Genomic DNA, 72,089 nt, shown 5'->3' with positions numbered 1-72,089 from the left:
GGCTAATTAAAGATTAAAGAGATGTTGATAATCCCGGTGTTGACTTTTTTTGTTACTTGGATAACAGTGTGCTTGTCAGTTAGTCTGCTGATTAAAGTGTCATTAAAGCACACACTCCACTCAAAGGATGCCTGTTCCCTCGCTGAGCTCTCTCTTTCCCTTCCGTTTACTCTTTTGTAAGACGAGCATTGACGACTTGGAGGTGCTCGGGAAGATTAAGTCAGCGATTCAATAGTAGAAACTCATAAAGGGCTTGAGTGATGAGCAGAAGGAGCGTTTAGCACCTCGGCTCTGTCAGGGTGGAAAGTCTCACACTTTGTCTTTATCAGTTACATGTCAAATGAATTATGATACTGATCTGTGGACCGAATGTGGAGGAACTTGTTGAACTGATCAGTCAATTAAAGGAGCTATTTGTAAGTTTTGCTATTGCTACATAGCCAGCGTTAGCATTAGCAGCTGTTTACTCTCCAGCCTTGGAAAAGAGCTTCAGGCATCGTTGCGTTTACAATAATACGTCCTCTGAGCAGCACTACTTCTTCAGGAAAGCCTGGACACCACAGTGACTCAGTTTGGAAAGTGACGAGACGGTCCGGTCAGAACGAAGCTAGCTGGCTAGCATGCTAACTTCAGTGGAGGTAAAGAACTGATAGAAGAGAGGGTTGCTTTCCACCACTGGAGACAGCTCTTGGCAAGTAAAGGAATCAGGTCTGATGTTGAAGTCACAATGTTTGTTCTTCTCTGGCAAGTAAAGAGCTGCTAATGCTAACATTGGCAATGTAGCAAAAGCAAAACTTACATATAGCTCCTTTAAAGTTACAACGATATAAGACAAAAGCAGTAAAGTTTGAGGAGAAGGAACCAGTAAATGTTGCTACAAAAATGACTTCAATCAGTGATTAATCAGTTATCAGACTGGTTGTTGATTATTTTTCTGTCTAGCTGTTCAAGATTTTTAAAATACATTACTTCAGTAGCTCAAGTCTGTCCGCATTACCATGTGAGACAAAGACAAGGTTAACAACATGTTTACATTGGACAATGTGCGGGCCTTCCATCTGTTTCTACGGCGGCTGGGTGGCTGATTTTTGCCATAATTAGTCAGGAAACAGTAGAGAGCTGACTGGAAATTGATGGCATGCAACAAAGGTCACTGGCTGGACTCAAAGGAGAGACATTTAAATTACATGGTCAGCATCCCTCAAGATGGGAAGACGCTGTGCATGTTGTCATACTTCACATTAATCAGCCTTTTTTCACGGCCAGGACTTGTGACTTTTATGCTCACACCATATGATCAGACACGACATGGAGGTCACACTGAGCGTTTATTAAAAGTTTTATCCAGACAGATGACCTTGTCCTCAACAAGAGAGGAAGGCAGTGTTACTCTCTGCCCTGAGGTGTGAGAAAAGTTTCTCTGCCACCACCCACAGGGTGATAATGATGGAGGAATTCAATTGTGTGGTTTTAAAGTACTTGTTTAATAGGCTTCGATTCACAGTTGAGGCAGATACCTACAGTTGAAAATACGCAGCTGAACGCATCACTGTAAACAAACTGTAAAACTCTAAACCCTGCTCGTGGCACTTTGAGGCAGAAATGTTCATTACACTTACTGTATATAGTAGCATTAGAAAAAAACATTAGCAGTACTGTAGAAATGCCACATTAAAGAAGGTGAGGAAAGGCCAGGAGGTCATTAAAATGAAGTAGTCTTACCGTTCTGGGAGATACAGAAATAGGATTTTCCTAATTTTAGCAGCACTTACAGAAGCACTTTGATGACAGAGCTCAAGATGCTTCTCTACCGAGGGAGTTCAAGTGTTTTACAAACGCTCATTGTCCCAGTTTTTCGTTGAGTTTAGTCTCCAGTCACGTAAAGGAAGAAAAAGATCAGAGCAGACCAGGCTGTACTATGTATATTTAGATTCAATAGGTCTCATTTTCATGTGCACATATCCTCCCTGACAAAGTAGACACTGTCCAAACTAGAGGAGTAAAACTTAAAAAAAACAAATCTGCTCCCCATCAGCTGGAGATTTCACATAAGAGACTCAGTAGATGTCGTCTGACTGTAGGTATTGGAGTAAAATGAAAAATTGGGTCTAAATGTTGCTTTTCACACGATTATTTGCATTAAATAATACATGACAGATGTGTAATCCTTCACTGTCTCCACTGATAAATTATCATCCAAAACTCCCTGACAGTGTGTTGGTTGGAATAAAATAAAATAAATGTCCTCAGAGTGAAGAAAATAAAATAATGTAATGAGAACTGAGCTTCCAATTCCGTCAGCGTGTGCCTCACCTCTCTTTTGTCAGCGCTCAGCCATTAATCTGGAGGAACACACTGATGAGAGTTGCAGGCCTAAAAGGACAGACCTGATGAGACCAGGCTCTGAGGCTTTTCACCAGTTTCACGTCTCTACACGTGGCAGTTTCACATGAACTCTTGATTTTGATGCCACCGTGGGAACCTTGCAGCAACACAACAGTTCGCTGTGTGAGAAACTGAAGCTCTTTAAACTCATTATGAAATTATTCATCAGTGTTATTGATATAAAGCAGGAAAGTCTGTAAGCAGTTAATATTTCAACCTCATTTAGAGTCATGATGTTGGCTGGGTCAATGCATCAAGCATTTAATATAGAGCCCACAGACTTTTTAGTGAATAGCAATTTAGAACACTAAGTTATGTCTATGCTTGTTAATTTGATTAAGTTCCTGAGCCCAAAGAGCACAGTGTTTGTTGACAGTGTTTTGTTTTTATTCTGTTGGCTGCACATTTTAAGTCTCAGTGTCTCAGTAAAACGTTTAAACAAAGAACTTGGACGACAGGTTTTTACTGAAGCGTGCACTGGGCAAAATGTGGACAAAACCACACAAACATGATTTAGTATCTCTGCTGGTGTTTTGAATTTTGGACACAAATGTGCACATGCATGCTTAAACAAAAACCTTGTCAAATAGACAACAACCAACAGCTCTGTGAAATGAACTTGGTTGGACTTCTTGCTGTTTTTCTGTGTTTTTATTGACAGTGGATGCGCGGCTGACAGCTGCAGGCCTGCAGAGACGCAGCAGCACAGCAGAGCGAGAAACTGAAAAATTAAAAATGATTGGTTACTGCGTTCAAAATGATTCACAAACATGTCAGAGGAGATCAGTGCTGCGAGCAATGCTGAGACCCACACATACACACAGACCATACATGCATATATCCATAGGGATTTATATACAAAAATATTTGTAATGATCATGAATGATAAAGTACATTGAAATAAATATACTAAATACACGTTCCTCATCATTTGACGGGTGGTGATTCAGCCTCTTGCCGTACCACAGACTGAAGTTCAGCTTCAGGTTTAAGACTTGGAGTCTGTGCTTTGGCAGCATGTTTTGGATTCAGCTCAGTCCAGCTGTATTCACCTGCACAGACCATAATTCCTGCAGAGCATTGAGAGAGACAGTCAAGCATGGAGGATAACTGTCGTCAGGGAAACACACATCATCTTGTGACACATAAAGAAGTACTGTGCTGTGGGCCCCAGAGAGGCTGACAAAGACCTAGCTGTTTTAACTGGTTCTTTAAAATTTAATTTCAAGTTTAATCCAAAATGTATAACAACTTAATTAGCTTCGATTGCTACGGTCCATCTGATCAGTTTGTGTTCGGCCTTGAAAGTCTCCTCTCAGGAGGTTTGACCTTTTTCTGTGGCCAGTCAAGGTCCAGAATTGTGCACTGGCTCCGACTGATACCTATGTCCAACAGAAACGACCCCTGTATGCACAAGTGGCAGGAAGTCAGCCTTGATAAAACATGATACGTTACAAATAAGGGTTGTAAGGTTCTGCTTTTTGTCCTCCAACATGTGATTCCATTTTTGAGCCAGTAGAGGCACATTTCAGCACATGCATTATATTGTCGGTTACATTATTTCTGTTTTCCTTTGGTTGATAAAGTGTGTTTGATAATTGGTAGATGTAATAAAAAGCATTTGCAATTTTTAGAAGAATAAAATTAGAAATCAGTGTTAACTGTCAAGGTTTAGATTGTAAAATGGCTGGTAGTAATGAGACTTATATGCAATTTTGAGATAAAGTTGTGGCTGTCAGATTGCTGTGTTTGCTAACTAAATCTTGTTTAATTTAAAAACACCTCCAAATTAAGAAAAATAAAATAAGAAAGAAAGAAAAATAGAAGAGACAGTGGTATAAGCAGTAACAGCGAGATAAACACACAAAAAAGAAATAGAGTCTTAAAGACAGGACGGGCAGACAGAGATAGTGGAGTCAGAGAAGCAGTCAGCCCACGCATCTACTCAATTCAGTTAGGAGGAGAAAATCCTTCCTGATGAGAGTTTAATGTGGTTACAGACTGAGTACAGCTCTCTGACTGTCGCTGCAGCGACTGACTGTCAAAGGAACAGACACAGAGCTGATACATGACGGTACAACAGTCCAAGTTGCAAGTTGAGACACAGCATATAGTTTTCACACTGATTTAAGTTTCCACAGAACTTAAATTTATCGTTCCTGTACAAAATGAGATTCTCTTCCATCAATAGAACCCCTTAAATCTTGACCTGCGTTTGCCCTTTACAGTGTCCTGCTTCATTTTTGTGCTGTAAAGCAATTCAGTATATTTTGGTAGACACTGTTTGTGTCATTCTGGAATAAACAATCAATAACTGACTCTGATCCTGTACGTCCTCGGACACTTTCTCCTCAGGGGCCACATCATTAGGAACACCGTCCTAACTGCAAGTCTTAACTTATATAAGTTGAACGTTGGTAAAAGTTTGCTGTGTGTACAGTTGTGTCGTGCTTCCGGACCTGGTCTAAATTCTTGGCCCTATTTGTTCGGTTGTTCAGTTGCAGGAGTTTGTTTTTCTCTCATGAGAATTCTCCCAAACTGTGGTCTGATTGTACAACAAGCGTCCATGGCACCGCTGCACCCTGTCTCGCCCACAGCTGTGAAACATGCTGTTTGTGTTTAGACAGAGATCCTGCTACAAGACTCAGAAAAAAAATATCCCCAGGTAGGTGGCTTGTTATAATAAGGCCGACTTCTCTTGTGAGAGGGTTGATAATAATGTGGACTTGCACTAAATGCTAAATGTGTACTACTTCCTGTCCTTTATTTGCTGTACATACTGTGCTGTATTCAGTCTAATTATATTGCAATCTATCTATCTATCTATCTATCTATCTATCTATCTATCTATCTATCTATCTATCTATCTATCTATCTATCTATCTATCTATCTATCTATCTATCTATCTATCTAGCTTTTATATATGGATGACTTGAAAATTTAATGGGAAAGTGCTACATTACATTGAATGATCTATCTAAGAAACCATTTTGATAAAAAGGATTTAAAAAATAGGGGAGTGGGTAATAATGCATGACTGTAGAAAGACCACTGTGACACAGACCAGATTTCTGGACATCAGCAGCTTCAAGTGTGAAGAGAACAGCCGTAATGTCTTGTTTGTGATCATACACACACACATACAACCAGTCTGTTTGCTTTGTTTGTAACCCACAGATGTTCCTGTGTGAGAGAGAGACAGTGAAAGTGTGGAAACCTTCTCTCTCCTCCTTTTCTCTTTGCTCACTCAGGTCATGTTCCACCTTAACAAGCTGATGTACTCTAGTCTCTATTGTTTCCACAGGGAGCCTGTTGACCTTTAGCTCTGAGTCATGGAGAAGGTGTAACAGTTCAGACAGGAGCGAGCGGTAAGGAAAAGGACAGAGAGTTGAACTTCGAGCTGTTCTCAACAAATAATAAAGTTGCGTCCAACTTTGACATATTTGGAAACAAAGTCTTTTTGGCTTTCTTGTTGTGAGGATTGATATCGTCATATCTTCAGGGTAAATGTGGAACTTCAGCAACAACTAGCAGCTGGTTAGTTTAGTTAAGGGCAAAGACTGAAAACAGGTAGCGGTGGGCACCTTCAACATTCTCATCCAACTCTCAGCAGTAAAGAAGGTCACGTTCGTTCAGTCGTACAGAGGGAAAGACAACGAGGCAACACAAACTGAGGCAGACAGAAACCGAGATTAGAGATCGGTCTACCAGTGAAAACAGGAGCAAATTAGTTTTGGAAATGATCATCATCTCTGTCTGGGCCAAATGTGATTGCTTACTCACAACAGGTCTGTAGAGGATGAAATCAATTACACATGTGAAGACTTGGCATTCGATTGTCAATACGTGATAGTGGAATGATGCACAGGCAGACGGAGAGTGACGCAGAGGTCCGGCCTGTAGAGATTAATTAAACTGCTGAAGATTTGTCTGATTGGATTGTGGCTGAGAGACAAACCAAATGAAAAGCTGAATTCATAACACTGAATGATGAGCAATGAGACGGGTAAGAAGTACATGTTAGGTTTAGTGGTAGAGTCAATGCTTAGATTACCGTTGACTCCACCTGGATGCTTGTGGCTGTTGGTGGTGGGACTATTTCTAGCTGAGATGCTGTTTGAACTGAGCCCGATCTTTTGACAAACAATTGATCCAACTACACTCAGATGGTTTTCATTAGATGAACCTGGACAACTGATTTGAATGAGAACTGTCAGCTTGGGTAAACGCCATCTCCAGATGAAGATCATGTCACTTCCAGAACAGCTTCTAAAGGGACTTTATGGTAAGCTTAATTATGTTAGCTCCTGTTTTCAGGGTCAAGAATGACCATCCATCCATCCATCCATCCACCTTCCCCCGAGGCTCTGTGTTTCCACCTCCAGTTGCCTTTTCAGACCCTGCCCTTCCCCACCTGTCCAGCAGTTGCCACCTCAACTACAACCTACAGCTGTTTCCAGTTTCCCATTACCTCCAATATGAAAGTGTAATGTGACCAAAGATCTAACCAAAGCTTTACAATGAGATCTGAATATCCTTTGAGACACACTTCATTTTCCTTACATGAAACATCTCCTGGAAATGGCCTCCACATCTTCACATGTGAACTACAAACAGAGGCAATGTTCATTCTTTGCTTCACATTCTCTGCTGATCCATCGGACCGACTGACACTGGGCCATTATTGCGTCATTACCTCATGAAGTCTTTTCATTTCTAGCACAATGTATAAAATGGATTTTTACTCGCAATGTCTGTTTGTAGCCCCTTCTGTAATTGCTCTGGTTTGAGGAGGCAGGGAGAAATGAATAACAGATATTAAGAAGAAAGAAAGAATCACACCATTGTTCCTTGGCCTGCACGTCTAATATATGAGGCCTGGTGGCTGTGACTGGTCGACAAAGAAAACAAAGGCACAAAGCGCCTTGTGATGTGCTGACTAATAGAATAAATATCAAAGAAGTGGAGGAATAAAGTCACACACCTTTCTGTGTGATGGTGACATTTCCTGTGTGGTCACAGTAATAATAGTGTGGGGGTGTTTAAAGGTCTCTGCAGAGCTTCACATTGAGTTGAAAAACAAAAAGTCAGAAGACGACGTATTCAGCACCAGTTCGTTCCTTCATTGAAGATGTAACTTCAGTACAGAAATCCTACTGAAACACAGTCAACCTTGAATATATTTATTTTCCACATGTGTGCCATTTCTTCTTCTTCGCTCCCCCTCCCTCCTCTTATTCTTGGCAAACTCAAAGTGAGTTTATGTTCTTCCATATCTCCCATCATCGTCACTTTCCAGCAATGGGTTCATGTCCAACCATGTCATTTTTCATTTTCTCAGAAGGAGAACTCCCATCATGTAAAACTGAGTCTGCTTGTGTGTGTGTGTGTGTGTGTGTGTGTGTGTGTGTGTGTGTGTGTGTGTGTGTGTGTATGTTTTGACTTATTTCTGGCTGTGGCTCTTTTCTCAAGCACAACATTTGTCATCTGCTCAAATACTCTTGTGTTTGTGGAAGCCACCTGATACCAGCACCTCACGTCTTGCCTCCTGTTGCACGTCTACAAAGTAAAAACAGACTGAAACTTAGAAAATGATTTTAACATTTTAACATTGTGGTGATGTTTTGATTTGAGAGACTTTTCTGCATCTTCTTATTCCCTTTCCGTCTGAACAGTAATGACATATCATTATCTGCTCTCTCAAATGAGTCATCTTTTAAAACCACATATTTATTGCCTTTCTTTTTATCCTCTTTTCATCATATCTTGTTTGTAATATTTCACTGTTTTGTTCTACAACTGTATATATATTTATTTTTATCCGACTTATTCATTATTTGGTTCCTTATTGTTTTCTACCTCCTGGGAATATTGAGCTCCACAAGTCCTAAAAGCACAAGTCCTTGTAAACACAAGTTATTCTGTTTTTGGCAAGTTATTGTCATGTACCTAAACAAGGAATTGGTAAAAATAAATGAATTCTGTCCAAGTTAAAGACAAAAAGCATCAGTAGTGTTTGAGCCACTTTGAGAAATGCTCACAGAAAACCTGCCCTGTGGAGATTTCAGAACATTCAATAAAACCAGGAAGTGGAACTTTAAGTTGACAGTAGATGATCACAGTGTCAGGTGAGTGACTTTGGGGATCAATACACACTGGGTGCAGTCAGCTGTTCTGACTTTAGGGAGTAAGCACAGAAAATATAAGAAAATAACAATTAAATTCACTAAGTTTTGAGAACTAAATTTTCAAATGTTCACCTGGTGCACAGGAAAACAAAAAATAGAAGACACCGTCAGCACTGAGTTAATTGATTTAGTTAAATAAATTAGAGATATAAAATGTCAGGCATGTGTGACACAGGTCTGTGACAGAAACTCAGTGTGCGTGGGAATCAGCTCAACTTTTTTCATGCTGTGAAGAAAAAACTTAACTGTCTGAAGTTTGTGCAGTTAGAAATAAGATCCTTTCCAATTATTTCAGTGTTTTCCCAACATGATTATGTAGCTCTGATCTTGACGTGTTGTATAGCTGAAAATAGATGTACTAACACAGTAGAGTGACTCATATCAGTGATACCTCTCTGACTAAACCATTAGTGCTAATTGACAGTGGATTGCTAAAAGAGAAATGTGGTTTATGAAAGTCAGAGTCCTCTTAGTTTCTCTGTTTCATCAGCTGCTTGGGGGAACAGCAGCTGATGAAATCTGGGTTAAATGTATATTTTCTACTTAATTTGAAAAATTAAGGAGCAAAAATATTTTCCAGCCGTTTCAATATAAGGAGTTTTTCAGCTGCTCTTAGCACAAGAGGCTGATTTCTTTTTAATGTGGGTTGGTTCAAGTTCAGTGATTAAGCGAAGAATATTATCGTGGGAATACGTTCACATATAAATGTGGGAGGTGTGGGGGCGCTGAGCGAGCAACTTGGTGTGCTTACGTAGAAGTGCATTTGGGTTTCTTGGCCATATGTGAGTGTGTTTGAGAGCATAAGGTATGAATTTGTGTGTGAGTGTTTGAGAGAGTGAATTTGTGTGTTTTTATGTTGAAAACTCTACTCACATCACATCCTGAAACACCGACTCTGTGTTTCAGGACATGATGTGAGTAGAGTGTAATAAATCAAACATGACGATCAAATCCTCAACTCCTTTATTTTTTATATATCTTCTACTTTGACAAATCGCCTTTTTCGTCACTTCATTATTTCTCTTTGCCTAAGCATGAATCTGTGTGTATAGGTCTATTTTTTTTGTCCTTGCATTTCATTTGAACAAGCAGTATTTGTACTTTAGCCATTATTCACACACAACAGGCACAAATAAAAGCTGCGTTTTTGACCTCTCAGCAGAACAGTGAGAGGTCAGGAGCCTCGGCCTTCAGCAGAAGCAGAAATGATTTCTGTTTGTAATGAAACACAAAATGGAGTATTTCCTCCTTGAAGACAGACATGTATATGCATGTATATGTATATCATTATACAAGACTGAAAACTTTTGGACAAGTTTTGTAAAATTCAATTTTTTGACGTCAGCCAGTTTAGGTAGACTGGGATTTAGTTCAGGATTTAGTGTCTATTTAGTCTCTGGATGTTGTTTAATATTTTAATCTGTTTTGAATCCATATTGCATTGACTTATACTGTACAGGCTCTCTGAAGAGTTTCAGCTTCATATTTGTAAACTCAGATCATCAGTAGTCACTTTTCTTTTGTGTACGGTAGGGAAACCTCCTCGGCTTTATATTTTTCTGAAGACAGAAATAGTCTGAGGTATAAAAGTCAGACACAGGAAAGGAAAGGGTGACAGAGAGGGGAGGAGGAAATTTGAAAGATGTGAAAGGCCAGTGGTAGAAGACAGAGAAGAACAGAGCAGTCAGGACAAGAGAAGATAAATGTAGACAGATAGGCAGAAAGAGATGAGGGCTGGCTGTCAGACTCATATCACAGCCATCTCTGCTAAACTGAACCATGGGAAGAAAAATAATTTAATACTCCATATTAGACATTATTATTTGACTGCAATGCAATAGCATGTTCCTCAGCGCAACAGTTTGAGATGTTCTGCTAACTCTTACACGCATAACGAAGCTGTATGAAGTTACTACAATACAAACCCAATTTCCCTGCTTCATGAGTGGGTCCAAATCGGATCCGGGCCGGATGAGCTGATCAGTGTGAGGTTATTTTGGCCTGGCGTGACAGCTTCAAAAGGCTTTTTGAGGGACACGTGCAGTGACTGAGGTCAGTGTCAGAATACGTCTCTACGACATGAATGAAACTGAAAGTAACGTCCTTTGTGCAGATTGAAACGTGAGGAGTACTTGCACCAAGCAGCAGGCACATTCAAAATTTCTCCAGGAATTTTTCTAGTTGACATTATTGTTCTTTCATACATAATTTTGAGACTCAGCACGCAGTCGTCCCCTAAACCACAGTGGAAAAGTTTGCTTTGTCGCGTGTTTTTGGTTTCTTATGGTTCATATTTTCTAATTACAAACAACCCGGGGCTTGTAAACACAAGTAACGTGGCCTGTTAAAGTAGCTTGTTTATTGTGTGGAGTTTTGGTTACCTGACAACTTGCCAGGTTCGAGGTTTTGGCATTGGTGGGGAGTCCAAACAATTCCTGTTTCCCATCTCTGGGTCTTTTGACTTAAGCTACTTTTTCTGTGGTGTTCACATGAATTAACAGTATCAGCTCAGGATCTTCAAGCCATCAGATGTCAGTATCTGAACAATTTCAACCCCAGCATCTTGGGTTATTCTCTGCACTGCACTTAGGAAGTTAAAACATTAGATGCAATTTGAGTTGAAAGTAAAATTTCAGATGGAAAATTGTATCACAACTGAGTGAACACCGGTGTTCAAGTTGTGTATTCTCAGTTTTGGCAGATATCCCTTGAGGGGAAAACTCAAACTGAGAGCACAGCGAACTCTTAAACTGTCTTAATAAGGTGAAGCTACTTTCACTTGTGACCATTCAGCAGGCTTATTTAATATAAATGTCCCTTACTGTGAAAGAAGATGTAAACCAAGCAGCTAGACAGACATGTCAACATGTACGCATTTTACGTTGCAGGTACGCATTTTCGCATAATTCAACCGTACACATGCAGTACTCAGGTTTAACAGCACGGGGCAGCAGCGTCCAGTATGCTGCGCAAGAGAAGAAGAAGAGTTCGACCAACCATAGCGCCGCGTTCACTCCCCCAAACTTCAAGCGGGGAAAACTGACAAATTTCATCACACTGACGAGCCACAGCAACAGTAACAGGTGTTACAGCTCCTGCCTTAACTCCTCTCTACAGGTAAACGTGCTGGGGTGGATGTGGAAAGTTGACATAGTGAATTGACTTAATTTAACGTAGACCTGCCAAACCTGTTAAGCTAGTTAACGCTGATAACGTTAGCCTAACGCTACGTAATTTGCAAGCTAGCAACCAGACATTTAAATTTGCGAAGTAACGTTAAGCTCTACTGTCCGTGTGTCGCACATTGTTAACGTGACTTTTACATAGTACTATGTCGGAGAAATAACGTCACCTAGAAAGATGATATATTGGTGAGAAGAGAAATGATCGGGTGCAAAGCGAAGTGGTGTGGAAACGTGCGAAAATATTTCGCCAAGGTTGGCAGGTCTGGGTAGATCCTGTTGAAAGAGGCATATTTCTGTTGGAGAGTGTTAACTATAAATTGTAAGAGAGCATCCTCTTGCATTCTGACCTGCAGGGAGTCTGCCAAAAAGAAAACTGAAAAACATGATTAAAAAATGAGTCAGGATTTGGTCCTTAGAATTTTTTTTTTTCTACTCTAGACCTGTGCTTTTGATTTTTCAAATCCCTCCTGGCAGATTGATAACTGGTTGGATTTGTTTGTGTGTAGTTTCTGCTCATTTAATTAGCTGTTGATAAAAATCCAAACATATTGGCAGTAATTTACCATATGAATGGTGCTGATCTTACCTGCATAAATGAAAGTTAGAAATAAGCCTCCACCTTGGTGGCGGCTGTGGAGACGTGAGGATGAACTGATTAGAATTTGGTGGTCAAAGGTCAAGGTGACTGTGACCTCACAAAATATGTGAACGCAAAATCTCAGGAACGCCTGGAGGGAATTTCTTCATATTTGGGACAAACATTCAGCTGGACTCAAAGATGAACTGATTAGATTTTGGTGGTCAAAGGACAAAGTCACAAAACATGTTTCTGGCCATAACTGAAGAATTCACACGCTAATAAACTGCAACTGGATTGGTTGGTGGAGGCATACCACCGCAAGGCAGTAGTTGTAGTTCCTTTTCCTTTAGTTAACCCCTTCTGTATCTGCCATTTCATAGCGTGGTATGGGGTATTTTTTAAGTGAGTGTGTGTGCTTGTGTGTCCCCCTTTGTGTGTAGACAGAAAGATGAGCAGCATGTCGGCAAAAAAGAGATTGAAGTCAACTCATCAGCTCCTCTGTTTCTCCTGTCTTCTCCCATGCTGAGAAGCAGCAGTAGGAGCTCAGGTGTGACGTGCGGGGCATTGATCAAACACACACAGGCACACACACTCCTGGACAGAATGTCAGCTTATGAAGTGTTGGTCACACTGATGAAAAAAAGGCAAGAGGCACATATATACTGAGTCTGTGTAGTGTTAAACCCACACCTTAAACAGCAAATATACAGAGATTTAGTTAAGGTGCATGACTCACTGCCTCCACTGGTGCATGACACTGACAGCTACATGCTGGTTGGAGGATTATTAGATGAGATCAGACTTCAGTTCATATGTCAGTCCAGCATTTGAAAAGGATGGGAGTTTTGACTGTTGGACTTAGAGTGATGACAGTCTGACAGATCCTGTTAAAGGGTTATTTACAGACAAGATTTGGGTCTGAGTTAAAATTTGGATTAAGTGAAGTGTGGTGTAATTCTGGGGTCAGACCGGCCTGATATTCAGACCGCATTTTATTTAATTTCACTTCTGTAACTTTGTGATGTCGTAGCAAAGCAGTCATCGTCCTCAGCCAGGCCCCCTACATGGCCCACCTGTACTGACCATCCGACCTTGCAGGATTTGGTTTACCTGAAATCCACTATATTTTGATTCGATCACTCAGAAAACAGTCAGCCAATTGCTTGTTATTGCTAAAGCTAATAAAACACAGGAAAAGTGTAAAATATGGGACCTAATGTAAAGTAGCGAGGTATGTTGGAAGATGACGTCCCCATTCTTCATCCTGCCCTCTAAGTTATGATTGGCCCACTGCTTTTCCAACCAGTGGAAACAGCCGTCAGTGGACAGGACACCAGACCTCTTTGAATCACAAATCTGAGATGTGGGTGGCGATTCAGAGATCTGACTACACAACAATTATGTCTTTCCAGAGGATCATTGCGTCAGATAAGGGGATTATTTTCCTGTCGTGACATGTCAGATGTAGAACCTCGACCAATATTAGTTTACAGTCTGTCAAGACCTGCTTGACATGCAGAGTTGATTGGGTAGAGAGGCCAGAGGCAGCTGTTTGAGATCAGGACTGTTAAGAGGCCATGTGGTCACAGAACACATCAAAGAAGCTGTCAAACAAGGCAACAGAATGCACTAATCACTATTACGCAATATATAGGATAATGATAACTGACATGCATAATGTGCATTTTTGTTCCAGATGCTGTATGTCTTTTGAATTGTGCCATGTTTGGGCTGATATCATGTCTGATTCTGGCAGTGGGTTTTCTAAACATAATAATCCGTGTGAGCTGTGTTTACCAATGAGCTGCACTCATCATACCCAGCCCAGGAGGTTTTTCAGCCAAGTTCATCTGTAGTGACATAAACAGCAGTACAACGCCTGAACACACCCTGCGTAGACACCTGTGAACTGACACTGCTGCTGAGCTGCCAATGTCCTGCTCTCTCTAGACATGGTTTTACGTCTTTTCTGTTCTTACAACAGCAGCCGCACTGCTCTTCAGGCGATACTGAATCTGATTTTGACAGAGTTCATAGCCCAAAACATTACTATGCCAGATACCTCTGTACTCTGCGATCATTTTGTGCGTATTTCTGCACATATCCTGGAAGCTTTCGGATATGGACCAAACGCAGCAGTACCACCGGAAACCGTGAGGGGGCAGTGTCGAGCAGTGTAGCCCACAGTTCAAGCTAGACCAGCAAAACACAACGAAGAAGAAAACTGGTAAATGGCTTTTTGAGGAAAGATTGTACGAGTAAATATGATGTTACCTTGCCGGGGCACAGGGACAGACAACTACTACAGAACAGCTGGACAGAGATCAGACAGGAACTGGATGTGAACTGGCAACCTCTAGTGGATGCATTGTTTACGTCCATCCCAACGTAAAGGACTCGTGGGAGTATGTGGTCGGTGAGGGTTATAATGTTTATGTGCACATCTGTTTTCATACATAAAAGAAGCATAAATGAGCCTTAAATAGACGATTTGGGTTGAACTTACATGAGTGAAGCATGAACTGTAATGTGGTCAGTGTAGACTTCTTTTAAAATAATAGAAATCTTTTTGTTATCTGAGTTTACATGATCCGGACTTGCAGATAGAATTGTGATGTATCAGCATTTTTCTAAGCCCCTCATTCCCAGTTTTTCAAAATTGAATAGATTATATAGATATTTTATTTTTTATTGTGTCCTCTGAACTTCTTTGTTCAGTGAAATGAAAAGTATTTCTTTTGGTTTCAGAAGAGGTTATGCGCAGTTGAAGATCACAGTCACTTTGCAGCGTTTCTTGACACCACTCTGTCGTGCATATGTGTGTGTCAGATGATATCACATCTACTCATGGTATATGTAATTTACTGCTTTCATCTTGACTTCCCCTGATGGTGAATAATGGGGAGTCCCGGTGGCATATAGCTTGACAGGTAGAATAATGGGACATCCCACTGGGATGTCTTGGTAAATGGGTTCCTGTTGATGTTCCAGGTAATTGCGAGTGCAGCTGTCATTGTTTTCATCCTGACAGTCGGATGTCTTGTCACTCCTGTTGACAGGAGAAAACATTGCTGCCTCTCTTCTTGCAGAGGAATGTGCTGCACTAGGTTTGTGTGCCTGATTGTTGGTGTGTGTCCAAAAGTTGTGTTTTAGTGTCCATCTTTATATTTGTGTGTTCATTTGTGTTTGTAAGGGAGTTTGGATATCATTGGGTAATTTAGTGCTTAAAAATAAAATAGCATACCTGGCTGCTGCTTTATACTTGTGCTACTTCTGACATTACTTGTGTTTTTATGTACGTGTGTGTGTGTGTTTGTGGAGACTTAGCTTATGAAGAAAACATATAATTTGAGAAGTAAAATGAGGCTCTAGGTGTTATGCATCTATCTTTATCTTGAGTGCAGAATATGTAATGATGATGCACAATACTTTCACATGTTTGAAGAAAAAAACCCAATCACTGCATCATATATGCATGGAATACTGAATACTGATACAATACTGAAATGTTATATAGGGGAACTGAATATAAATTAGCTAATCTTACTCAAGCTGTGGAAAGCAGCATGAGATAAATAGTCTAATCTTTTTCCAAATGCTGCCAGCAAGACCTGGACAACAACATTAATGTTTAATTCTGGCGCAGTCTCAAAAGACTCCTGAAAAAAGCACAAAATCTGAAATGTAAATTATGTGTTTTTAACGCATGGAAAAAAGAAAATCTTAGATAAAAAAAAAAAAATATGGATTTGATCTTGGTTGAAAAAGACACAAGATGATTTAAAAATAACTTCACTTTTATCAAGCATCTGGACTCCATGATTTATATATGAAACCCAATAACTCAGAGTTGATTTAAAGCCACCCCACCCCCATCCTCCAACCTCTGCTGCTTTACCTTTCCCCTGTGCAATTTCAATGCCAAACTACTGCTCTTCGCCACATAATTATTTCCTGCCTGGGAATGATTTTCTTTCACTTTCTTTCACTCTGTTCACAGAATATGTTATTTGATCGTGAGGCGTCATGTTTTTTTCAAGATGTTCTTTTACTTTAGGCTAAATTGGCTGAAAGATGTTAAATGCACAACTGCCATACATTCAATATAAACATAAACTGTGCAATTTGTCTTGGACATTTATGGCTATTTCCATAGATTTTACAAGATAAACAATTCTCAGAGATTCTTTGTGCATAAATGTGTTTTCATCAAAAGTTATTACTCTTTAGAGCTGCCCAGTCTCCCACTGTCGGCCCTAGCCTCTGTTAGTGGCCCTGCAGTAATTAAATGTGCTTGAGAGTATGGTTTAATAAAGATAGGTCCTGAGAGAAATAAAGCTCCATATAAGTGATTTGCTTGGTTTCAATAATCCCAGTGATATTTGGTGTGACATGATGATGTGCGATGTGTCAGGAAATGATCTCTGCATTGTCCTCACAAGGTGTTTGTGTGTGATTCAGATAATTAAACTGACACAACAATTATCTTATTAATAGTTTTGTTCAAGTCCTACTTAATTAATCATACAAATTCACGTCTTATTTCTTTTGATCCGTGTGGGAACATAATCCTGTCAGAGATCATTTTGCCAGTGAAAGAACTGGATTTTTAGAATAAAGTGGCCTTTTTTGATGTAATGTGTTGTTGCAGAAATTAAAAGAGAATGATGAGACATGATGGTCAAAATGACAAACATAGTCTGTTTTATAGAGTGAGTATTAAAGCCGGTACATTTGAGGGTAAACATACTTGGATTCTTTTGATTTCCATTAGGATTGTTTTGGAGGGTGAACAACAGAGAGGCCAGGTTGAAAGAATCTGAAGTGGACCTGGGGTAAAAACAACGCTGCGGCTCTATTGAAGAGGCTGACTCACTCTGAAACAGACTGACAGCCAGTGATTGCCACTATTTGCAGAATACATCTCATCACTGGTAAGTACTTAATTTACTCCCTCTTGCAGATTCTAGATTGGTGTGCTGGGTCATGTCTGCTTTCATGAAAGTTCCCCAGAGTGACTCATAATAGTTGTTGTGTTTACTGAATGAATGAATACAGGTATCTGGTTAATTTTATTATAATTTAGACATCTATGTAGGTCGGATTAAATTTAGATTTTGTCTTTTCTCTTGCATCCTTGTGGCGCTGCTCAAACACGCCTGCATAAATTAATGCTTGCAGCAATAGGGCAACTGGAGCATGTAGTACTTGCTTTTGCCCTTTTGAAAGTTATTGTCAAGAAAAATAATTACTGAAACTGAAACTATTGGTTTAAAAAAAAAAAAAACTTTGAAGAATGACATTTCAGCTGTTTGAAATCCATTCATTAAACAGCAATCTTTAATGTCATGTGAACACATAACATTAGAGGGCTTCACTGGGAACACAGTATGTCATTAATTATGTTTAATGAACCTCATACCATCTCTTTGTCAACTGTGCGGCTGGTGGAGTGGATGGAGTCTCAGTCTAAACTCTCTGATGCCCTCAAGTTTTCACTCAGTAGTGATTTATCTGAACCAACTGAGCCTTTATTTCTTTACTCTGTAAAGCTCACTGATGTTTTACAGTCGTGATTCAGCTCTGGGGAGATCTTGTCACCCTCTTAAGTTCTGTTTCAATAGTCTGAGAACCCAAGTGGGCTCCTGTGAGATCGCCCTTTCAACGGCTGAGAAAATGAGCAATCATGTACATTCAAGGACTACAAATACCCAGAATACCTCCTGTCCAGAATGTGGAACGAAATACCAAGAGGTATAAAACTGTCAACGGCCTTAATTTCATGTTTAATAAATTATTCATGACAGTGACTTAACTGTAAAACTAATTTTAATCAACATTTATTAATCTCAGTCACTGTGGAGAGTTCAGTCTGACAGCAGAGGGAACTCCAGAGGTGATGTGACTGCATATAAAGTGAGCAGAAAGATAATGTTGAGTTGCTTGGTGCAGTGCAAATTCAGGTGCATGTTTGTACGAGTTGAAAATGCTGTATGGTACAGTTTTACATGACGCCAAGTGCCTTGATAAATTGGAAAAGAAAACTATGTTAAAGGACTACAGAAAAGTTTGCGAAAAGTGGCATCCACTTATTCAAAAACATTGGTAACAGGTAAAAACACAAAAAATCACATTTCAGGTGTTGTAGAACTGTGATTAACAAAAATGGCCTCCTCAGACTGGATCATACAGTTTAAGGATACTAAGGGAGGAATCGATTGATAGCATGAATACTCCATTTGTCTAGACCAGTGGTCCCCAAACTAAGGCCCGCGGGCCGGATGCGGGCCGGATACGGCCCGCCCCCACATTTGGCCCGGCCCCCTGAACTATTATTATTTATTTCATTAATAGTGTTATTATTTATTTCCTGACATTTTTTTCTGTGAAGAACCCGGAAAGGGTTATTTGGTTATGTGTGGCTTTCTGGAAAACAATAAATTTTTACGTTTAGGCACCCCTGCGATTGTCACACTTTTTCTGTTACAAACTGAACCCGGCCCCCCATCAGAGAAGGGAAAAGTTATGTGGCCCTCACAGGAAAAAGTTTGGGGACCCCTGGTCTAGACAGATGAGTGTTTTAACATCCCAAGTGGAAAGGCTCAATTTGGTGCTGTGCTTGAGAGATTATTTAAAGTTATGCTCCTGGGCAGAAGGGTCTTTAACTCACCAACTGCTCAAGTCATTTGTGACAATGGCCGAACAAAACGCTTCATAAAATCTCATGCTCCTGATGAACAGGTCCCACAGCTGCTCTTTGTCATAAAAATGTTCAGTTTTCTTTTTTTTATTCTTGCAGAATCAGCTCTGTCAGGTTTTATGTTGAATTTATTTTTAAATTTAACAGGTGTCATACATCAGCTCTAACATAACGATAGCCGGCAGTCATTGGTTGACACTTCCAAATAGGAGTAAAAAATACAGCAAGACACTTAGTCACCCTCCAGGCGTCCGCCATAACTGAAAATCTGCCCAAACTGAAGGAACTTCCACAACTTTGACCTGAAAATATGTGATTTGCTCAAAAGTTGGGAACCGTGCCGCTCCCCAACCTAATTTTCCTTTTTTGATATGAAATGCAGTCTCGTATAAATACACTTTCCTGCCGAGCTGAAAAAGCACAAGGCCCAAGGCACGGGAGAGACAGAGAGACACTTAAATAAAGAGTCAGTTCACTTAGCTGCTGGTAAAATATGAAGGGACTTGATGCTTTAACTTGACTGTCCTCTTCCATTTACTGCTTTTCTCATTCTTATGACTTTGCTCTCTGAATTATTATTTGTTTTCAATCAAAACGTCTTTTCAGTAGTGCAGTTTAGGAATAGCAGAAGCAGCAGTTTTAATGTAAGTGTAAGAAATGAAACCATTTGTGAAAACATTGATTTCTGTTGCTGGCAAATTTAGCAAATACATGTCCATAAATTGGGCGGATTATAAATTGAAACTCCTGACTGCCTTCAGCTCGTGCTTTTACACATTCACGCTTGGTCACAGATGGAAAACACACCATTATGTATTTTTATATTTGAACAGAGTTTTTGTGTTTAATAAAACAGCTCACCATTCCTCTTCATCCCTTTTCATCACTACTGGTTCTCAAGCTGCTCAGGCTCGAACACTCCCCCTTTCTTCTGTATCATTGCCTTGTTTGTAGTTTTTTTCATCAAGCCACAAACACACTTTCACAGCAGTGATTCACTTTCTGTCTTCACCTAAAGTGAAGAGGAGGTAATGAGAGGAGCTGTCTCGAGGAGGTTGTTTTCACCCATGTTCGTCTGTTTGTTTATTTTTCAGCAGGATTATGGAAAAAGAACTAAACCAGTTTGCATAAACGTTTGTGGAGGGATGGGACATGGGCCAGAGACAAACCCATTACAATTTGGTGCTTAGGTGCAAAGGGACAGATCCAGGAATTTCCACTTTCCTTGATATTGCGAGATTTTTCAACATTTGCGTCAGTTTCTCAGGAAATAATGTTTGTATCTTCTGTATCTGAACCTAAATCTCTGTTTTGAGAGTGTCCTGGCCAAAACAACAACTCAGTTTTGCTATGGTGATATGTATGTCTCGAACTACGTCTGCCCTTCAATTGTGATGATTTAGAATATTATAATTTATTGTTGTTACCTGTGGGTGGTTGGTGTTTGACATTCAGCACTTCAACAAGTGCCCAGCCTGAAATGTCAGTGCATATTATGTTTTTATGCATGTTGTAATGGGCAGACATTTTAGTTGTTTAATTGTAATTTCTGTTTTGGTTATGTTGGCTGTTCTACTGACCTGAGAGCAGCATTATTGGTGCTTGTGGAGAAGTAGGTAGAATATATTCATAAATCCAGAGGGATGAATTGTTCTCTGAGCTGGTGAGCATCTTCATCTTTCATTCAGTTTCTTTCTTCCTACGTGTCTGTGTGTGTTTCTCTCTCTTTCTGACAGTTTCCCCTGCTCAAAGATCGCTGCAGATCAACACACTCTTTTATCAGAGATGAGCCGGGAAAAGCTCAGATGCCTTTTTAAATTGTGCATTGAAATTGCAGTTGACTCAATCTGTCAGAGTGGGTAGTCACCTAGCAGGGGTTTCTTCCAAAGCTGCTATTAATAACAATAAAATATCTATTAAGCTGCTGGGTAGATCTCAGGCAGGAAAATTAAATAAAAAAAACATCATCTTTATATTACAGTACTACAACTTCGACAAAAGACAGAAGTAGAGAAGAAACAGACACATTAAGTGTCAGCTGTAATTAAAGTAAATGTCGTGCTGCAGATTCCATTAGCATCGATAATCTCATTAAGGTTAAACCATCAAAACACAGAGGGCATAATGGAATCCATCATAAAAACTCCCTAACACAAAGCTTTTTCTCTTGGAAATGAAAACAGGGATTCAATAAAGAACAGGCTGAATTTGGAAAAAGAGGAGATTTGAGTTCTTCTGTGTCTCGCATCACCCATCTCTTTGATTGGTGGAGAGCGCTCGGGCATTTATGAGGAGTCTTTGTTCATTAAACAGACATTAGTGCTGGATGCCAGTGAACCTCGTGAGGAGATGAAGACATTGTTTTGTCCAAGTGCGCACCGCCCGTGTAGTTGAACAGGCAGAGCATGGATGGACTACAACAGCTACACTGCATTAAGCATTTTGATATTAATAAATAATTTCCATGTATGTTCTGAGACATAAGTGTAATACATATAAGCTACCATCCTTCTTTCCTTTTTTCTTCTAAGTTTTGATAAAGTTTCTGTCTCTTTTGATCGATGCTGTTGTTGACTTAAACTTGCAGCCTACATATACGAAGCTAATCAGCTATAGCTATATGGCCCCTGCAAACATTTTCTATGCTCCTTATGCTGATAATAGATTAATATTGATCTCTTAGTTTTATTGACAGACTGATCTTTAATCAAGAAATTAAGTACTGATGAATAAAATAAGTGACATCATAGCCTCCTCTGTCCGTCCATCATTGCAGTGATAGAAGTGATTTCACCTCAGCGGCGACTGTAAACTCCCTGAGTTTCTGGCAAAAGCAGAAGGTGGAGGGAGTAACGGGTGGATCGAGCTGACCTTGATCGTGATTTGAATTTATTGATCTGAATAAAATAAATAGATATTTAAGAGGACTATGTGTAGCCTCGAAGACCGCAGTGACAATAAAGCTGTGGAACACGCAGTGGTGTTTGATGCTTCACTCCCAGAAGAACAAATGTGGGCGTCACTATCACGTACTTTCATGACTTTGTTTTTTAAAATAGGGCCAAATTAGTCACATCTCCATGGATACCTGCAGAGGTGTTATTTTAATGAACTAACACATCACGTTCTCTGGCTGCTGATCCTGAAGTGATTGGAGTTGAGCGCTCTTAGTCTTACTGTCTCTCGACGTCATCCCACAGGCATCTACAGAGAGTCGAGCCAGCTCACGCTGCCCTTCTGACAGTCATTCTGTGGCTGATATGTGGTCACAGCCTCTGGTGGTCCACTGATACCATGTGTGATCCCTAGCTGATTCAATGATCCATTAATTTTCAGTCAGTGGATGAAGCAGAGTGTTTGGCATCGTGGTGGGTAGCTCAGAGGGGTCATCATGCATGAAAAAGTAAGTGTGTGTGTTTTGCTACCCTTGACCTCCTCCACACCATCTGTCCCTTCCAGCTCCCTGTTGGCCACTTTAGTGAGTCCAGTCATGGCTCAGAATTAATATAGTGCAGAATGTACACTTCTTGGTTTATTGTGTTAATTGGTCAGAGATTGTTTTTACTAACGATGGCTCACAGCATAAGTAGTGGTCAAGTTTTGTCTGCACTTCAAGAGATCAGAGGGATGTTCAGGCACAGACACAGTCAGTCATTTATTATTTTGTGGTTGTACCATCACTCAGTAGTGTGGGGAAATTAAATACTGAAAAAAATGTAACAGTTAAGTGAGGAATATTGCATTTTAGGTTAGATTATGGTCAGTATCATAAATTATTGATTAAAAAAAGTCCTTCCACTCCCCTCCACCTTTTTCATTGCTGCAATACTGTGGTAATGGCCCTCTTATTTTTTATTTTGCTTGGAGCTTTTGAGAGTGACCACAGCAAAAAGAAAGTTTTTTGAGTCCGAAACTTGTTCATCACTATAACTTATTAATTATACATCATACTGAGTTGAGGTATTCACATAAAAGAAATGGCAGAGTGCTACCTAATGAATAAAAATCAGGGCAAAAAGGCATCCAATTTGGGATTCAATATGTGTGTATGTACAAGAATGATAGGAATAATCAAAAATGTCAAAATGTCATTATGGAGGATTATATGGTCAGTATAGAGGCAGATGACTTTGCAACATTGTGATGTCATTGACAGCGGTGCCCTGAGTTGTTGGTAGCCATATAATATATATATATATAAAAACATCTCTCAAACTACTGAGCAGATTAATCAAACCAGCAGGTGCATTTGACTAAAGCAAATTAGTGCAGGTTGTTTTAGTTTGACAGTGTTTGCCCACTCTTCATCTTTTCATGTTTGTCACATGTTTGTCACATTTGTCAAATCTCCACTTCTGAGATTTTTGCCACCACCCCAGTACAATGGAGGTGAATGGCATTGTGTTTGCAGAGCTCACAGCGCTGAGCTGCCACTTCAGAAACATCCAACATTAATGTGTCTTTGCAGAAACAGTGTTGTCGTTACTCTGGATAATTCAGAAACCTTCCTGTGAGCACTGGAAGTACTTTTTTACCGAAGAAGCAGTCTCTGTGAAAACAGTGCAGTCTGGATTAAAGGGACCGTTTCTGACCGGGCATGAGACTATGAGCTGCATAAACAAAATTTTATTTACCTCCGGTGTACTCAGGTGGCTGAAACTGCATTTATTATTTTTTTATATATATATATATATATATATATATATATATATATATATAGCAAAGTTTTAAAAGCACCTCTGTGACCGACGGCTTTTCTTATACTGTCTGACATCAATTGTTATATGAGAACATCTAAACTGCAATTTCCATTATTTTCCCCTTTTGATTTCACCCGAGCAATGTTATTATTTTTGTATCAGAAAACTATGTGTACAACTCAAACTTCATCTGCTATCATGCTGTTAGTGATGTAAAGTAAATTATATGAAAAAGAGTGGTTTATCTACCTTTTCATTTATCATTATTTCACTGAACGCAGCTCCTTCTTAGACCTTCCTGTCTAGAGATATAGACATTGTAGATATGTCAGCTGAGAAAAAAAAATTTGATGTGAGTAAGAAAGAAATTCGAGCTGATGTGAGAAAGTGGTGATAAAACTGCTTTTGACAGCAAACATAAAACGTCTGTTGGCTTCCTCTGTCAAAACCTCAGTGAAATATAGAAATGTCCCTTCACAGAACATTGGGATTTTGACAACTTTAAACAATATTCTTCTGGATGACAAGGGCTTTATCCATGAGCTTTTCTGTCCTGCGTCCTCCCTCCCTCTCCGTCTGTCTGTCTTTGTCTTTGGAAAAGCAAACAAAGAAATGGGGGCACTATGAAGTCATGGCATTTATGAGACAGACGTTTTCGTCCACATTGCAAAATAACAAATATTAAATAGAAAGACAGAGAGAGCAGGGACACATGCTGCTGTCCTGTAGTTGTTTAGACACCTGCTTCAATTCAATTCAATGAAAATAAGAAAAATAGAAGAATAGGACAAAGTTTGGATCACCTTAGAATAATTTCAGCATCACCTCTAAAGCAGGAAAGACTCGTACTCATCTCTGTTTTCAGTGAAGCTGAAGTTTTTTTCCATCCTCGATTAAGAAAGTGATCTTGGGAATTGTCGATAATAGAAAATATGCAGACTGGAAGTGAGATGGACTGTAAATGTGCTCCATTCATCCGTTACGGGGGTTTTTACATCACATACCAATCAACACAGGTGCCATTCCCCAGTAAATGTAATTTGTGAGAGGCAACAAGCCGTGAAAGAGACTGTAATCACCTTTGCTTTCCTCACCTCTCTGCAGACAACCAGGTCTCCTCACCTCTCAGTCTGTCCTCTTACCTGATTAAGTTTGCCGGCTGCATGCGCATAGAGGACAGTCAGCTGGAGTTCAGAGAGGTGACTCCACAAGTTCTGCAGTTTTCCTGAATAAAACATAATTTATTGAGTACTTCATTTCATCCCAAGAACCATAAATCATCTCCAAATAAATTGATCTCCCTCTATTGATGTCTGGTCTTAAATAAAACTTGATTTGTTCTGTTTTCAGTATCAACCCCTTTGGACAAGGATGGGACTTGAACTGAACTGAACGGAACTGAACTGAACTGAACTGGACCTGAGCTTGGAAACAAAGCAGGACTGACTGATATGGTTTTCCTGAATTCTGCACTGCATTTTACAGTCTCTGTCCCTGGTAAGTCCAATTTTATTTTTGAACTACACCATATTTTACATTTTCTGTTGAAACCAATTGTAGCAAGGGGTTGTACAAGTTGGTTTAAAATATGTTTAAATAATATAAATAAATATATTGTAAAATAAATTGTATAAATACATATGTAATACTATAATATGTATAAATAAATTGTAACAAGGGATCAGAGCTAAAGGCAGTTTAAAGGTATAAAGGCTGTCTCAAATAGAAGTAACTCAGTTACTTTATTCTCCCCCACATTCCCCAAGCTTTATTCTTTCTTCTTCAGTTTCCTGGTTAATGCTGCCACCTGGTGGTAAAATAAAGTCACTGCCTTGAACTGCATAGAATATTCCAACACCAACCTAAACCAATGAGATTATATACACATACAGTCATGTTATATGGAAAGAAAGAAATTAAATCTTTTCTGAAATATTTATTAATGTTATATTTATTATATAATTTTGTTTCCTTTCAACACTTTTGTTAAATCATGTTGCTGATTTGAAAAGTGCATTTAAAGTTGCTGTATTACATTTGCTTACTTTGTTATTAGCAGAGAATTTCAAACCTTCCTTTCTGACTTTGGAGATCTCACTACTGAAGCAGCTCTTCATGATACAATAAAAATCTATTGATCATGTGGACAGTTGGAAACACATTAACACTCAGCACACATAAGATAACGAGCACTAAACTGAGCATCTGTCATTTCTGCAAGATGTCCTAAACACTCAGTATTTAATTGTGTGTGTAAGTGCCGAAGCCAAGGGGAAAGTGCATGGAAGGGAGAAAGAAGATGAGAGCAGGAGATAGAGACAGAGACAGAGCCGACTTCTAATCACTAAACTCTCACCTCCTCCACACGTTGACAAAAAGCCACACTGGCCATTGATTAAAGCATCAGAGAACAGACAGGACATCTAAGGATCCTCATTCATCCCCAAACGCTCATCAATATTTTGTATTTTCTTTCGCCAGGCAGGGAGCACTGTCGTCTGGGCAAAGTGACAGAGTCAAAGAAAGAATAAAAGGGTAAAATGTACAGTTTAAATGAGTTTTGAAATTATTGCAGAAGAAGAAGTAAAGTTGTAGTATTACTACTTTAGCCAATGTGATCAGTCACTTTTTGCACACTTAAGTGATTATTCCGTTGGAGTATTGGGCAAAAAATGTTATTTTTTATCCATTTACATTTAAATTTATTGACTCGTAAGTAAAATGTGTGAAGTGTGAAAATGAGTAAAGTGCGAGGGGTCTGAATTCACCACTGAAGCCGCTGTAATGCACATCAGAGTTTCTCCTTTGCCTCGTGATGCAAGTGGTGCGGTTTCAGAAGCTTTTCCTTTGTGATGAGAACCTAATTCAGGTGACATATTCAATACTTCAATACATAAAGTAAATTATCATTTTTTAAGTTCGTCTTTGCTCTACTGTAGTGCAAGTGCATTAGCTCAGAGTTAAATTCAAATAAAAGTGTGAGTATATTTTTTAAACTCCACTCTTTCCTTGCTATGTGACACAGGAAGGGTATTTTAAGCATCTTGTTCACCTTGAAGCTAAAGTTGAAAGCTTAAAGTGAGTTACTTGAAGACATAGAAACGAGCTGCAAATTGCACTGGTGTGGCTTCACCCAATGATGTCTGATTTGGTTTGTTGGCTGGAAGGTCCGTCTCTATAGGAGCTCCCATCATTGTTAAATAAACTGCAGTGTGTTAAAATGACACGTCAGTCTATTATCATCAGGGAAAGGAGCTATAAGAAGAGGAGGGGGAACGGTATAAAAAGGACAGTTTAAATAAATCCCTCTGGATATTGCAGTTCTCAGGAGTAAGTTCATGTCATTAGAGCCAGAACAGACAGTTGACATTGGTATCGTTGCTCCTCAGGATAGAGCAGTCTTGGTTATTTTATCTTGATAATGTCTTGTTTGGAATTTCAGAGACCCAGAATCAACTATCGACCGAATCCTCAAGGATTCTCAATCACCTTGAAACCTGTGTTGACTTTTATCTGGAATCTGTGATTCTATTGCTCTTTGTAATTTGTCATCCAGGTAGTTTTAATGAGAAGCAAGGAGAGTACGGCGCGCTCTAAATTAAGTCTGTAGGTTTATTATAGCTCATGTAAGGAGGTTAGTCAGGGCGCTGTGTTTCAGGGAAGACAACCTGCTGATGCTTACACAGGTGCATAACATTAATGTTTGTAGTTTTCCCTTTGAAATATCTAATATTATGTAATTCTAATCATTTTATATCAGTGTATGTACTAAATCCACCAATATATGAAGTAATGAATAGCGCTGAATGATATGCAAAGAAAATCATATTGCGATTAATTTGGCAGATATTGCAATTTAAATATGAGACGTGGTTTCACAGTGGTAATTTTTGAATTTTATTTTCACTGAAAAACATATAAAAATGATGATGTCATTTTTACTGGGTCTTGTACAAAACAAGCATTTTCTCTTACTGATGATTTGTAGGCTGGAGCATTTCTGTAGCACCACAATGCTTCATTGTTTTGAATATAAAGTGCTTGTATATAGAAAACTAATAAAATAAAAGACAATGATAAATGATCAAATAATCAAACAACCCCAAAACAGGGTGAGTGTGGACTTTCGAATATATATTCCAATTTATTAATGCGGAACTGAGGTACAGGTTATGGATTCAATAGTGTAATAAGGTAAACAAAGGTTATTTAATAAAGATTTTCTCAATATTAGGAAAAATAAAAGAGGAAGATAAGCAGCTTTAACACAGAAGAGGTCAAGAGTAAATGAATAGTTGAGGCAGTGTTTCTGTTTGCTGAGCCCACAGTGTTTAATAAGGACTATTTGATGAAGTCCTTCCCTGAGGAAAGAGACACTGACATAATCTATGTCAAAGTGTTTTATTAATTCAAAAGCAATGACACAAGTCATTAAGTCCTGTGTCTTCCTTTATAGCAAAATACAATATTATAATATATTCCAAACTGATGCTGAACCTTAGAAAACAAAACATAATATGGAAAATTTTCAATCCTTCACTCTACACTTCTACTAAAGGGATATTTAGAAGAACTACATGATGAACTTTAGGAACTAATATACAGTGTTTTTAAATGCTCTTTACAATCTTATTCCTAAAGCAGCCATGAAAAAAAAGAATCATATCTTGCAAACCCCAAACAGTTTTTAGTTTGTCTAGAAGTCTTAAAAATACATCATTGCCAACTGCTGTGTAATAACCAAACAGCCCTGAACATTTCTTGTATATTAACAAACACATCTGAATAAAGCAAACACACAGTCTCATTAGGTTGATCAAATGAGTCAATTAAAGAAAACATCTCAGATGCCCCCTCATATCACAGTTGTCTTTTAATTTAAATCATAAATACAAAACAAAGAAACATCCAAGCTGCACTAGTTTGTTCAGTAGTACATAATATAAGCCACTATTTTACTTGTATTGATTAAACCTAGCAACTGATTTATTTTGATTGGGAAACAGCCAAGAGGAGATGGGTCAGAAAAGTATCAGAGCACTAAAATGCCACAGTTTGAGATGACTACAGGAGATGATGAAATGAGGAAACAATGAGAACATCTTATCAAAACATGAACGTGACATATTGTAGTAGGATGGGCTGTGGCAGTTTCCCTGAGCTCCGGTTCAGTGAGTCTATTCAGCCGGATTGTAAAGGCAGTTGTTTAAAAAGGGCGGGGTTTAAGGGTTGTAAAACAAAAGAATATAAAGACGTGCAAGTTCTAACATTTCTGTTCCACACAACAACATTCCTGCACAAAAGTTTGTAGGTGTTCTGTAAATACACATAGCTGCATGTGTAGACCTGGTGCTTTTGGACTAACAATGGGGCTTTGATACTCACCCACAGAATCAAAATATACAGTAGCTGTTCAAGCAAGAATACCTGGATATACCATGTACAGAAATACGTTTTTACTGTGTGCTGTTTACATTTTCTTTAGTAAACGCTCTAAATTCTAAATGTAAAAAATATATCTGAACAGTGAAGAAAAAAACACTAACATATATTGCATATCTTTTAATATATGTAAATATATTACAATATAATATTTTTAATTATAGGGTATAAGAAAGTGAACCTTGGAGAAAATTGTACAGCCGCAGTGTCATAAACATATATAGATATGACATAAGTAAAGAAAAACAGACCTGAATCTGGATTAAACTTTTACATTCAGTTTAGCTTCAGGATAAAAAGCAGATGAAAGTTACTGTAACCCCAAAACTTCATGTAGACAGCTTTTGTGCAGTTACATCTTTGGTAAATAAAAATAAACTGCTATATACTGCAGAAGGCTACACATTTTTTTATTTCACTCCTGAATGTAACATGTCACTACTTTATAAAATAACTGAATTAATATCAACTTTGTAACTTTTTACAAGTGCTATGTAAATAATGTTAGTAGGTAGTTTAATGCACTAAGTTTGGTTTAAGAAACAAGTAAAGCTACAAATACAAATCCAGACAACACAGTAGTATCGTCTGAGTTCATCTCCAACATGCATCAGTTTCCCTTCTTTCTGTTTTCATAAAAGGCTTTAGTGAGGACTGTGTGTAACAAATCTGGATTGCTCTTGCCTTAGATGACCTGATTCAGTCCTCTGTGGCAGTAACTGTCCTGCAGAGGTCCATCTCTAGAACGACCTGCTGTTTTTTCAGGCGTACACTGACTGTCGAGAACATCCTGTCCTTTCCGCTGTAATGTTTGGAACATTGTTTAACTAATTTTGCAGTCACACCTTTAGCTCTTGCACATTGTCATGTATCCAACCCTGACCTTTCTGGCAGGAATGGACCCAATTATTTAAATAAAACTTCACTTTAGAGGTATGTTTGGCAAATCAAAGGTGCAATCATGTTATAGACTAGCTTGTTAGTTTGATTTGACATTCTCTTCCACACAAAGAAAATGATCACGAGGTCTGACAAGCACAACTCAAGATTAAGTTCAACAGAACAAACTCAAAAAGGCTGTTTTTGTTTTGCCTTAAATCTCACACCGCGTTCATTACAGAAGTTTTTCAAACTCTGACCCCATTCATCACCCGGCTGACAACTGTGTATTTACCAAGCTACAATAACACAGGCTAAAGCTACGTCAGTAATGGTGTCACCCTCAGCAAACATGGAACAAACGTAAAGCAGTAGATCAAAGTGACACAATCAGTCCTGGCCCACAGGGTTATTTATGATATAACAGATAAATCTTTTGGTAATAAGATTGTGGATCAGGAACTAATTGCGCTCTGGAAGAAAAAGAAAACACTTAGGTTTTACAGTTACAACAGTAGAAAGGTGACTGGCATTTATATGTGAAATGACCTGGTATGAAAACATTTGTACAGTATAGGCACTGAATAGGCATCTGTCAAGAAACTGCAGTTTTAAATATATGAAGGCTGCAAAATGCAAAGTAACAGAAATGTGTTTGTCTGTCTCCCATCGCTGATAATTTATTGCTTAAAAGCTTTGTAAACATGACCAAGGCTTTCTCACTGGAAAAAACCCAAACTTTTCCCTTCATTATTGCTCCTATGAGAGAAAACTGCATTATAGGTACATTCATGTTCAGGTACAGTCTGGCTAATTCTTATAAAATAAATATTTTAAAGATAATATGGAATTTTTCACCTGTGATTACTGCGATAGAAAGATTGCATATATTGATTTTAACAGCAAGACCTTTCAAATGATTAATCATGACGCTTCAAACTAAACTGAATCTTAAATGAATTCCCCTCAAAGCACACACCCCACCCTACAGCACATATTATTATGTGAACTCCACAATTTAGGACTGCATGAAAGAATATTTAATTTCAGTAAACTATAGTCCTTAACTAGATAAATTTGTTGCCTCTCTGCGTGTGAATATTGTAGGAACATTAATAGTGGAATAAAAAATTTTCATTATTCCTAATCAAGATGGCTCTAAATAACCCTGTGTATGGTGTATTTCTGGATGACTGTGCAAAAAATTTCTATAAGGAGGACTTTAATCTTTTAGCGTTTAACATGGTGAAGCAGTATTAAATAAAGAATTGTCTACTGAAGTTCTTCCTTTGTGTAACTGTCCTGCATCTCTTCTTTGTAACTGCTGCTACCACTGTAGCATTATAAGGCACATAGGCAACAATGAATTTTGTCATCATGTGAGTTGTACACTGCATATATGTAAACATAGATATTTGGACAGATAGATTATCTCCTTAGCATTTGGTGTCACAGTCTCCATTAGGAGCAGAGAGGCTTTGGACGTAGCGGACGGCGTCTGCGATGGTAAAGAATACAATGCTGTTCTCCCCTCCATCACCTCCTTTTGTGTCGGGGTAGTATCCCCCTCTTTCCAGAGTGTCCAGTAGTGAGGTATTACACTGGGCCAGGACAACCTTGACCCCAAGTTCTCCATAATCTTTGCGGACTTCTTTCAGAGCATTCACTCCAGCGGTATCTAGAAACAAGATGGCACTGCAGTCTATCACTATGCTGTGCAAGCTACGAGATTTCTCGTCAAGCATCAAGTTTACAGTCGCAGTAGCTTCAACATCCTCATCTTCACAGGCATTCTTCCCCTCTGACTTCATATTTGGATCTTTTGCAACCTCTTTCTGCTGTTTGCTCTTCTTCTTCTTGAACTTTAAGTGTCGTGTTTTCTCCTTCACAGGGTCGAGCCCTACGCGCTTGTAGAGGGATCTTTTGAACAAGCTCTGGTTGGCGTAATAGATCGGAGCCTCGTATCTGAAAACAGCCACTCCTGGATGCGTCTGAAGGCCGCGGTAAGATGACAGGTCCTCGTAATGCTCCTTGGTTGCAGCCCGGCCCAGCTCCAGGACCTGGACTTGCTGGGTTCGGCCTAGTACGCAGAAGGCTGACACCAAAACCCCCACGAGGAGACCCAGCTCCGTGTTGACCAGCGACGAGGTCAGCATGGTGATCAGCCAGATGGAGGTATCGCCCCGATTGGCACGCCACATGCGGGGAATGTCGGTGAACTTTCGTAGAGCACCACGGAGGTTGACCACGATGATGACGGCAAGTACACACCTGGGCAGAAGAAGGAAAGGGCAAAGGTTAAGAGAGTCACTTTAGTTGTGTTCAAGGAATAAAGCAATCAGTGCCCTGATGAGTGTAGGCTGTTTTAAGTTGCTTAAAAAACTTGAGTCCTCATTTCATACAGATTTTTAAATTTTCTGGTGTGTAACTGAGACTTTAATCGTTTGCCATTCAGTTTTTTTATCTTAGATTTTTTGAAAGCATAAAGACTGAGGGGCAAAGGTCGAGACAGAATCAGCTGAAGAGACCCACAGGCTATACAAATAAAGAGAGAGGGACTAGGGGTGGGGGTGGGGGGGTAGTAAAAGTGAAGAACAAAGAAAAAACTATCTGTCCTCAGCAGATGTATGACATTATTGATGAAGACATTCCATATGATCAGTGAAGCAGTGAGCGTCTGTAGATGTGTACGTGGGTGTCACACCAGCATAGAAACAAATCATTACCAATCGTCAGCCTCAGTCACAATAAACAGACAGTGATCAATGCTCACCCAAGACTCGACACATTTCCCAGTGTGTGTGTGTGAAATCCCATTCATCTTTAAAAATGGCAATTAACTCATTTGTTTTATTAATTTCTGTTTCTGCTCTTTCCTCCTCGTTATCCCATAATCATGTCTTGTAATATTAGAATAGGAATTAAAGCTTTTTTCAGTGATGTGTATCTTTGCTGAAGTGTTGTTGCCTTAAGATATTTGAACAGGCAGCCGCTGCAGAGAGAGAACCAGCAGAGTCAGCATTAACCCTGAACTATAACCACAGGTTATCAGTGTTTGTTTAAGTTTACCCTTGAAAAAAAAAGAGAAAAAGATAGGAACTGCAAGCAAATGTTTAAGTACTCCTATAAATTAGAACAAATTCCTAGTAATTCCTAGTACAAACAGGAACATTGGAATATATGAAACTTATTTGAACTCATCTGAAGCAGAAAAAAAAAAAATGTTTTCTAATTTGATAAAGCTCAACCCCCAAATTATATATTATATTATATATATCTTTTTTTTTTTTTTAAACTTTATCAACGTGGACACACAAATTGATGTTAGCTCCAAAACTTTGACTGGGTCTCAGTTGCATGTTGCTGGTGATGGATGTTTCACAGGTCTAAGAAATGCAGGGTTTATTTTTTCTCAGACTAGACAGACAGGACTGTTAAATGTGCAACTGTAACATTAACAAGTAAAAATGTTAATGATAAGAACATGCATGATGTCATTCAGGCAATCAGAATTAATTACCTACTGATTAGAAAATTAGGAAGACCCTTAAATTGATTACTTGTTAAGATTTTGGTATGCTTACTTCTGAAGGGAATAGAAGAGCGGTGCGATAACTAGAAGCACCAGCAGCAGGATGAGGGCGCTGACCAGCCCTGACACTTGAGTTTGGCACCCTGTTGACTCCTTGACGAGGGTCTTTGTCAGAGCAGCACTGGTGGAGAAGCAGCGGAAAAACGATGGCAGGATGTTGCAGAAGCCGATGGCGTACATCTCCTGGTTGGCGTCCACTGTGTAGCCGTGCTTCTTGGCGAACATTTCTGACAGTGACACGGTGATGGCGAATCCCACGATGGCGATGGAGAAGGCGTCAACAGCCACGTTGGGAATCAGAGACCATAAGGGCAACTGGGGAGGGAGGAAGCCTGTGGGGATGTCGCCGGCCACACTGGACCCATACTCTGTGTTGAAGTGGCCAAAGTGAGAAGCCAGTGTCGCAATTATCACCACAAAGAGTTCAAAAGGAATTGGGGCCTGAAAGGAAAAGAAGAAAAATCAGCACACAAGACAAAACATTTATGATCACAGTAGTGGACCCAAGAGTGGTAATTCTCATTATACACATAATACAGAATTGTCAGACATTATAGAAATCAAGAGCCATTTTGTTAATCTAACATCCTTACAGTTAGCAGAATAAAATAAAATAAAGTTTGGCCCTGATGTTGGTGGAAAAGGCAATTGTTTAATAAATTGAAAAGGTTTTTCTAGTATATGGTGGCATTTTTAGGACATCTCGAACTCGGGTCGTCAGGCTTAGCTCAACACCCCACAGCTTTGTTTGTGCTTTGTCAGTTTTACCTGCACTTTTGCCTCAACCTCAACTCTATGCTCAACTATGCTTTGACCTGCTACCATTAGCATGCCAACATTAGCGATACAGCCAGCACAGGTCAATCAATAGTTGGCGATTTACTTAACTACAGTATTACAGGGGTCAAAAATAGACCATAAAATAATGGAGAAAATGGTAAACTTACTATGACCAACTATACACAGTACAATACATATATATTTTGCAACAGAACAGGTCCCTGACCTTTATGCTTTTTGTGATTGGTTGCTTGTAATTTTGGTGACTAAAAAAAGGCAGTATTTACAGATGATTGAAGCTGTATTTATATTTTTAACACTACTAAAATAAACTAATCTGCAGTTTGTCTTTACCTTTAGCTTGGCTTTGAAGCGATCATTGAGCTCCTTGGTAGGTATCAGTACAAGCAAACACACCAAACTGGTCACCAGGTCACAAATGTTTGTGTTCCCCAGGTTGGTGAGGAGGCTGTACCAGGTCTTGAATAGAGTGAACCAACCCTGGGGCCTGGGGATCTTCAGACCCAGAAGGTACTTGAACTGGGAAGTGAGGATGGTCAGGGAGGCTCCTGTAGCGAAGCCACTGAGAAGGGAGTCAGAGAGGTAGACGGAGACGAAGCCTACCTGGAAAATGCCCATGAGCACCTGAGAGAAAGTTAAGCAGGAGTAAATAAGCAGGTTCTAAATTATGGAGGAAGTAAATCTAAGTCAACAATTTATCAAACTATAACGTAATACATACATTTACACTTGAGATATTTGTTATTTCTTAGTTTACCACTGTCACGAACTGTAACTGAGCTGCCTTGATACCATACACTGATAACAGATTTGTCCATGGAGAACAACAGAAGCATTTACTCACATTAGCATGTGATCATTTCAGTTTGTCAAGGCCATAAACCCGCCCCTGCTCACTTACCTGGTAAACCCCAGCGGTAAAGGTAACTGTGGCTCCCACTGTGATCGCATAGCAGCTTCTGTCACATCCCACCTCAACGCTGCCATTCCCCGGGCCAGCCAGCAGGATGGCACTGTTGTTACTACTGGTGATGCTGCTCTCTGTTAGGTATCCTGCCAAAGCCAACTCCCTGTCCACAACCTGGCCCACAAGCAGACAGAGCACCCCAAAAATCCCCACTGAGATGTGTCTGGAAGTGCCTAAGAGGGCGTAGATGATGGAGGAGAAGAAAGAAGTGTAGAGACCATATATAGGGTCCTGACTGGCCAATAAGGAGTAAGCTATAGACTGTGGGACCAAAAGGATTCCAACAATTAGTCCTGACATGGCATCGCCCAGAATCCAGTCCCTGAGCTTGTAGCGTGGCAGCCATTTCAGAATTGGGAAAAAGCCCAGTATCTTGGATTTAGCCTTCTTTGGGGTGCACGAGCAGTGTTTCTTCAACCGACGCAACGCAGCGGTTCGACAGGATTTTCCCTTCTCTTTCTCCACTCTTTCCAGAATGAGAGGCTGCTGCTGGTCACTCTCTGCTCCATCTTCTGCTGCTGTACAGCAGTCACTGCCATGAGTCATGATCGAGCCCCTGTTGTGGAAAATAGTTTTGTTTATGTAAGTTGTCAAACCAAAATTATCTCAAACAACGACTTATTGCTGCGTGCCCAATATATGGCACTTTAACAAAAAATGATATCTATGTATATTCTGGGGGAGTAAGGATTCTGAAACTGAGACTGCAGTTTGGTTATCCCTCCCTAAAATGAACAAAACAGAAAAAATTAATTATGAACCAAACTGTGGTTTGAAACCACCACATTTTTTGCCTTTGTTATGATAGTGAAGTGGTGAGAGAGACAGGAAAATGAGGGGAGAGAGAGATAGGATTGATATGCAACAAAGAGCCTGGGCCAGATTTGAACCGGGCCTCTGCAGCAAAGACTCAGTCTGGTACTCGCTCTACCAGGTGATCTACTGGGGCGATCCCAACTCATTAGTTCTTATGCATATTGTAAAATGTTCCCCTGGCTATCGTAATGACCACGAACAACACTTGAGAAGCAGTGTGGAGAGAGGTGGAGGGTGAGGGTGAAGCGCTATCAAATGTCGGGTCAGTTCCTGTGGGCCTGACTGCATATTTCTGACATTTTGCTGAGGCCAAGAAATATTTCTTCCTCTTTGTGCTATGTCACACTACAGATAGGACACTTCTTCTAATTCATACAGTTCAGCTTACACATTTAGTGGCCCTTAGACAGAAAGGGCCACTACTGATTATTACCAGTGCTGATATCTACCAAACTGTGTTATGTACATTAATCCCAGTGTGTAGCTTTGATCATCTATGATCATTATATAACAGGCTTGAGCTACTTAGTGACTGGATATTTACTTATAGTGAATTTATTATAGACTACCTTTAATTTTAATTGATCATGCTGTGTGGTATTTTTAATGAACTTGCATTTGGTCATTTTAGGAAGTCAAACATCTATAGAAGTGTAGGTTAAAGCTGGGCTCATGGATGAATTGGAAATCAATTGCTTATATAATGTAAGTTGCAAACAAAACTTTCACCTTTCAACCCAACTGATCATAGCTAAGAAGACGTCTCTTATCGTGCAAAAATTGCCAAAAATGCTTATTGTGATCCCTACTAACAATATGTGTGGCGTGTAATAGCGATTTAATAGTCTCTTTATATCACCATGATACTCCTACAAAGGATTCCGCCGACTTATTTATAGTATTTGAGGCTTTCTCAAAATTATAACGTTAATAGGATTACAGTAACGTTAACTTGCTCCGTTTTCCATGAGGAGGCATGTGTAGTGGCGTTAATGAGATTATTGCTCATGTCTACGGGCTGTTTAAATGCTGCCAGTCAATACTGGGAAGCAGAGTAGCGTCACTTTGTGAACTGAGGAAACATATAAAAAATTAAACTACGACACTGCTAAATTGTAATATTCACAATAGCTTTTAAATGACATTAATTTCATTAACGTGTCCAGTTTGAGGAGCTGGGTCAGGCCAGAAGCTGCCAACGCTAACTTAGCGTGGAGATGAATGAGCACCATTGTAAACAAGTTGTCAACGTGGACACCGGTTGAAACTTTAGCTAAACTTAAGTATTGTAACGTGACAGTTTGCTGCTGCTTGTACGGGAACAAAACAGTGTTTTAAATTTGCTTGTTACTCACCTGAACTCGAATCAGTCACTTTTACGAAGTTAATCTGAGGTTGTGTTCATACTGTCGACTTTCACTCTGCCTGAAATTCATTTTACACTAGTTGGTAGATCCGTGCGTAATGACGTTTCATGGAGCGCGTGGGCAACGTCACATGACCTGCCGAGCCAAAGATAGTCTATGTCTGGAGAGGAATCACTTCGTAGGAAAAACTAAGACACCACGTAATAATAATAAAACAATGTATCAATTAAGGAAAATAATAATGCAGAATTTATGACAAATTAAGTTACTTGGTGTGAGTTTTATAGTGAAATAACAAGGAGGTAATTTATACTCTAACATCCAGGCACAAACTTTCCAGAACACACAGTCTCTTCATAAACATTTTTGAGAGTTTATTTAAATTCCTAAGCAGTGTCAGATATCGCAACTTTTCCATTTTCGTGGTTGATTGACTCAAAGCCTAAAACAAAGTAATACTTGTGGAAAACTGGAGAATATAGAAATATTTTTAATCTAATGACGTGTCAATTCATAGTTGGTCAAAAAGAAACTGTCCCCCACCCTGATGATCAAAAACTTCTCCAAAAATGATAAATTGCAACATCGAACCTGCAGTGCAACATCCACATTTGTCATGCCGATGTTAGGTGTGGTGTATCCCAAAATAGTCTGTGCTCTCTTGCTCTGCAGCTCTCTGAACATACCTGCAATTGACACCACACATGTAAAACCAGCTGCATAGTTCGGACATTTTTTTATTTTCTTCTCTGAAATGATATTACTTCTGCTATTCTAGGTTTTTTTTTATTTTTATTTCTGTCTCATGTTCCTCAGAAAGGGTGTGAAGATGACTGATATCGGTGGTTCATCATCAGAGAGTGGAGAGACATGATACATTATGAGCTATAGGAGACGCATGTAAGTGTAATACTATGTTTTTGCAATGACCTAACCACCAATATTGAATCTCACAATATATATTTTACACACACCTCAGGGAGTTTCAGAAAGGGAGCTGTGTTGGCGAGTCTCTGTTCACTCACACTCACAGTTTTGCTGATATCTTACATGATGACAGCAGATTAACAGAGACAACATAGCTTGAAAAGTATCAAAACTACTTCTACACTTCTCCAGCCAATCCTTTATTTTAATCTGTACTCGATTTCTTCTTCTATGGATATCAGAAGAACTAAACTGTACTGCAAGAGTGCTTTGAGAAATTTCTATGAACAATTTATGCCAACAGGGATTGAGTATTTTATTCTGAAATGGCAGACTTTGGATAAAGTGTCACTATAATGTCTCCTGATATGGACACAGACATACTGTTATCTTATTGTCTGAAAACCTCAATGATGGGGGCCAACATCTTTTACAGTGAAATGGGGAAATTGAATGAGAAAATGCAATTTATAAACCTCTAGCTATAATCTGCATAGTCTAGCCATCTGAAATAACAACCACAAATCTAAGTTAGTTGTCTCACATGAAAGTACACACCATGGTCTTGAATTACAAAAAATGAAGTGATTTGTATTTAAACTCTTCTTATTGATTTTTAACCCATTTTTCTTTTGCGGTGTGCAAACTGTTGGGGGTCAGTTCACTAGGTTTGAAGTGTGTGTATTTCTGACTCTTGCGTGTGTATAATTAGAACTACATCCATATTAAATATGTCTTATCTGGTCCTCCTAATAAGCATTTTGGGTAGACAGAAAAAACATCCATACAAGTGGTTGATAAATGGCTAATGAGCAGAATATTTCAGTTCAACAGGCTATCTGCCATGAGTATTCATTCTCATGACACCGCATAAGAGCCCTTAAGTGTCAACAGTGTCTTGAAGTGAGACAGAGAAAGGAATCCCAGGTTATGTCAATAAACATGGGAAGGTATCATAATCCCAGCGCTGTAATTGGATGCAGGCTTATGTTCACACATGACCATTTAAAACCATCCTGGTAATCCCTTTTCTTTTCTCAGGCGCCTGCAGAGTTGGTTAGCAGGACAGAGGGATTATACACTTTACTGGAGACAATACAAGGACTTTAACAGGTAAGACTGCCTGCTTTTTATTTAAAAGAAAATCCATTAGATCTGTCGGACACACATGTAGGTCGTACATTATTATATGATAACATAATAACATTATATAGACATTAATATGCCTTATTATTATCATAACTTTATTGATAGATTTCTATGTGAAGAAGCTTGTACATGGCAACAGTATAACAGGAGTCAGGGAGGAAAAGTACTGAAATAACTCAACTCCACCCACCAGTAATTGCTAGGGATAGTTACGGACAATTTTTAGCAGGTCATACACAAGTGATCCTGTGTAGCAATGATTATCCCCTGACTCTGCAGCTCTGCTGAGCTTTTTAGCTTCTTTTAGTTCATTGTTTTGATTTTACAGCACATGTACTGTGTCAGTGCTCACTTCAGCCTCATATCCAGCTGCAGCAGGCAGCTCTTCTCACCAATAACTGAGAAACCCATTGTAAGCTACCTGTCCAGCACCAAGCTACATAAAACAAAGTTAGCAACCAGCTAGAAGAAAGTGGAACATTTAAAGAGGCAGACATTTTTCTCAGGAGGAGACAGAACCAGAGCTAAAAGAAGAGAGAATGTTGGACTTGCATTAAATTTGACTCATGGTGGATTTGGGTATTTTTCTGTTGTATCAGTTTAGGTTAAATGACTTGCAAAGTTGTAGTTCCTGTGCAATTGTTCAATGAAAGAAGACATTTTGTGTACAGTTTCCCCAACCAGACTTTTCCCTCTTTGGATTTTAACTGCTAATCAACCAGCCCAGAACATTAGTACCATCTGTTTTAAACTGTCAGAGTACATCCCCTTTCAGCAGCAGTCATGGTGGATGCAGCAGCAGCGGAGCAGTTCCTGGATGCCAATCCGCAATTCGCCAAGCAGTACTATGACATCAACTTCCGGCCTAAGGTTATCTCGGACCTGCTGGACAACAACCGAAAGGCGGCAGTGGACGTCGGCAAGTTTCATGAGCTGTCGACGGTGGAGGAAAGCGAAGTCCTCTTTGACTTGATGCGGGACATCCAGGACAACCTGCAGATGGAGAAGTCCATCTTCAACCTCATGAGACACCTCAGCTTCATGATGAGGGCTGACCGCATGAGCCTCTTCATGTACCGGCAGAGGAATGGTGTAGCTGAGCTGGCAACAAGGTGACTGGGGATTCTTTTAAGTTTTAAAAGAAGCTTTTTCTGCACGCATTTTCATATGAAAAGGGAAAATCAAAACTGGCCGGACACACACTCCACACTCTTACAGTCTCTTATACTATTTTAAAGTCACACTGCTTCCTCTTCCTAGTTCCATCTCCTCCACCTCACCGTTACCTGGTGAGGAAACGTTTCTGAAACTTTGCCAGCACGGAGCACATTGCCTACATTTTCAGGCAAATCTTCAGGGAACCATATTTAATGGACACAGATGCTGCTTTTCACCAGCACACTGCTTCACATTCATACACTTCCAGCTTAATTAAATCAGAGAATGGTTGCTGAGTGTATCCCAGATTTGTACACTTTCTATTTATGCAGTTACACATTTTCATGCTCATGAAAGGAGCCCACTACAAACACACCTGTTAGTATCTCCATTGGTGATATTGAATGTAGTTGCTTTGCTTACGGGCACATTGATAAGTGTTGAGGAACATTTGCATTCCCTCTCTGTTTAACTTTTGTCTGAATGGCAGATTCCCTGTTTGAGTTGTAATTAAAAGAAAAAAACCTACTTCAGTTTCACAGCACATTATAATTTGATTGTCCTTATCTTTACCTGCAGGTTATTTAACGTCCATAAAGATGCAGCATTTGATGACTGTCTGGTGCCACCTGACAGTGAGATTGTTTACCCGTTGGATATGGGCATTGTGGGCCATGTGGCCTCCACCAAGAAGATGGTCAACATTCCTGACGTGTCTGAGGTAGATACACATGGTGTTTAATGTTCACCAGTAATGTGGCACTGATGCCTACAGATACTGATGTGGGCATCAGTGCCATGTTAGTAATACAAATATTCATAAAAAAAATCTTCCCACACATACATTTAACCGATAAATAGAGTAGAATGGGGCAAACTTCTTCCTCCCAATTCATTTTCTTTACTTTTGCCTCCTGTTGCAATTGAAAAATTGAATAGAAGCGTCCACAAATAAATACATGCACAATAAAATCAAGGAAAACAAAACCAAGAAACAAACGAGCCAAAAATAGAGTATATTCGTCTATATTTACTTTCAGTGGTGTAGGTCATCCCTCAATTATATCTTTTGATGATTATATCTTTTAAAGGAGCTATTTGTAAGTTTTTCTACTGCTACATAGGCAACATTAGCATTAGCAGCTTTTTACTGTACTTAGTTCAGCATCAAACTTCATTCCTTTACTCACCAACAGCTGTCTCCAGCTGTGGTAAGCAACGGCAATGTTAACTCTTGTCTCTATAACGTCTTTTCTTCTACTGAAGTTAGCACGCTAACCATCTAGCCCCGGCCCATGTCGTGACTTTCCGATAGCAACTCACGGTAGCCTCCAGTCTGCCCTGAAGATGTAACTGCTCTGAGGGTGTATTATAACCTCTTGTATTATAAAAACAATGACAGCCAAAGCTCTTTGTTCTGTGGCAGAGAAAACTTATTTAAAAGACATACAGTTAGACCCCACTGTAGATGTCTTCTTAAAGTGTATATTTATTTAGAGCATCTTAAATGGATGTATATATTTGTAATATGAAAGACCCATGTGGGAGTGAAACCCTGTCATCCTGTATATGTATAGCACACCAGTGCTTAAAAGAGGATTCATGTGCTACTCGTTAAAAGCTATTGAGTCATTAAATCGGTACAGCTCAGATGTAACATTTTTAAAGAATCCGAAAACCAGTTTGTTGATCTACAACTTCATCCAGCAAATAAATCCTTTCTGTAAAAATGAAACCATTTCTATATAAAATTGGTTCATTGCTCAGTAAACTTTTAATCCCTGTTTGCTGTAGTGTCAGAGCAAGTCCACTGTTGCTCTGCCTGTGTTTGACCACCAGAGGGCGACTTGACACCACAATGTCAACGCTGTTGCTAATTCCCTCCAACCAAAGCCAGCTCAATCTCATTATAGCCAATACCTTTGACATTTGAAAATGGCTGGCAAGCTTATTCCCATGTACACTTCAAGTTTGTCATGCTACTGCAGATCCACCACCTTCTCCTCCACCCCCTCCCCTCTCCCATTCTAGCAACTGTTATTGTAACATTTACACTCAGTAAGGCAGCAGCCCACTCCACATAACTGATGGATTACAAGCCCTCCTCTGTATCAGTTTAGTCACATCTTTTCATGGGAGATTAGAAAGCTCAGCTGCTGATGTACAAATGAAACAGACTCGTTTTTGATTGTTCCTGTTTGGTTTTTTATCTGTTGGTTCTGCTGCCAGGCCGGCCTGGTGTGCCTTCACTGTGAGCCGTGCTGTTCAAACCTCCGTCCGTCACGCCGCAGTCTCACACAAATACATGAAAGCACGATGGGAAATGTGGCAACTGGAACGATATCAAAGCCTCCAAGCCTCAGTCTCCCCAGTCAGAGCGGAGGAACAGCTAATGTTTCCATATAATTGGTTGACTTTATGATGCTAATGCAGTGTGGATGGTTTTTCAGAGTAGTGCAGAGACTGGGAATCACTGTCTCTCTCTGTGCTCTATTTCCCAGTCCAATCCAGTGTAGGCCGGTCATCCAGTCAGGATTCTTGTAGGTATAAAGTAGGGATTATGTTTCACTGGGATTATGTAGTGAGCAACAGCTGGCCTCATTTCTCCCACTTCATCCATCCTTTCCTCCTTCAAAGTGAATTTAATAATCACACACAATACAGCGTAATGACTCCGACTGTTATTTGAGGTGTGGTTCCTCTGGACATGTGCGTGTGAGGAAGGTGCAGAGTGTCAAGCGGAGGATGTTGCAGATGAAGCCGGTTAATCTGTCCTGAATTAGAGCGATCCCAGATTATTCCCAGAGGTCAGGCAGGCCCTGAGCCATTTTCACAGACTCAGCACAATAACACACCTTTAATCTATCCTGTTACACTGTTGTTTCGCTTTATTTATTCTTTCATTTGGTGGAGTAGAAACACCCTGAAATCCACTTAACCAGTTAATGTGTAATAATCCTAGAGGCTATATTATCCAGAGAGGATTTTGTATTCTCATATTTATTATGTATGCATTTTTTTGGATACATGTATTTGCATGCATTATAAATTGATGAGTATTGATTTGACTGCTGAATCTCTAAACCCTAAAATTCTGACACCATCCTACAATGACAAATATTAAAGGTCTACAGGTCCACGGATAGTAGAGTTTGAATTTTGGAACATATGTGGTCATTTGACTTTTTCCCTGCAAAGCCCAGCTGGAATGTTAAATGATGAAGAACAGCCCAGATGAATAGTGTATATAAATAAATAATTTGTGTTTTTCTATATCAAAATACAACTTGTGCTTCTAAAGTGTAGAGCTGCTGTGTAAAGGTCAATGCAAAGGTTCAGCTGAGGATAACAAGCAGGATGAAGACCTCTCTCTGGGCTTTAGGGGGTCAAAGGTCACCCAATAATAAGCTGTCAAACTGCCCAGATCTTTGGAACAGGTTTGTTTGTAAAGCTCTTTCAGGCTGCAGTTGGAGCAGCTTCTGTATGGTGCTGATCCAGGATCAGCCTGGTCCCCCTCATAGTGATTTTCTCTTATGTGTCCTGCACTGTTACCGCATTTCAGATCAACCGCTATGTAGAGAGAAAAATCCGACTTAATGCCTAATGATATTATGACTGAAGGTGCAGGCTGAGAGTTGCTCACATCTCATTACTGATGCCTAAATTAAAAATATAAGATGACAAAAATGGCACAAAAATGGCACAAATATATATATCTGTAGCTGGGTAGAAGAAGAGGGTTTGAGATGCTGTTCAGGTTTCCTTGCTTTGCATGTCACAGCAGCAGTATTAAAATCTCTGGGGGTGGAGACTGAAAGTCGGAGATGATGCTAATGTCTTGATTTTGAGGAGTGAATTCCAGTGGGTGAGAGTGAGGTTTGTAAAAGAGGCAGATAAAATAGTAGAGCGATAATAATTTCCCTCTATTCTGCTCTGCATCATGCAATCTCTATAAAAGACTATAAATGATGTTACTCTGGCAAATTGCCCTGCCCTGACTTAGTGATTCCTAACCTGCACCTAAATTGTGTGTTTCTTGTTTTCAGCCTTACCCAAAGCAGGAAATAAGATCTGAACAAAAACTCAAATATTGCCTAACCTAAATCAAGGCTATCACCAATTCTGGTCCCCCAAGGGTTGTTCTCTGCAAGTTTTTGTTCCCTTTTTTTGCAGCTAATGAGCCGCTCTTCCTCTATTTCACCCTCAGAGGAACACAATTGATGACCCCTGCTGTACAGGAGGAGCAGTAGGTGGAGTGCAGCAGAGAGGGCCTTGAGTTTGTGGATAATTGAAGCCCTTGCTAGCAGCATTTATGGATAGAAGTGGTGTGTTCATCAGAACTGGCTCTGGGAGTTGTGAGAGCTGCAGGGGCAAAGAGTATGGTAATTAAATACAATCAAATCCTTTCTTTCTCCTTTCTCTTCATAGAACCCTCACTTCAGTGACTTTGTGGATGAGCTGACAGAGTATCAGACCAAGAACGTCCTCGCCATCCCAATCATGAACGGTAAAGACATGGTGGCCGTCATGATGGCCATCAACAAGTTGGACGGAACGCGCTTCAGTGCCAAGGATGAAGAGGTAACATCTAACACTGTCTGACCTGGAAACTCACCCTCAGCACACTTAATTTTAGAGATTCAATCACCTGGATTAAATTCAATTTTCAGCTCAGTCAAAACCTGCTTCAAAAAGCCTCGAAACAAGAAACAAGTGCATGCTTTAAAAATGGCAAAATGTGTGCTGTCTACACCTAAATATAATCAGTAGTTTTTAAGATATCCTGCTAAATAATAAATTGATAAACAGACAGTCACCACCAATGACCTGATTGTGCATTTAGATCTATGGGAAAGAATCAGTAAACAGGGTAGGACATTGTGGTCGAGAGTGCACATTTGATGACCGTGATGCTCGTGCATTATTACGATATGATATGTTGCTGACTGATGGCACAAAGGTAAAAGTTACTAACAAATTATGTCAAACTGAATATTGTTATGGTGGTCACCACTGCAATTAGAAAATGTTTTGAAGATGTAAATCAAATGCATTTCTCAGGATCAAACGTGTGCTGTTTTCTTTTAGACCCTAAACAAGTACCTGAACTTTGCCAACCTGATCCTGAGAGTTTTCCATCTGAGTTACCTGCACAACTGTGAGACCAGGAGGGGACAGGTGAGGCTGCAGAGCACGCAGCACTCCATCTATGCTCTCCTTTAGGATCTGAATTAACCTTGTTTCCTTTTAAGATTTAACTAAGCTGCTGAAAGTGTCCCCCCGTTTGACCCGATGCTTTTAGAATCAGTGTGAACAGTACAAAACTGCATTTTTCAACAAAAATAATGTGGATATGTGAAAAGAAGACAAAAATTAATATGCAAAGAAAGTGACATAAGCAATGTATCTGGTGTATTTGAGAAGATGCCCCAATTGAGTAAATTTGTGAAAGCACATAGTGTACAAACAATATGTTGGGAGCCAGTAAGAGTAACAGTCAGGTATGAGGAGGAAGAATTCTGTTGTTTTCTCCTCTGCGGCGCAGGTGCTGCTGTGGTCGGCCAGCAAGGTGTTTGAAGAGCTGACAGACATAGAGAGGCAGTTCCACAAAGCCCTGTACACAGTCAGAGCTTTCCTCAACTGTGACCGCTACTCTGTGGGTCTGCTGGACATGACCAAGACCAAGGTGGGTTACCATAGATGCACACCCAGAGTCAGGGATAAGCTGGATAAGCTGGAAGACTAACAAAGCAACAAATAAAGAGGTCAGCAAGCAGCACTGCAATCCTATCTGTGCCAGGCTGATTTAGTGTCTTTGGTGCCTCGTTTTTACATTCATTTCCAGGTTATGGACCAGGTCACTTGAATAAAGCTTAAGCTTAAATAGTCAAAACACTTAATGTAAAAGCAGATTTGTGAGCAACAAGCAACGTTTGGGGCTTAGTTTTGGTCTTTAAATCTGTGCATGGGTTCAGGAAATGTAAAAACTGTACAGTATTTGAATCTGAAATAAATTTGAAATCCTAGAATAAAAGGAATTACTTTATATAACAATAAACCTTTACAAACTAAATGCACCAATTGCTCATCACATACGCACTGCTGTTTTTTTAGTACTTCCACGCCAAATGAATTTTAACGAGAAGCATTTCTTTCTTTTTCTACTCATCTTTTGAGAAGAGATATTTTTCAGAAACTCCTCTGGGGTGTCTTTGTTTAATCTCCACAGTATCTTTGTCTCATTTTAGTTTTTGTGTCAGTGAACGAAATAATACTTCTGATCAGAACGTCTGATTATTGCCGTACTGTCCCTGTGTATTTGTGATAACCAACATGTCATGAATACTACTTATTGGCTGTAGCTGTCACCTAATTATAAGCAGCTGCCAGTTGATTCCTAACACCTGGCATCTGAGAACAAACACATGTTGTCTGTCTGCACAGATGGTTGTCTGGTAAAGATACTGGGTTTCATGAATAAAGCACTTAAGAATAAACAAAACTAGTAGATCAGCTTTAAGCCAGCATTTTGGAAACTGTGCACTTTGTGAAGACACAGGGAAAAAAATCATTACACGCTCCCTAAGAGGCTGCTGGCAATTAACATTTTCAGGCAGGATGGTGCTGTTGGATGGAACCTACAAAGTAAGTGCATCTAAATAATGAAACAACAGAAGTAGCCACATCAGCTGTGTTGTTCCACTCTAAATCTTCTGTTCTCTCTCTCCCTCTCTGTGTCTGTAGGAGTTCTTTGACCTGTGGCCCGTTTTGATGGGAGAGGTTCCACCATACGATGGACCCAAAACTCCTGATGGCAGGGTGAGGAAACATTCACCAATCCTACAACTACAGCTGTTACTACTGCTCCTACTACTGCTGCTAAACCCAGCAGTTCTCATATTGAAGACTGTGATTAGTATTCTCAGTCAGTACCCTGATATTTACTCTGGTGCCATCGGGTAAAATGTCCCTCTGGCTATGGCTTATCCATGAGAAGATAACTAAGATTTATGGCAGAATTTTCATAAAGTGTGTAGTTTATTGGCCTACAGAGGATGAATCCTGTTTCTTTAGTGATTCTCTGACCTTTCTTCGAGCACCACCATCAGGCCACCAGTGAGGCTTTCTGACTTTTAGTTACCTCCACCAAGGAGGTTATATTTTCACCCCTGTCTTGTTTGTTTGTTGGTTGGTTCGATTGTTTGTCAGTAGGATTACACAAAAAGTACTGAACAGATTTGCACTTTATCAGCAGGTGGAGTGTTCACCGTCATCAGTATTTCACAACTTGATCATGAATTAAGACTTTTTTGTCCTAATTGTATATATATTAAGGTTTGTATATATATTAGTCTCATGATACTTTTAGATAGTGAACTTAGAAAATAGGACATACCAACACAGTAAATAACTATTAAATGTTCTCCCTTTATTCAGAGTCACTGTTGTCATACTATATGACCTGTTCAAATAAAATATATTGTCCACATAATGTCCCTCTAATGTTTATGTTGTGTGTCTTCTAAAGGAAATTATCTTCTACAAACTGATCGACTACATCCTCCACGGCAAAGAGGACATCAAAGTCATACCGTGAGTCACAGCACAGATCTAGTTTAAGGTGTTTGGAGAGGTGATTATTAAAGGTGAGGAGGGACATGCTGGGACCATGTTGGAAAAAGAAACTGCAATGTCATATCCTCCTCACAGTCAAAAAAAATACCAGACAATCTACATCATGGCTAATAAAAGAGTAAAAAAAAATACAATTTCTGACACTTGGCATAACAGAGAATAGAGCCATTTAATTTTTTAAGTCTATTATCAAACATGGCTGCTGGTTTAAATATTAATAATCATCCAAACATTTCATACAGAATAATCCTGACAGTCCCACCTGTGTAAACAAAAAGTTGTACAAGTTATTTAATCCTGGGAGCATCAAATTAATACTGACACTGACTACAAATTGCATGATTATTTTACTTCCTGTTGTTGTGAAAGATGATGATAATGAATAAATGTTATGATTGTTGTGGCTTGTTTTCCACAGGAGTCCTCCAGCAGATCACTGGGCCCTGATAAGCGGTTTACCCACCTACGTTGCCGAGACTGGACTGGTCTGTGTCTGTCCTGTCCTCTTCCTTTGTTTGAAGTTTATTTGAGATTTATTTAAAATGTCAGAGCAATGTCCTGAAGTGAGTGTTAACGCTGCAAGATTATCCCAGCACCGTGACGGCATCATGAATAACGAATACAATCACATTAATTAAGGAGCGAAAAGTAAAACCCCCAAAAAAGTTCCCATTTGTAAACTTTGTCAGGTGTTGGGTTTCAAAACTGAACTTCACAACCGTACTCTCCATCGTGGTGTTCATGACGCACAAAAGCCCAGCAAGCTAAATATTTCTATAAATAATTGGTTCCATGACACGGACACTGACACTGGTTCAGATGTGTCATGTTTTGGCTCACAGAGGAAAATTCAGACCGCTGAGATTTGAATTGTAAAATTCAAAGCTGTTGACTTCTGCTTAAATTAAAGGAAGATTCCATATGTCATCTTTAAGTTTGTGCTAATGGCCATCAGAACTGTGCTTCGTGAGCGGCTTCGAGCTGTAGCAGCATACTTCATCATTCTTCCTCCTCGGTCTTGTGTATGTGTAACTTGTGTCTGCCAGACAGGTTTTCTAAGGTTACTGTGAGGAAAGGCCTTAAATCAAGGCAGATGAGGGCGAGAAGTATAATCAGATTTAAATTTAAAGCATCAAGGTGTCACATTTACATTCTTAACTTACAATGAGATACTGAAGGACACTTTGGCAGGTCACGTGGACTCACCATGATTGTTGAAGGTATCGAACATGTGACCTTTCTACAAGAGGCTCCACCACCCGGGAGCCATAACATGCATGAATTAAACAACAAATGAATAATGAATGAACAGTCAGCAGGTTGAATACGAACAGTGGCAGCTCTGTTCAGCAGGGGAGAGATAAACTTTAAATGTAGTAATAACAACAACCTTTTTTTTGGTCCATTTTACAGCAGATTTTAACACAGTGGAGCAGAAATCCCAACACAAGGGCTGTTTGGGACTTTAGATGTCAGTGTGAAGAATTTACAGATTTTAATCAAAAACACTGAGCAGCATATTCAGCATGTTCAGATTTACTACCTGTGGCATGTGCAGGGAGTTCGATCAACTCCTCTTGCGTGGAGACCGACAACAGCCAAACAATAAAAACTAAAGTAATGATAATGCATATAGTACCTCTTAAAGTTAAAGGCTTTGAGGAAAACTGTGCTACAACCAAGCAGCTTCCTCCAGGGCTAAGGATCAAGGCCAACGTAGCAGTGCCAAAAACTGCAGTTCCTCAAATGACCACTTGAAGCTTCAAATAGAGTCAATCCCCATAGACAATTTCCTCCTTCATGACAACTGTGAAGGGGTGAAGTTTAACAATCAACTCACCTGTTTGAATTTTATTAAGGCTTAAAGTTCTGCATAATAGAGGGTGTGGCCGCTTTGAGTGACAGGTGGGTCAGGTGGTTTTCCACAGCAAAAACTTGGCAATCTGGAAAAGTGCTTGCAAATATCACCATATCAATTATCTAAACTGTGCAACGTAACATAAACATTTTAATTTGGCAGCATGGACAGTGTTTCTCTGAAACTGATACCAAAATGTTTCTGAAGAAAGTATTTAGTTTGTGGAGCTTGCTGGCAACATTATGCAACATGTTGGGACGTACAGCACTACATTTACCTTAAAAACTTAATTTTTTTTTTTGTTAAACACACTAGTTACTCTGCTGTGTAACGCCACAAGAAGCTTGTACATTGTCAGATTTAGTCCAGTATATTAATGGACCTTGTATGGTGACATTTTGGGTGTTTTTTTTACAATTGGTGGACGTGTCTGGATTCAACCAAAACCTGTAGTTCTGAAGAAATTCTCCTTAATTCTGCTCATCTCTTGCTCTGACTTTAAGAGAACAACTTTCTCCTCTGCTGTGCAGGACTCTGTAAAACCAATGTCCTCTAAAAAATTTCAGCATATCTTTATAGGAATCTGTGGGTGGTCAGACGAGCAGAACGCCATTAGGCCTTATTACACAGTTGTCAGTGTGCACACCGTTGTGGAAATGAAAAGTGCTCAGCCACACGCTGCTGTGATGTATAATTGTAATTTCTGCAGCCAATGTAATTAATTACAGCACGCTTTTCCCAAACCACTGAGCCCGCCGCTGCTCGTCTGTCTATCCCTCCTTCTGCTTCAGCCCGTCTGTGCTCTTCCTGTCCTTCCATTGTCTTTGCTGCTCGTCATTTTTCAACTCCACATCATCTTCCCACGCTCCTCTCCTCCTTTCTTCTTCTTCTTCTTTCTACATCATGTAAAATGTGAAAACTTAATTTCTCCACAGAGTCACCTTTTCATAAGTCGAGTGAAAAAGACATGTCAGATTGACACTAATGCTTTTGGATGCAAATTGATTTAAACTGTGAAGCATTCAAACTTTGTCAGCTTCTGATAGTAACATATGAACATGTGGTGCTTCAAGCCAAGTGAGGACATGAGAAGTTTGAGAGTCTTATCTCTTATTTGATCTAGACATTTTCATGTTGTTATTCCGTCTAAACCTGACCTTTTCATATTTTGGTAATCCTTACAGATTACACTGGCAATTAATTCACAGAATAAACCACATGATTTTTTTCTTTACCCCAAAACCAGAATCACCCCCCCCCCCCCGTCACTTTATAACATAATCATCCTCAACTTTTTTCTCTCTTCCCTTTTTCAACAGATTTGTAACATAATGAACGCAGCAGAGGATGAAACTTTTGCATTCCAGGTAAGATGACTGCAACTTTTTTTCTTTATGGAAGCCCTGGTTAAGAGACAAATCATTTTTCCGCCGTATGGTACTGACTCAACTCCACTCCACTCGCTTTTGGTGCCATATGGTGGTGTTGTTACTATAGTGATGACAGACAAAGCTATTGTGACATCATCTTCAATGCGACACACACATGAACAATGGAGGACATTGAAAGGATACCAAACATTTGCAAAAAGAACCAGGTCCCAGTTCCTATCCATAACTTTTACCCAAAGGAAAACCAAAAAAGTAGAGTTGAGTGGAGTCGAGCCGGTACCATGCAGCTGAGAAGAGCCAGTCGAACAGCAACAAACAGCTCAGCAACACAAGTTTAAGCCAAAACTTGCAGAACAAGACCCCAAATCAAAAGAAAACAGTTATAGAATATTAAGTTACCCAGTAAAACGTGAAGCATCTATTTTTCCAGAAACATAAGGGACTGAAGATCAACGGCTTAATTTGTTTGCAACACAGTTGATTGTGTTTACTATGAAAAACACTGCATGAATGATTTGTGAAAAGAGGGAACGGAAACTAAAACTTTTATTTTTGCCAGGAAAGTTACAAACAACTGACTTTCAAAACTTATTTTTAAGCTTTCTGACACGGTCAATATGTCTCAATCCTCTATAGACGTGAGTACAAAATGTTGGTTGGCTAATTAGTCACTTACTACTGCAGTTTATTAAAATCTTGATGCATTGCTTCCAAATTTAATGAATATGCAGGTAAATGAAAAATGTCCTAATTATCTGCTGCAAGATGAATAGTTGTAATATACATTTACATTTATTCACTTGGCAGAAGCTTTGGTCCAAAGCAAAGTACAAATATGACCATACACAGATGGTATCGCATTATTCTGACTCGTATTATTATTATTATTATTTATTTATTACACTTTTAATTATATAGGAAAGAATACATCCAGTTCACCCCAGCCTCAGTCATATATTTATGCAGCTTAACACCTATAGTTGCTGTGAGAGAGGAGAGCAGTTTGGCTCATCTTTATCTGTGATCAGATCTTCATGTAAAGAACTAAATGACATCAACATTTTTCAGTCAGATTACAGTAACTGCATTTGCGCTTGAGTGATGGGAATAAAATGGAGCTGAGAGTATATGTGAAATAATGAAGTTAGCTATATAATGGTCCCTCTCGTGTCATAAAAGACCACCAGAGAACAATCATAAAGAACGATTGTAATGTCCTCTGTGAATAAATGATATGTCCCACATTCTCTGCTCTCCTCAGTTTAAATTGGTTTCCTGAAGGCTACTAAGCTCCCGATGTATTTATCTTTATTGTACTTAGTTTCTGATACAGTGCTAGCCATTGTACCTGCTCATGTACCTGTGGCCAGTATACCTGCTCATACATTCACCCTGTTTCAGAACTGCTGACAGCGAGTGTCTGAATGTTACCGGGACGACCCACCATTATGTCCTCTTACACAGTTTGAGGTTGAGTTATGTTGCTATTATGTGTTGTAATTTTCCTCATGTAGCCACTTTCCTCCAACCTGCCTTATGCAAATCTGATTCATCGGGGTTTCCCTACATTTCCCAGAAGGCTTTGAAACAGTTTTTTGTACAGTGGTAAGATCCATCAGAGAAAGGGTCACCCTTTAATGAAAAACCCCCTATTATTATCTCTGTGACTGTACATGATTATCTCTGTTTCTTCTTGCATGGCTGTTGAAAGTTGGTAGAAAATGGCACTTTGCTGTTTTTACTGCTTCTGCTCTTCTATTTTTTTTCCAGTTACTTTATACTTTGCTTTTATAAGAACCTGTAAAGCACTCTGAACTACATTTGAGTGGAAATGGTGCAACAAAAAGGACAACATTTTCCATCATCAGACTCCATTTAGCTGCTTTAAATAACTCAACTTTGGATCATTACATGATGTTTTGCCAGACGTCCATTCATGGTGAATCGTGCAATAAACTACTATATATTTTTTAATCCAAGAATATCCTGTTATGTTTTCCAACTCTGATGAAGCTAAAGGGCTGCATTAGTTCACCAAGCATCCATTTAAAAAGCGTTAGACTCCAACAACACTTGCAGCAGCAGTATGTTGAGATTTTAGGGGCAGTGAGCAGGTGAATTATTGATTCTTTTCACTTTTCCTCTGAATGTAGAAGTTCACGTTACATTTCTGTCAGGTTCCTGCTTTCATGATGGAAAAATGGTCAGCAAAACAACAATGTTACAGGATTTAAAAGAAAGTCCCCATATTACTGTCTTAAATATATCGCAGCAACAATGTAGATAAGCATATTCTAATTTACAGCCTCTGAAATAATGCATTTTGAACTGTGTGTGTGTGTGTGTGTGTGTGTGTGTGTGTGTGTGTGTGTGTGTGTGTGTGTGTGTGTGTGTGTGTGTGTGTGTGTGTGTGTGTGTGTGTGTGTGTGTGTGTGTGTGTGCATGTGCACGCAGAAAGAGCCTCTGGATGATTCTGGCTGGACCATTAAGAACGTCCTTTCGATACCAATTGTCAACAAGAAAGAGGAGATAGTGGGTGTGGCCACGTTCTATAACAGGAAGGATGGGAAACCCTTTGATGAAATGGATGAAACACTGATGGAGGTACAGGTTGTGTGTGTGTGTGTGTGTGTGCGTGTGCGTGCGTGCGCGAGAGAGAGAGAGAGAGAGGGAGTCAGCACTGAGTCACTGAGTTTATAAATACACTCAGGCCGTTCAGAGCATCTGCATTATTTATCACTGGGCCTTGAGGCTTTTTACTGAAGTCTCTCTATCCACCTCTCTGCTCAGAACTCAGTTAAAATACACAACGTGACAGTTTGATCTCCTTTAACTTCAAAGTAGTTTTAGGAACAGTTTTTCTTTTTGACATTTCATATGAATTTGATTTGCTATTTGCCTGGAAAGTGATTTGACCAACATTCACTTCAGAAAGCTTTTGTTTTAACATATAGTGTGTGTGTTGTAGTGTTTGCTAAGCAAACAGGAAACTGGTGACAGTGGTGGATTGTAGCTAAGTATATTTATTGAAGTACTGTACTTAAGTACAATTCTGAGGTCGCTGTACTTTAACACAGCGAACAAGAAACATGAAAACTTGGAAAGAAACAGGAGGAAGCATGATATATCCACTATATTTCAGAAGCACATATTAGACTTTTTGCTCCACTACATTTAAAACCTATAGTTCCTGGTTACTTTTTTACACACCCATATGAATGAACGTCGGTGGAGGGAAAACTTATTACAACCTCAGAATCGTTACAGCTCTGGAGGAATAAATGTCTATTTTTATTGAACAGGAATAGAAATAGATAATGAGCAAATCTTTCAGCCCTGTCTGAAAATTCAAGTATAATTTGACTAACAAGATAAGAGCAGAGGACAAAGTTGCACCAGTTTGTACCTCCTTTGAAGCTGGTATCCCATATGATCAGACTATTAATAAAAACCTGTTTGATTTGTTTGTGCAGACAAAGTAAAAATGTGTTAGCATTACATATCAGATGGGTACATTGTGATTACTTCAGAAATCATAAAGCACAGATGTTTGTTTTTCACAAACGATGTACAAACAAATGAGATCATCCCTTTGGAGTCATTTGGATGTTAATGTGCTGAAGACTGTGCTTAAAAATGTAACATAGCAAAAATAATATGCTCTATATTCCCCTATATGCTGCAGCGGCGAACACTGTAATGTATTTTGTAATATAACGGTTTGAAATGGTTTATTCTGCATAATGACTAATTTTACTTTGATATTTCAGTGCATTTTGCTGATGACTGTGCAATATGTTAGTTCAGTTCAAATGCAGGACTTGTAATGGAGCATTTTCACATAGTTGGGTTAGGGTTGAGTCAAGCTTTTACTTGAGTGAAGAATCAGAACTGTTTTCACCACTGAGAGCAGGTGATGTTTATATTTTCATTTTTAGGGTTGGACAAAAGAAGGCAGTTTGCTTGAGCAGTGGAAGAAAAAACTAGAGTCAATCTACAAACTCACAGAATCAATTTTAAGATTCAGGAACTATTTTATCATTTAATGTATTTTTTGTCACATCCACAACCATTAACTGGCTCTTAACACTTCATGTCTTTCTCTCTCTCTCTCTCACACACACACACACACACACCTCTCTGTCCAGTCTCTGACCCAGTTCCTGGGCTGGTCGGTGCTGAACACTGACACCTACGATAAGATGAACAAGCTGGAGAACAGGAAGGACATCTTCCAGGACATGGTGATGTACCACGTCAAGTGTCGCAAGGATGAAATCCAGAACGTTCTGGTTAGTAAGTAAATGTGGAAAAAGGGAGAGATCTGGTTCTCTATCACACCAACTATAGCAGGAATAAATATATCACTATGGGTTTATCAAATGTGTTTTTTAAGGATAACATTGTGTAATAGTGTTATTCTGTGTGTTTCTCTCCAAATGGATTGTTCCAAACATTTCCAAAAAAGAGTGTTTTACACACAGTTGAGTGTTTAACAGTTTGTTAAAGCCTGTTTTCATGAAAAGACCAATGAAGTGATGTTTTTTTTTCTGTAATTGGCCTCTTGAGCTTCTTGCTGTATATAATGGTGGCTACAGTGATACAAAAGGTGTATTTCATGTCCCTTTATGAATTTATTGTTGTTGTTATAAAACAAGTTGGTAACGTGAGCCTGGAAGAAAGTATTAAATTTATGCAAATTGTGGTTTGTACTTCAGTTACTACTGTCTACTTTTGTCAAATTAAATTTAATATCTGTTCTCATTCTCTTCTAAAATTACCTGGAAATCTTATGTAGTAAAAGCTGAATAAGAAAGATTAATGCATTTTACAGCACCATTGAAACTAGAGGCTGCAGCATTTTGTTGACTTTAAACCTTAGAGACCGCTGCTGGACCACAATGCAGATATTATCCTTTAATATATGTGCTACACAGAACAAAACCAGTCAGTTTGAAGCCAGTCTGTTGATGTGGACGATAGAAACAGGAGGTGAGCATCGTTTATAAGGTGAAATTGGCTGTCAGATTTTGTATGAGGTGATTTGTCAGTAGATAGAGAAACAGGCAGAGGGAACGAAAGCAGAGAGAGATGACCTGATGTGACCTCAGATCAGGAGTCAGATGATTGATGCTGAAGCGTTTGATCCAAGGTGAGCATTGATGATGTGTGTTTCCCCAGAACACCAGGGAGAGATGGGGGAAGGAGCCAGATGAGTGCGAGGAGGAAGAGCTCCAAGAGATTCTGGTAAACAACAAAACATCCAGCTTGTGCCTTCAGAAATTCCAAAAGCTATCCTCAGTGCAAACAAAGAAATACATTTCCCCTGATGGACCATGACTGTGAACGAGATTTTGTGACATTTATTATATTGACTTTACAGATCAAAATCATGACCTTTTTGTTTTTAAGGTTTCTCATCTTTCCACAGTCCTATGGGATGGTGTCGTCTTGTGATTCACACTGAGATGCACACCAAGCTGTGGCGACATGATTCCACAAATCTACAGTATGAATTTATGTATTTGTCCATTTCTGTCCACAGTCCGAGGTTTTGCCGAGTGCGAAGAAATCGGAGATCTTGGAGTTTCACTTCTGTGACTTTGAGCACAGTGAACTGGACCTGGTGAAGTGCGGCATCCAGATGTACTACGAACTGAAAGTGGTGGACAAGTTTCACATTCCCAGAGAGGTTTGTTAATTCATTTGTATTTGATGTTCATATTCTCCCCTAATTTTTTGCCAAATAACATTCCACAATGTAGATTTCAGAGGCTGAGATTCATAAGGTTGGAAGCAATTTCACACCATTGTAAATCATTTATTTCCAATATCCAGAAGTATCTTCAGTTCTTTTCTCTGTAAGATTTAACCATGTGTGCTTGTGGACCTGCGCTCGTTAATATTGTGTCATAGATACACACAAACAAGCGGCGCAGAGTGGTGTTGTTTCATCCTGTGTCGTTTTTCTGTCACATGATATAAGCGGTAAAGTGTGTGTTACCTGCAGGCCCTGGTGAGGTTTGTTTACTCTTTGAGTAAAGGCTACAGGAAGATCACCTACCACAACTGGAGACACGGATTCAACGTCGGACAAACCATGTTCACCCTGCTGATGGTCAGATACGCAGCCTCTCTCCCTCCGCCCTCTTCTTCTCCTTAATTACTCATCACTCCCTCACCTCCTGCTCTCAATCATTTCTTCCTCCTCCTCCTTCCCTCTCCAGTAAATCCTCTCTACTCCTCCTCCTCCATCTCACCTCTCATCTTTCCTGTTCCTCTTCCCTTTATTGTCCTCCTCCTCGGTCCCCTGTATTGTCACCTGAAATGTTCTCTACATGTGACCATGTATGTATGTTCTGTGTTTATATGGATGTTTGTGTGTAAGTGAGTAAACAAAAGCGATAATGAAGTGTGTCTGTAAATGATAAAATGAGTCAGTGTTGTTTGAACTGGTTATTAAATAAGAAAACCAGTGAGTGGAAATCCTGCACTTGTTTGTGTGCTGAATGCATGGCTACCTTTGTGTCAACAATTTATGTTCATGCTCTCAGACCGGCGATCTGAAGCGTTACTACACAGACCTGGAGTGTATGGCCATGGTGACTGCCGGCCTCTGCCACGATATCGACCACAGAGGAACCAACAACCTCTACCAGATGAAGTAAGAGCAACAGGGGGTGAGGGAGTGTTTTAGCATGTCAGTAAATCAACTGAAAGGTAACATGTTTGATCCCTAAACAGCCTGCGTGTGTCTCTCTGCTAAATGAATAAAACTTAATTTGATTTATGTATTTGGAAAGTTACTTTCAGAACAAGGTTCTTACGCACTGACCTTTAGAGTTAACAAGTAATTTTAGAAGGAGCTGGTCATTTGAGTGACTTTGCACTTAGTGTTTAATTACATTTTTTTTTTGTTCTATCACCTGAATATAATGGAGTGCAGTACAACACCACTTTGACCTCAGCGCTAAAACTAATAAAGCTAATTTTATTAATTTTATTAATAAAAGGCAGATTAATGTATCGGATTGCATTAGGTGTATGTTTCACAGTGACCATGTTAAGGTTGTGGTTATTTGTGCTTTTGTTTTTCGATCTTCTGTTTTTAAGGCAAAAGAGGCTGAAAACTACAAATATTTCAGTAAGTGTGAGAAAACTGAGGCACTCGTGATAATGAGCTTCAGCGTTCGTTAAACATGGGCATCAAGGATGATGAGGTGAAATGAGACCAGCTTAGCAACCAGTGGTTTAAAGAAGATATTGATATTTCTACATAACCAGCGTTAGCATTTTTACCAGTCTTGCAAAGAGCTTCTGCTATTGTTGCGTTTATAAGATAAGAGGTTATAATACATCCTCTGAGCAGCGCTTCTTCTTCAGGGCAGACTGGACGCTACAGTGACTCAGTATCAGAAAGTGATTAGACAGTTCGACTGGGCCAGTGCTAGCTGGTTAGCATGCTAACTTCAGTAGACAATAAATAGAAGCAAAACAAGAGGGTGGTTTCCTCCACTGGAGACTCTTGGTGAGTAAAGGAATGAAGTTTGATGCAGAACAATGTTTCTCCTAGACTGGGAAGTGAACAGCTGTGATTGCTAACACTGGCTATGTTACAATAGCAAAACTTAAGTATAGCTTGACACATGCACAATACAAAACATGTTTTTCAAACTATTAACTGAACAAAAGTAAAATCATATAGAATGATAAATATATGGCTTCCTTAATTACTTATTGCCGCCATGACCCCGTTTCTTCATGAGTCTCAGTTGCATTCATTTATAACTTTTCTCACTTTTTGAAATCAGACTGTTTGGTCATTCTGAGGGCGTTTAATTGACTCAAAGTGACAGCAGCTACTCCTCCCGTGTTCGAGACGAGCTGACCTCAGCTCTTTAGGCGAAGGTAACATCACACACACAGAACATCAATGCACTGATATTGACCAGATACACCTTCAGCTGCTCTGCCCCACCTGCTGATGGATGAGCTAATGAGAGCCGCCATTAGCCGCGGACGCAGCGGGCCAGGCCCACCCTGGATTTAACATGCATGATTTATCACAGTGTAACCTCCCATCATTCTGTGTGTGTCTGTGTGTGTCTGTGTGTGTCTGTGTGTGTGTTTGTTTCCAGGTCTGGTAATCCTCTGGCGAAGCTTCACGGCTCCTCCATCTTGGAAAGACACCATCTGGAGTTTGGCAAGACTCTGCTGAGAGATGAAGTAGGTTTCAGTGTACACACACACACACGCAGACACACACCTACACACACAAACACACACACACACACACACACACACACACACACACACACACAGGGGTGGACACATCAACACCTAAACATCTGTACATTGGAAAGCAATGTGATATAACCATCCTGCAATAAATCTAAAGAACTGACACCCCGCCCTCTCGAGCCTCGGCTCCATTTGCTTCTGTGGGAAAACATGTTTATGAAAAATTTAATGAAATTGAAATGATTATTATCTTTCCATTTCCCATGCATCTTTGCTAAAATAAAACTTTGATCAATGCAAAAGTTCTCAAATCTTACTGCCCAGTACAGCAGTAGATCCCCTTTTAGCTTTCAACATAGAAATAAAACTCTCAGCTTTCTCTGTTTATCTTTTCCAATTTATCGGTTTTGTCACACATAATTTCCGTCTCACATCAAAGGAAGCCTGTTTTGAGTCTTCTCCTGCTCTGTATGTCTGGCACACTCACAGTTTAGAGATCATATGTGCAGTTTCAAACATAATCTCAACCTTCTGGATGTCCAGTCAGGGTCATGACAACCTAACCCCCGACACACGCCCCTGTATTCTTGTTGTTCTCTGAATCGACCGTCTTGATTTTCTCCTGTGTTTCAGTCACTGAACATTTATCAGAATCTGAACCGCCGGCAGCACGACCTCGTCATCCACCTCATGGACATCGCCATTATCGCCACTGACCTGGCTCTCTACTTCAAGTCAGTACAAAGAGAATGCAAATGCATCACGTCCTTTCAGTTATCGTTCTACCGCTTTAAATGCCTTTTAGCCAGCATTATAAAACAGATTAATTACACTTAATTGTTTGAGTGGCACATTTGATAATGATTTCATCTTTTTGTGTCAGTTTTTTAAGTAATTACTTTTTGAATTGATACATAAAGAAGTCAACAAAAATACAGCAGATAAGAAAAGATTTTGTGTTGATGAAAAACTCATCTGTAAGTGTTGCTGATGAATTCTGTCCCACCACCTTCTCCAAAATAATCTCAGCAAAACAAGTGAGAGGTGATGCATGTTCAGTGAAAGCACGTCAGAGCAGACCGTGATTATAATGCCTTGTGAAACGCCTTTTAAAGATGGAGGTAGTGGAGCACTGTTTTGTTTCTGTGCAGGAAGAGGACAATGTTCCAGAAGATTGTTGACCAGTCAAAGACCTACGAGAGTTGGACCGACTGGACCAAGTACATGATGCTGGAGACCACGCGTAAAGAGATCGTCATGTAGGCACAAACGCAAACACACAGGTAGAAACACAGACGCATACAAACAGTCAGATGTCAACACATGTATTGTGTTTCTAGGGCCATGATGATGACAGCCTGTGACCTGTCTGCTATCGCCAAGCCGTGGGAGATTCAGAGCAAGGTACGCGGCTTTGTGATCTCTACACAAGGTCCTTTTCATACTTCACAGTTGTAGCTGTAAAATGGCTCTCCAGCCTCGCTAACATCCAGCCGTTCACTGTAATAAGACACACACTTGTACACAGGCTCCAGGAGAGTCTCTGCAAGAGAGCGGGAGCCGGTGATAAAGTAGACAGAGAATGACATTTTGTCAGCGCTGCCATTTCTCTCAGCAGCGTTCAGCAGTGATTCCTGACGGCCTCATGCATCAAAAGCAACCTGCTGCTTTTCATTTGCCTCATTACGGCATGGCAGGCTCAGCGTTTTATTTAAGTAAAGTATGCAATATACACATTGCCATCGCGCTTGCACACACAGGCATATCAATATGAACAGGAAGTATCGCTGGCTGTTTAACAGGCGCTGCCGGAGGGTCATTTTTTACCTTTATTTGTTTGCAATTGGCTGGGAACATGAGCTCTTTGTCAGCGACGCCTGCTTCACATTTTTATACACACACATAAGCTGGAGACTCATAGCAATTCCACTGTACCCATAATAAAACCAGTAATGGTAATTCAAAGCACAGATAGTTGAGTTCTTGTTGATGAAGTGCTTGATGCATCACCTGTTGAAAGAATTCAAATATAAAGCTAATAATCTATTATAGAAGAGAAATATAAGTTACCAGACGATTTTATCCAATTCCTCCAAAACGTATTCGTATAAGATGATCAAGGGAGGGCAGAAACAGAATCACTGGCTCAACTGGTCCCATGCTTATTATTAGAGCCGCGCTCAACCTGTAATGAGGGGTCACAAGTGGACATAGCTTCATTTTCAAGGGTCATGAGCTAAAAATGTTTGAACCACTGATTCAGAAAATGCGAAGGCGCGCTGTGCTGTTTTGGCAGGCATTGTTAAAGAAGATATTTGAGATATTTTTTTCCTAATGTCTCAGGCTCATGGGCTCCTTTTCAGCTGTAATCATAACAAATAATTCCACAAGTCAGCAGACGCCTGACCTTTTTATAAATGATTTTTCCATCAAAATGGTTCTGCAAATCACCTTCCAGGTGGTTTGGTTTTCATGATTGTCCTCCAGCATGACTAGCTAATTTAAAACATCCATAGTTTAGTTTAATGGCAAAACCTGTTGCACTTATACACTTATAATTTTAAATTGGAACAGGTAATTGCAGATTGAATATTTAATTTTCTCCCATTGTCAATTGCTTGAGTTTAAAGTAAAGAGTGAGAGCTGTGTTGCTGAGTACAGGGGAGGATTTTGCTGTTAAAGGGTCATGAATCTGGTACTGTGATGAAAATCTAATAAATACCAGTATAATCATGTTTGAGTACTGCCAGATGTGGTGTTCAGATACAATATGTGTGAAGGGAGGTTATGGGACCAGCAGTGCGATCAGTGTATTAGAATAAAAGGCTCATGAATATTGTTCCCAAATAGCATCTTACAGTAGACGTTGGTGTGAATCTCTAGTTATGACAACTTTTAGTGCAAAAAGTATCATTAGTCACACAAATAGAATGATGTATCCCTTTTAAATCTTTTCTACATCAGTTACTTCACATCTGTAGTAGAATTTGGGATTCAAACTACCAGCCTTTTCATCACCTTCAGGCTCCTGTTATTAATGTTCATCCTTTACGATTATATGTCAGAGATACATGTAATTAATCTACAGTCTCTCAACTACATGATGAGTGTGTGTACAAGCTGATAAACATCTCATATCAAACCCAAAAAATAATTATTACCATGTGCTACTATGACAAACTTCAGCAGATTAGTTGAGTTCTCTTCTGCTCTGTTGCTCCTTATGCACAGTCGATGCCAATTATGATATTCCACCTTTATTTTTGGCGGATACGTTTTTTTTTTCCCCTGGTTCGATTTCACCTTTGTCTGCACCTGGTGAGTCAGCTCCACATCCCACACACGCTGTCAGGATATCTATCTACAGCAGCGGCCGCCCCCCCTGTGGATTGTGCTCTAAAAGTAGTTTGATGACTAACTCCTCTCCTAAAAGGTGAATTCCACCCTGAATACAGCAGCTACATGTTTGTAGATGTCAAAATGAAGCCCTCCAAATTCAAGTTCTCATCAGAGACTTGCGGAAACTTGATACTAGAACTTAATTTAAGCAAAGGGAATCTCTGCTCGTGGGAAATGGTCTCTATTACAGCTCGAGTTTGTGATTCAAGCTGATAAGATGGTTGCATTCTTACATAAAAATCATCTGATGTACAGATAAAGTCACTCAGATTTTTATTGATGATAGACAGTCCTCCCTGAGATGTTCTGGAGAGACAAAAGCTTGAGCTGCTTAATTCTTCTTAAGATACTCCACTGACATTTTTATAGCTGATACTTTTTTTTTTTTTTTTTCCCACTCAGTTCTGCTTCCCACGCACACAGAATATCTGTCTACAGCCAGCCACAGCCTCGTGGCAATTGTTCCCTCCAAACTGGCTTGATGACTAACTCTTTCTAAAATGATTTTTTTTTTTTTTTTTTTTTTTTTTACCCCAAATGCAGAATTCACATATTATTCATCAGATCTCACGTTGCTCCAATTTAGGTTTGCAAGGGGCAAGACAAAATAGGCTTTCATCTCATCAAGGCACAAAAGCCTGAAACTGCCTCATGAGCAGTGAGCAAGATTCTAATTTATGGGACATTGTAAAAGCTTTACAGGATGATTTTAAGGACATGTACGGGAGCTTTTCTTACTCTATAAAATGCTCCTCAAATCAGCACCGTGCTCCAGCCAGTAGCTTTATGACTGCCAGTGACTTAAAGGAGAATTTCCCCAAATACTGTGCATAGTGTTGAAATGATCAGTCAGAAAATAACTTGTTTTATATCATTTTAAATTAAATACCTTTTGGTTTTGGACTGTCTGGCAGATGTCATAGAGGCTCTGAAAACTCTGGGAACATTTTATAAACTTAATAATTAATGCTAAGATATATATATAATAAGATAAAAATATTGTCACAGTCACATGATCCCCAGTTTAAAAAAACTTTCTTTTCATTCAAATCGTTATGTAATTTTGAGCTTATCTCCACTAACAATTTGCTAACCACAGAGAACCATGAGACAAAGTCTGTTGACTGACTTGTTTTGACTTGAATTTGACCTCTCCAAACTTTGTTGGACCCTGTAGGTGGCGCTGTCTGTAGCTGCAGAGTTCTGGGAGCAGGGAGACCTCGAGAGGACGGTACTGGAGCAACAACCTATTGTAAGGACACAGTAAGATTTGGGGGATTGTCCATGATGACAAATCAGAAAAGCTTGTAAATGGACCTTTGTGCTCGGATTATTGTGTTTCACTCAAGAGTCAGCAGTGGACAGTGAAAAATGGGGCAGTTCACGTGAAATGAGCCTCGTGGGACCCTTCATGATCAGCTCAATCATATGATCAATTTTATGTCTATAACCTGGACAAATATGCACATGATGCTGTAGTTTGAACTAGGTAATGAATTAAATCTGTACTCCAGCAATCTACAGAAAACCTGTTTATCTGTCTGTGTTGATTTTCATATTTTTTTAATCAGTTTGTGCCAGTAAGATAAAGTTTGAGAAAGGAGAGAGGATTTGGTGGGTGGACAGGAATTGCAGGAATTATGTCGAGATGGTGCTCTCCTCTGGGTTTCATTTTAAGACGGCGAGCGGGAAGGACGGGATGAGAGAGCAGGAGAACAAGAGACAGAAACGCAGCTGGAAGACGAAATGAAAAGACAGATTTAGTTCCCTGTGGCGGCAGTGTTGAGCGATGTCAGGGCCATTATGTGGAGCACTGATACAGAAAGAGCGGTGACTGTGGCCCCAGCCCAGCCGACCGTACCCTCCCCTGGCTCTCTCTGCCACTGTCTCTCTTTCTCTCTCTCCCCTCGCTGTGTTTCATTCCCTCGTGTCCTTGAGACACTTGAAGTGTGAGAAGCACCATCCCACACTCTCTCACCTCACAGTGCTCTGAATTTAATAGCATCAGTCAACAGGGAAAACTTTTCATTTTGATCAGTTTGTATTTCCCCAGCAGTCGATTCTGTGAGTCACTGTGGTCTGACAAGAAAAAAAGAGTTTGCAGAGGCTGTAACACTTGATCAATTTTATCAGGAAATGTAGGTGGGCAATTTTGCCACCAATTACAGCCAGCATGGATTTCCTCACAGTTCTGACAGCTTTGTGCTGCTCACGCTGCGCTAAAGTACCAAGCACCTTTTGAATGTGCCTGCTAATGTGAAGCTAATGTAACTTTGCATGGTTCATTCATAGCTTTGTTTACACTCAGAGAGGACACACTATGGAACTATGACCCTCTTTTACAAGCATGCAAAGTTGAGACCTTTGAAGGAGACAGTTTGGGTTTCAGGTTCTGACTTGATGCTACTAAGCATTTGAGTCTCTTTGGATGAATCTACAGTTTTCTCAGTGAGTGAGGATGGAGTGCTTTCCATATTTGTGATTGTGGTGTAGCTGTTAAAGCAGGTGTATGTTCAAAAAAAAAAAAAGAAGAAATAGGCCTTTTTAAGTTAGGGAAATTGTCTCCCCACCACACACTCAACAAAGATGTCAAAGGTCAGAGGTCAGCTTTGGAACACCTTCACTGGGGCTCGGAGGATGCCAGTGCTGTGTTCAAGGACAATGCAGTAGCTTTAGTTTCCTCAGGTTTTTTTTTTACTCATACACATGATAGAGTAAGTAGTTTTACATAAACTTTGAAATTGGTAAATCCATTAGAGGTTTCTGGCTGAATGGGAAATCAGTTGTTAGAGCAGTTTCTTGTTGTGAAATGCTTTATACACACTGTTAAAGCGACGATACCTTGATGTGTTTTTAATGCAATAGTACTTCAACAGCAAATTACATTTCATTGGTATGATTGCTACAATATCTAAAAAAAGGTAATGATAAGGACATTAAAGTACAATAGCTTAGCGATAGTGTTGATGACCAGATCACCATAATCGAGTGCTTTAAACACTTCTCTCTCTCTTCTCCAGCCCATGATGGACAGAAACAAAGGAGAGGAGCTGCCGAAGCTGCAGTGTGGTTTCATCGACTTTGTCTGCGCTTTTGTGTACAAGGTCAGATGTCACAAAGACACACGCAAACACCCACTACTGAGTCCCTCTAACTCAAACACTCACTGCAATGAACACCTGCCACTGGCTAAAACAAATAATAACAAACAAATTTACATGCAGCTTGATATTGACTTTGTTTTTGGCTGCATAACTTTATTACAAGACAGTTCGGATGTGCAAATGGATTATCATAATCGAATTTGTTCGCACCATGTGAGGCTGATTAGTTAGTGTTATATGTATGATTTAATAAATTATTTTGACTGTTTGGATCTAACAAAGCCGTATTGATTTAATGTGATTCGATTTGTGTTGACTCTTCCACCTCTCCTGCTCCTCAGGAGTTCAGCCGTTTCCACGTGGAGATCACCCCCATGCTGGACCGCCTGCTGAACAACAGGAAGGAGTGGAACGCCCTGAAGGAGGTGCACGAAGCCAAAGTGGCTGCCATTGAGGAAGCCAAGAAAGCCAAGGAGGAGGAGGCTCAGAAAGTTGTGGCAGCCAAACAAGGTAGGAGGCCGTCAGACACGTGAACACACACACACAAACAATGTGTTACTCTCTCTATTTTCATGTGGGATGTAAATGCCTCTGAGCCTGAACAGTCATGTGCCAGTTGTGAGGTGAGAAATTTATGCCAAAACTGGTAACGGCAGAGACACAGAAATACACACACAGGACGAGAAACAAATAGTTTTGTTTGGATGCATTTTTCATGGTGTCACTTTGAATAATAAAAACTAACTTCCTCTCTGTGTTTCCTTTTTTTCTTCCCTCTTTCTTTTCTTCTTTTCTTCCTTCCTCCTGCAGCGAGTGCAGCCCAGTCACAATCAAAGACTTGTATTCTCAGCTAGAGAGGCTACAATAGCACCACCTTGTTTGCAACATGGTTATGGTCCAATACTGGATTTATGCAAAAGATTTTCTCCTTTTTTTCTTTTTAAATCCAGTTTACAGAGAGGATGTCTCTCACTTCTCCTGCATTTACTGAAATCTCCTTTCTGCACTGCTTCTTCCTGTCCTTGCTGCTTTGATACTGTGTTACTCATTAGATGCACTTGGCTTGATGTTGTGTTCAGGTGTTTGCGGGAAGCTCCAACAGCTAACATTTGATAGTCGGTTACCAAAAAGCATTACATACAGCAAGCTATGTGTTTTGTCTGTACTTTGTCAAAAATTTGGAAGCTTCCTGAACTGAAAAGGTTCAAATGGCAACTCGGGTGTTAAATGTCATCTTACCTACAAGCCTGTAATGCTGTACTGGCATTAACTGAATCCAGCAGCTGCCTAGAAAGGTGTGTTATAGAAAATGCTCAGCAGAAATGTAACAGTACACAGTCTGTTGAGGAGCTAATGTGCTAAAACATGCAAAGCATTAGTTTGTTCCTTTAAGTATCTGTGATTGCGGCTGGTGGGTTAGCAGCAGATGTAACCTACACTGACCTTTAATAATCTACACGTTTGTGTTGTAAACACCAGTGTCTCCTGATTACACTTCAGTGTCAGTTCAAATGTTCAGTATATGCTCTCAGATGATAGGTCTGGGTCAGTCTGAGGACGTCAGAGAGTTTCTCAGTAGACTGAAAAAGTTCTAGACATTTGTTTTGATGAAGCAAATGCAAACTTATTGTTATGTATTCTTATTATGAGCTATAAAGAACATCAAAGTAAAAAAGATCCAAGACAATCAATAAATTAAAGCTTCAGTGTGACTCTTTGATTCTGTGCATTTTGTAGTAATGGTTCTTTTATGATGGATATGTGTTTATACACAGAGAGGGAACATGCTCCAGCTGTGGTTAATGACATTCATCACTGGGCGTTTCCATAGTGTCTGTGAGTCAAGTGTTATTTTATATTTTTGGCTCAGGTCTTGCGACATTAGTTGTGTTGACATGTTTGTCTCAGCTTCTTCTTCGTCTGTGCTGTTAAAGGTTCAGAACGGAGAAATCTATAAATGCAAACGCAGAACATGGCTTGCAAAATAGATGCACGCTGAAAATACCTTCATGTACTCTGTTGTTCAGTTATTGGTTGGTTAAATACGGCTTACCTTCTCTGCTGCACTGGTTTTTACTGTACACTGTGTATTAAAGTATGTTACTAGATAATAATTCGATCTGATCCTTTTTAGCGTTTGTGATATTTAATGTAAATGTTTGTAGATACTTGCGCAGAAATCTAATGCAGATCAGCGGAGATGAAACAGTTTGTGAACTAATTCCTCACACAAACACACATGCAGTCAGTTTTGCTGTAGTTAACAATGAGGAAATGTGAAATTGTTTGAAAAGAGATTAGTAAAGACGCTATTTTCATACTGACTAATACTGGTGTCCGTCTTTTTATTGAGAGGTGTGTGTGTGTGTGTGTGTTTGGGGGGGTGTTAGTTTGTTAGGTGTTGCTGTGTCTGGTGTCAAATTGTGGTGATTTTGAATTGGTTTCTTGTGTTTTTGTGTGTTAGTCAGAGACTATGTGGCATCTTATTGTGATGAGCTAGTGCTGGTGCTGGTGTTTAGAAAATAGTATTTAAATGTGAATGGCATCTGCATCCACATACATATCTGTGCAGTTTTATTACTCTATAAAACAAATGTGTTTCAGCATTAAACACTCATATGTATGTATGATTAAGAGCTTCAACATAAACAGCATATTTGATTGCACTTTTGTAACCATTTCATTTCAACGACACATACTTGTTATTTTCTTTGCATGTTTCCTCGTCTCTCGCTGCACTCTCATTTGATTCTCTAGAGAATCTGTGTGGAAATTTTTTTGCACCTTTTTTTTTTTTTTTCCAACCATGAGGATTTACACCCCAGCGAGCATTTGACTGACAGCACTGTGGAGGAGCTGGCCAAGTGTTGTGCCAAAATTTATTTCCCCAAAAACAGGTGGTGGTAAGCAACAATTTCACACCAGGGGAGAAAATGCCAAAATTAAATCCTTTCCTTCCCAAACCACAGATGTTTATTGATTGTACAGAAGTTGTCAGGCTGTACATTAATCTATGGGTATTAAGTGATTTTCTCTCGTTGCTGTTCTACAAAACTGAAACAGCACTTATATATAGGTCAAAAGTGGTCTTGGCTCAAACTGAGTTTAATAGGTTTTTAAACATCTAGGATACCTATGATTATTATTGCGACAGATTTTTAATTACAATATTCGAGATGTAATTCATGCTGGTTAAAAGATGTTAAAACAATGGTTAGATGTAACATAGATGTATGCAGAACTGTTTAACCACATTTAGCTGTGTAGATGCTTAGATGTCTTCTGACCTGATAATTACCAAATCCTTGTTTACTGGGAGCAGCTCACTCTGAGAACAAAGTAGGACACACACACACTCTGAGAAATTACAGGGAAAATAAATCCTGGCACCACTCGTTCCCAGTCCCAGCACATGGTTTTCAAGGTATTTAGCATTATGGCATTTCAGAATTCAAATTCAAACAGTTTTGAATTGAAATCAGAGAAACGTTGGTCTAGTTTTTTTTCCTTTTTTTTTTTTAACAAGAAATTACACACCTTTTGTAGTTGTCTTTTTCACTACACTGAGAAGTAAACATCTGGAAACTGGCTGTATGAGACTCACTGCAAATTAGTGTGGATGGGAGAGAGTTGCCTGCAGCACTAAAGCAGAATTGCTGCATAAACGACAACTTGCACAACAGCTGACAATGTATTATTATCTGTCAGCTGCACCATCCATTTAAATGTGTTTGTGTGTGTACACATTAATGCATTCTCCCACCTAGAAGCATACATAATACTGTTATAAAACGCAACATGACGCCATAGCAGGGATAATGAAAAGTGATCGCCACTGGAGTCTCAACGGGGGGGCAGCTATATTCATCACCACCCCTCCCTCCCCTCCCTTACACACTGTAGTAATATAATAATAGCCATGGATACATAATGTGTGTCGTCACTGGTGTATGACGTAAATCCCCATGACGTAAGGGCATGTTGGGAGCTCAAAGGATTGCCGTATACGGTTGTGATGATCAGCAGAGCTTGTAAAGCTTGGCTCTGACGCAGGGACAACCCGTGACTGCAGAGAGTGAGAGAGAGGGGGAGAGGCAGAGCAGCAGCTGCAGTACACTCAGAGAGCCTGCAGGAAGGGAGCTTTACCCTCATTCTAGCAGGGATCGGGGGCAGTCGTGACTGCAGAGCTGCCAGCCTGCAAGCCACAGCAGAGAGCAATGCAGGACTATTTATAGACGACTATGCATGTGTCGGCTGCAGTTTCTAAGCAGAGGAAGTCACTTGACTAGTTTGCTCAGGCTTTGTTGTCCCAGAAATGCATTCTCATCAGCATCGCTGTGGCAGTACAATGTTTAGTTGCTGCTGTGTGGAATCACACTAGAATCACATGAAATTCTTACATTAGATCACCTGTGTGTGCAGCATTCAGAAATAACCAGGCTTACTTCCACCAGTTTCTTTTTATGGTAACCTCTTGACGTCCAGCTTTCACCTTTTGTTTCCCCTCTAGATAGCGTTGAAGTTGTTAAAATCACATTGATTGACACTGTCAGGCAGTATCACTGAGAACACACGCAGACCTGAAGCGTTAATTAAAGTTCCTCTCCAGACACATTTTAAACTATGTAAAAATACTCTACAATGATTAATATTTTGTTTAACATGATTTTCATGAATAAAAAGTGAAGATAAACTCAAAGAAAGGGGTCTGGAAGGACATCTATCTTACTTCCTCATTGAGGACTGAGAATTCTGGATCAGGCCTTGTGCCCCGCCCACTCCCGCTGCTTGCGCTAGGCTGACAGTTGAAAGAGTAGACAGCGTCAAAGGAAACATCAGAGAGACTCAGCCACATGTTTGAGCCTCAGTCAGACCCAGACTCAGGAGTTTTTGAGTTTGTTATTTACCAAAACTGGTGACTAGCAGACATATCAGACATATCAGAATGGTTAGTGCAGTTAGCATCTTTTATGGCAAGGTTTCAGGTTTATTTTGCCCGTGCCCCGTTCCCGCAAGTTGACAGGATTGGTTCTTTACATGACGTATGAAACCCTGGCTGTCTGAAGCCATTTTTATGAGAAAGTCATTGGTTCACTGCAGTTCCAAGGTAGTTAAAAACTTGATTTTCATCAGACTGAGTCTTTAAATAATGATCTAAAACAAGAAAGACGAGCTAAACATTTCTGAAGCTGTATCTAATAAATGTTTGGCATTTCTTTCATTTTCAAAATAACAGTCAATAACATTGCTCTAGATCAGCAATTACATTAATCAACTAATTGTTTCAGCAGTAGAGACTGATAACAACTTATTCCTGCGACTGTAAAATCTGATGAGAAATGTTAGAAAGCTGTGAAATAACTGCTGAGACAGGTTGACCTTTTTCAAAGACAAATGATTTTAAGGTGACGCAAAAACAAAAAAAAAGTGAGAGAGGAGATGTGATCTCAGGAGGACACAATGACATGACAGTTTTCTTTCTTTAACACAGGCAGAAAAGCGAGACAAATCATTCCAGTGACGTATCCGCGTGTATCAACATGTCTCATGAGGACAGTTAAGAGGCTGCAGGATGTTTGAAGAAATCAACAGTATCACGAACTGCAACGCAGTGAATGTGCTTG

At 39.7% G+C, this 72,089-nt stretch overlaps 2 protein-coding genes and 1 long non-coding RNA gene across 3 annotated transcripts; 2 read left to right on the top strand and 1 right to left on the bottom strand.

Moving 5' to 3' along the window:
• Positions 1-11,587: 11,587 nt before the first annotated feature.
• LOC130173878 (uncharacterized) lies at positions 11,588-32,075 on the top strand. The gene is made up of 5 exons (XR_008828514.1): positions 11,588-11,691; positions 17,114-17,273; positions 24,844-24,938; positions 25,090-25,236; positions 31,952-32,075. It is a non-coding gene; the product is annotated as an uncharacterized LOC130173878 (long non-coding RNA).
• On the bottom strand, positions 28,127-37,694 carry slc26a2 (solute carrier family 26 member 2). Its single transcript, XM_056383417.1, has 5 exons — positions 37,592-37,694; positions 35,355-35,976; positions 34,787-35,077; positions 33,645-34,093; positions 28,127-32,331 (listed from the first exon to the last, which is right to left on the bottom strand). Exons 2-5 carry the CDS (start codon positions 35,964-35,966, stop codon positions 31,497-31,499), a joined length of 2,187 nt encoding a protein of 728 aa, XP_056239392.1. The 5' UTR covers positions 35,967-35,976; positions 37,592-37,694; the 3' UTR covers positions 28,127-31,496.
• Positions 37,695-38,325: 631 nt separating this feature from the next.
• On the top strand, positions 38,326-68,778 carry pde6a (phosphodiesterase 6A, cGMP-specific, rod, alpha). Its single transcript, XM_056383418.1, has 25 exons — positions 38,326-38,503; positions 39,572-39,643; positions 40,455-40,791; positions 41,417-41,558; positions 45,266-45,418; positions 45,926-46,015; positions 46,383-46,523; positions 47,582-47,656; positions 48,366-48,430; positions 48,891-48,957; positions 51,650-51,697; positions 54,176-54,325; positions 55,870-56,013; positions 56,903-56,968; positions 57,267-57,413; positions 57,732-57,839; positions 58,276-58,385; positions 59,860-59,947; positions 60,596-60,696; positions 61,114-61,221; positions 61,303-61,366; positions 64,539-64,613; positions 66,382-66,465; positions 66,807-66,975; positions 67,276-68,778. The coding sequence occupies exons 3-25, from the start codon at positions 40,463-40,465 to the stop codon at positions 67,317-67,319; spliced, it is 2,568 nt and encodes an 855-aa protein (XP_056239393.1). The 5' UTR covers positions 38,326-38,503; positions 39,572-39,643; positions 40,455-40,462; the 3' UTR covers positions 67,320-68,778.
• Positions 68,779-72,089: the final 3,311 nt, after the last annotated feature.

This window comes from Seriola aureovittata, chromosome 8 (genome assembly GCF_021018895.1).
Source record: "Seriola aureovittata isolate HTS-2021-v1 ecotype China chromosome 8, ASM2101889v1, whole genome shotgun sequence".
Taxonomy (NCBI): Eukaryota; Metazoa; Chordata; class Actinopteri; order Carangiformes; family Carangidae; genus Seriola; species Seriola aureovittata.
The sequence above is the reverse complement of the archived record's forward strand: the minus strand, read 5'-3'. Positions and strand labels throughout refer to the sequence as shown.

What these genes read in the sequence shown, in the direction of transcription:
- slc26a2 (XM_056383417.1), bottom strand. Translation starts at nt 35,966, where the DNA reads ATGACTCATGGCAGTGACTGCTGTACAGCAGCAGAAGATGGAGCAGAG. An exon ending in TTACCGCTGGGGTTTACCAG is followed by an intron (nt 35,078 to 35,354) that starts GTAAGTGAGCAG and finishes ACTTTCTCTCAG; the next exon opens with GTGCTCATGGGCATTTTCCA. An exon ending in CTCTTCTATTCCCTTCAGAA is followed by an intron (nt 32,332 to 33,644) that starts GTAAGCATACCA and finishes TCTTCTGCCCAG; the next exon opens with GTGTGTACTTGCCGTCATCA.
- pde6a (XM_056383418.1), top strand. Translation starts at nt 40,463, where the DNA reads ATGGTGGATGCAGCAGCAGCGGAGCAGTTCCTGGATGCCAATCCGCAA. An exon ending in ATGAAATCCAGAACGTTCTG is followed by an intron (nt 56,014 to 56,902) that starts GTTAGTAAGTAA and finishes GTGTTTCCCCAG; the next exon opens with AACACCAGGGAGAGATGGGG. An exon ending in TACTGGAGCAACAACCTATT is followed by an intron (nt 64,614 to 66,381) that starts GTAAGGACACAG and finishes TCTCTTCTCCAG; the next exon opens with CCCATGATGGACAGAAACAA.